Source organism: Scomber scombrus, chromosome 19 (genome assembly GCF_963691925.1).
Source record: "Scomber scombrus chromosome 19, fScoSco1.1, whole genome shotgun sequence".
NCBI lineage: Eukaryota > Metazoa > Chordata > Actinopteri > Scombriformes > Scombridae > Scomber > Scomber scombrus.
In genome coordinates, this window is record NC_084988.1 from 2,790,585 (window position 1) to 2,862,673 (window position 72,089).

The 72,089-nt window shown below is 38.9% G+C and overlaps 3 protein-coding genes across 3 annotated transcripts in view; all 3 read right to left on the reverse strand.

The window, feature by feature from the left end:
• Positions 1-6,546, reverse strand: part of LOC134001050 (sphingosine-1-phosphate phosphatase 1-like) — a 28,434-nt gene extending 21,888 nt beyond the window's left edge. Inside the window, exon 1 of the mRNA XM_062440584.1 lies at positions 5,368-6,546. Within this exon, the coding sequence (XP_062296568.1) occupies positions 5,368-6,291 (924 nt within the window). The 5' untranslated portion in view covers positions 6,292-6,546. The remainder of the gene's footprint in view (positions 1-5,367) is intronic.
• Positions 6,547-25,758: 19,212 nt separating this feature from the next.
• On the reverse strand, positions 25,759-34,095 carry LOC134000958 (synaptotagmin-16-like). Its single transcript, XM_062440487.1, has 4 exons — positions 33,968-34,095; positions 27,276-27,737; positions 26,906-27,095; positions 25,759-26,204 (listed from the first exon to the last, which is right to left on the reverse strand). Exons 1-4 carry the CDS (start codon positions 34,025-34,027, stop codon positions 25,891-25,893), a joined length of 1,026 nt encoding a protein of 341 aa, XP_062296471.1. The 5' UTR covers positions 34,028-34,095; the 3' UTR covers positions 25,759-25,890.
• On the reverse strand, positions 34,057-57,919 carry LOC134001245 (synaptotagmin-14-like). The gene is made up of 6 exons (XM_062440812.1): positions 57,830-57,919; positions 55,734-55,866; positions 47,754-47,996; positions 37,630-37,863; positions 34,171-34,299; positions 34,057-34,121 (listed from the first exon to the last, which is right to left on the reverse strand). The coding sequence occupies exons 1-6, from the start codon at positions 57,917-57,919 to the stop codon at positions 34,057-34,059; spliced, it is 894 nt and encodes a 297-aa protein (XP_062296796.1).
• Between the last annotated feature and the right edge of the window lie 14,170 nt (positions 57,920-72,089).

A 72,089-nucleotide genomic window follows, 5' to 3' on the forward strand; every position in this document is an offset into this window, starting at 1 on the left:
TACTTTGGGTCACTTTACAAAGTGAAACTAAACAAGACAAAGCTCCTGGGCTGGACCGTTAACAAAACTCTATATCTATTTCCCCTCCTGTTTAACACACTTTCACTCATTCAGGTGAAATTAAAGGTGTAGTAGAGGTGTAATAAAGACTTCACTAAAGGCTTCATTCATAAATACTGAGTGGCAGTGAGCGCAGGTGTCACAGCGGACTGGATTTAAAGCTGGGGCAAAAGTTAAAGGACGACATCTGAGAGAGAGAGAGAGAGAGAGAGAGAGAAAGAAAGAGAGAGAGAGAGAGAGAGAGACAGAGAGAAAGAGAGAGAGAGAAAGAGAGGCAGAGGTCGATGTCTTATCTGCCGTTCCACACTGACAGGAGAGTCAGTATTTTTTAAAAGACCTTCAAAAGAAGCAGTTTTTTGTGTTAAGTGATAAATCAGAGAGAGAGTAAAACAGTAAATTTGCCCTATCTCGCCGTCACACATTTGCAGGTCAGGTCTTATCTCCAGCTTTCTCTCTGTGTGTGTGTGTGTGTGTGTGTGTGTGTGTGTGTGTGTGTGTGTGTGTGTGTGTGTGTGTGTGGTGTGTGTGTGTGTGTGTGTGGCGGACAGATTTGGGGTGGGCGGTGCTGTGTTGTAAATCAATCCCACCTCTGCTCTCTCGAACAGTGCGATAACACAGTGATCCCACATGTTTTCCATCTCTAATCCGTGTCCTTTTTTCCCTTTTTTTTAAAAACCACCCACATGTTGGAACTTTTATTTTGGAGGGCTGGAAAATGATGAGATTACAGGATCACGGCTGCAGCAGCGTTTAAAGTCTCTGCTTAAGAAACAAAGTGGGTGATCAGTGCAGGAGAGACTTTTAACTACACATAAATGCTTTAGATTTACTGGATTTCTCACCAGTGTAAATGTACAAAAATACTCAATTTAATCTTTAGATGCTTTTTCATTATCAAATAATGCTGCTGAGGCTTTTCTTGGTTAATTAATCAGCTGATTGGTCTGTAAAATGTCAGTAAACTGTGAGAAATTAAATCACAACTGTTCCAAAGCCCAAAAGATATATTGAAATGACTGGATTGTCCCACCAGAAGTCTTAAAACCACAAAGAGCTACCATTACCATTGTTTTATTTTTGGCTGGTGACTGAAGCAAATCTAACAGACATTTGCATATTGCACCAGCATTTGGCTGGAGGCTGGAGGCTGCTGGTATTTTTGGGGCTATTTTTAATATATTTTACATATTACCGTCTCTGTACTCTCTGTACAACCAGGATTGGGTGTTCCTCTTGTGCAACTCGACTTGTTGTAAACTTCCTGAAGCTCGTAGATCACGTCTCTCACGTCTCTCACGTTGAGGAAGACAATGGAGGTGAAACCACACAGACTCTCTGGACACAATGTGTTGTTGTTCCTACTGAGTGAATGGCAGGAGACGAAGAAAAGGAGCCACAGAGACGGGCTTTTCAAAACAAAACGCCTGCGTGCATTGTTATTGTAGCGATTTAAGACGCTACGATCAGTTTCATGAACTTTAACAGAGTTTGGGTTTTACTCCTTAATATCGTTATCAGCATTGAGCCCTCTCTCATTTCACATCTCTCACAATTCTATCATTTCAGCTTCTTAAATGTGAACATCTTCTGGTTTCTTTAGTCCTCTTTGATAATAAACTGAGTATCTTTGGGTACATAACTGTTGGTCCAGACAAATAAATACATTTGAGGAGCTTTTTCACAATTTTCTGATATTTTAGAGCCCAAACGACTCATCAATTAAAGGACGTGTGTGTAAAATTTCGGGGTATCTATTGGCAGAAATGGAAAATGATATTGATAAGTATATTTTAATTAGTGTATTATCACCTGAAACTAATAATAATGTTGTTTTCATCACCTTAGAGTGAGCTCTTCATATCTATACAGGGAGTGGGTCCTCTTACACGGAGCCTGCCATGTTCCTACGGTAGCCCAGAATGGACAAACCAAACACTGGATCAAAAAAAGACTTTTATGTTTGTTTTTTTGCAAGTTTCATGTCCACTGTAAATGCTCCTCCATAAGATAAGATAAGATATTACTTTACTAGTCCCACGATGGGGACATTTACAGTATTGCAGCAGCAAAGTGGACAGTACAAATAGAAAGAGAGTCAATAAAAATAATACAGAACAATAAATAAATAAGTACACAAGCAATAAAAACAATAGTAGTTAAAAAATATAGTAAACATTATGTATAAGAGTAATATTGGTGTTGAGTGATAATACGTTGAGTTTGATATTGTTATTGCTTGTAATGGAAGGGGGGGGGGTTCACTTGGTTGCAACGTGCACTAAAATCTACAGACTGCTCCTTTAATCAAGAAAATAATTGTCACATTAATTGATAATGAAAACAGTCAGTTTACTTTTATAGAAGATGATGAAAACCAGACAATATTAACCTCTGAGAAGCTCCCAGAGGAAACATGGCTGAATTTTTTCCCCTTCTATCTAACCATTTTATTGTCTAGTGTCGTGAGCATCACAGCCTCATAGTGAAACCAGTTGTAGTTGCGGACTGTCAGTCTTGATTTCACTGTAGTACACAAGCAGTAAAGAGGTCAACTATGTGCTCGTACAGCTGCTCCGGCTGCTGTCACCCAATCCACCGAGCCAAGCGCTCATTCATTGTTAATGACGCTGCTTCAAACGACCGACTTCAGAGGGCAAAGTCCCAGTGATCCTGCGTTTGCATGTTGCTGTAGTAGTAGTGTGGTGTAGTGGAGGGGGAGGGGGGGGTTAAGACCTAAAAAAACAGCCATAATATCACACTGTCACAGAGGTCTTGAACAAGGCAGTGAGAGTAAACTGGGTGATGGAAACAATGTGGAGAAAAATGAACAGCATGTGTGTGAAAATGTGTCATTCAGTCAGATATTAAAGCTCGTCCAGGTTTGGTGTGAATGCAAAAAGAAACTGCAGCATATGAATGATTTCTAGGCTGCAGTTTAGTATCAAATGTTATACTTTTCTTTTATGTATTTAATCTTATTTAAATTAGTTATTAGATACAATCATTTAAGTTCCTGCGACATTTAATGTGCAAAATATACTTTACTGTTATATTTAGTGTTGCAAATATATTACCAATCACTATGTTCTGACCCCCCTCAACAAGTAGTCAATTAATTAATTAGTTGATCAACAAAAAATGAATGTTGGCAACTATTTTGATAATCAAAATCATCATTTAAGTCATTTCTTTTAAGCAAATATGCCAAAAGTTTGCTGGTTTCAGAAGCTCACGTGTGATTTAATGTCTTTCTTTGTCATCTATTATAATAGATTGATTATCTGTTATTGTCTTTTATCTAATTGGTTTTGGACTGTTGGTCGGACTAGATAAGACATTTAAAAACGTCACCTCTGACAGCTGGAAGTTAAAAAACAGACATTTTTTATCTATTAACTGACATTTAATAGAGAAAATGATAAAAATCGACTAAGTGACAAAATAATCAGCAGATTAAGACCAAGCCTGCTGTCTGATGCATTTAACCACAGGAAGCTGGAACAAGCTTTAATGTCTGGGACAAACACCATTTAATCGTATATAAAGTGAAAATCTTTAAGGTAATGATCAAAATAAATTGCTACCAAGTAGTATCCAAACATCTCCCATCAAACAATACCTGCAATCGATCCTTTTTTGCACCCAGAGCTAGAAAATATGACTATTTGTATGGACTTGCTCACAGCCAATCAACACAAGCGTTCTTCTCTTTAACACGATGTGATTGGCCCACTGCCACAGCAGCTACAACCCGTCTGTGGTGGTGAAGTTGTGGTGAATTTGAGTTAGCGCGCTTAGCACTAAAGGCTCTAAAGTGTGGCTACACACGCACTAAATGTGTAATGGGTATCGAATGAAGAACTCAGTTGGTATCAGTTTCACTTTAATGCTACTTCGACTGGTGCTGGTATCATCATTTTTAACGACACCCAGCCCTAGTATCGATTTATTTCAGTCGATATGGTAAAAGTATTGAGTACTAACTATGAGGGGACAAATAATTCATTTTTGATGGAAATCTGTCTGTAGATGGATGTCTTGCACCAGTGAACCTCAGTAATAATCAAATGTTACTCTCAGACATCTAAAGATCAGGTATTGTGTGTTTCATACAGTGTGAAGTCATTATAAAGACAGCAGGGGTATGTGTAGTTTCTCGACTTCCTATAAGAAGAAAAACATAAGTCTAATCCTTTAAAAGTCTTGATGGAGGATAATCATGTGACTTTCTAGCCTTTCTTGGGATGCAGAAAATTTCCTAAGTAAAGTTTCACAAAACTGTTTACTGCTCTCCAGTTAACCTTGAGGATCTGACTCACATCCAACAAGGAAACAGGCACATACAGGCAGACATTATGAAACATGACAAGGTGAAGTTTCTTTGTTTCTTTTCTGGAAATCAGGAAGAAGTCGAGTCATGTTTACTGTTCTCCAGTTAACCTTGTGGATTTTACGCTCATGCAAAAAGGAAACAGCCAAATATTATGAAATGAAACATGGGGAACTTTCTCTTCCTCATGTGGAAATAAGAGGAAGTAGATCCTGCTACTTCACCATATAACCCTTACATCATCCGTATAACACTTTGACAGCTTGTTGGTGAGTTAGGATGAATTGACAGATTTTATTTAATGCTTCTCAAGCTCAAATGTCTATGTTGAGAATTTGATTGTCGAGGATTAGTAGATTAAATGACTAGTCAATAACTTTGATAATCAGTCATTTTTTAAGTGAATATGCCCAAAAGTTGCCTTTTTCAGTGGCTCAAATGTGATTGAATGATTTTGTCATTCATTATAACATTATAATTAGTTGATTTTCTTTGGTTTCTGGACTGTTCGGAAAAAATAAGACATTTATAAACTTCATTTGACTGATATCTTTAAACGTAAACTAAAAAAACCAACTGATGAGACTAGTTTTATAACTTTGTGGTTTTATCATCATTATATACTTCATTTATTCCATCATCACTTATTTACTTTGCTCAATTGTAAAATCCTGTTATTGTTTCACTGTAATCTATTTAAATCTTTGTAGTATTGCATCATTTTATTGACTGTTATCTTTACTGCCCATCTTTTATTGTTCTTAGTCAATTAACTTTGATTGTTTAGGTGTGCATTGGTCTCTAAATCTACAAAAGTACTGTGTAAATCAAGTTTGGTTGTTTAATAGAAACGATTTATCGACTAATCGACTACATAATCAAGAAGAAGTAGCTGCATACTTCTCCTTCATGCAATCTAGTGGTGTTTTTTAGACATTTTGAGAGTTTGTTGGTGAGTAAAGGTGGACTGACTGTACCTCCCACCGGCCGTAGGTCATGATGAACAGGGAGAAGGGGATGGCAGTGCCGGACATGGCGTGTGTGGACGGCATGCTGTACTCCGAGTTGTAAAACATCTCCACTTTGACCACCGGAGGGGAAGCTGGCCTGGACCACCCGATCACATCCTTGGTGCACTGTCCCAAGTACATGACCCAAACCCAAACCATCACCAGCCGCCTGGCCACGAAGACATCCACATTCCACATGATGAAGGGGAAGAAGGTGATGTAGAAGAGCTCATTGCCTAGCTCGGTGCCAAAAGTAAACATGTAGTAAAGGAGCCTGCTCTTGATGATGAACTCCTGCCCAATTTCACCCGTGAGAGAGTTTTTACGGAGAGGTTTCACCGTGCTGCTCATCTTCTCCTCCGTTTCCCCCGCAACGGTTGCCCCGGCAGCCCCGATGAGGCTTCGAATCTTCTCCATTTCCCCGACATCGGTTGCCCCGGCATCGGTTGCCCCGGCAGCAACTATGAAGCTCCGACCGTTACCGCTATTCCCCACGCCGACCGTCTCTCCTCCGGCGGTCGCTGCCGACAGAAGCGCTCCATTCTGGTGTATGTTTTCACTCTCCTCCCGGTGATTGTTCACCGCGTTAACATCGACTATCCTCTTCCTGAGCGAAGCCGCCGTTGTGTGTACTTTCTCCCCTTCGCCTGCTCCTCTAATGGCCGAGTCTTCGCTCCTCTCATTGCCCCCGGCTAGGTGGTGATGGCAAGCCCCGTTATTGTGCGTGTGAGTCCGGTCTTCTTCCTTGCTGCTCCCGGTGGTGGTAGTAGTGGAGGTATGGATGGTTCTCTTAAATGTCCCACTTACTCCACAAAAGCGTTGAAAGCGTGCAACGAGGTGCGGGTCTTGCAGATAGTGGTACAGCTCCGTGAGGCGGTTAGTTTGCTCCATGTTTTTAACCGGGTGAAACACCGACCACGCAGCCGAGAGAGGGAGCCTTTGACTCGGCTACTTCTCCCCCAAAAACACACACACACAGCGGATGATGGTTGTAGCTCTCAGGCGGCTAACGTTACCTAACAAAGCCCGGGCATCCTTGCAGAGTAAACACACCGAACTGTTGTTTTAAACTATAACAAATGACGGTGATTGTATTTATCCAAAAAAGTGGAATTAGTGTATATAGGCGAGCAGGGGAGGGCTGCTGGTCGGCCGGGTCCGGGTGCGTTCAGGGTCCGGCTGTAACTGACAGATCTGAGAGGCAAGCAGCGGGAGCGCGCCTTCCCCCTGGTGCCTTCAAGGGCTGTCGGAAATTTGATAACTATAGGTCTAGTCCCAATTTTGGTCAGGTTCACATGAGGACAGTGTATTGAAATCATTCATTAAAAAAGTTTACTTGCGAAAAAGTACATAAGTATTATGAGCTTGATGTAGTTAAAGTACTACAGTAAAAGTATATAAAAAATGATGAGCTTGATGTAAAGTATTACAGTAAAAGTACTGCAGTATTATGAGTGATGTAGTATGCCTCTGACTGATATATTATTATATATGACATCATTAGATTATTAATAGTGAAGCATCAGTGTTAGAGCAGCATGTTACTGTTGTAGCTGCTGGAGGTGGAGCTAGTTTACACTACTTTATATACAGTTAGCTAGTTTAGTCCAGTGGTTCCCAACCTAAGGGTGGGGCCCCTCCAAAGGGTCAGCAGATAAATGTGAGGGGTGGTGAGATGATTAATGGGAGAGGAAAGAAGAAAAAACTAAGTTTTGTACACAAATGTGTTTTCAGTATTTGGACTTTTTCTCTAATCTTTGATTTTTGCTGAAATATTGGATCATTTGAACATTTGTGGAAATGAAACCATGTGAGAAGTTTAGAGGGAAAAATCACTATTTGGTGGAGCTGTTAACAACTCATAGACATCTGAAATGTGAGCCTGACTACACACTGCTTTACTGGTTTCATCTTTAACAATGTGTTGTATTTTAAAAGCTTGTTATATTATCCATTGTGTCATTGTCATGTTGTTCAGTGCTGGGATTTGATTTAGCTTTGATTGCGTTCAGGAATTGAGTATGTAAATTTAGAGTTTGGTAGTAGCACCTGAAGGTAACACGAGTTCCGGCGCGCACGCAAGATGTCACGTTGTGACGAGAGCGCGCTTGGTTTGTTGCCTATTATTTTGTGGCGAGAGAGAAAGAGAGAGAGAGTGAGAGAAAGAGAGAGAGTGATAAAGAGAGAGAGAGAGAGAGAGAGAAAGAAAGAGAGCTACAAAAAGATGCACAAACACACTTTCCCCTTACATATTTTATTTGATAATCAATCACCTGAAAAAAAGTTGAATTGCCCTTCGTCAAAATAGTTAAATATTGAATATGCATTTTCATCAAAATATAATTTTTTGTCATAAAATATCGAACTTCTCTGTTATAGTTGCCTTCAGTTTGTTGTTGTTGTTTTTTAGTGATTGTTATCAAGATGCACATTTTCAAACCCATAAAACTCCTGAACAGAGACTCAACATTCAAAACACAGAGAGACAAGCTTCCACTTTTTAAAAAAAGAAAAGAAAAAATGATGAATTAAATCACTACTCTCAAATTCGTGTTGTAAAGCACATATTTTTTGTGCCATGTTAAATAATAAAATATCTTCAGATAATTTAGTTTCCTGTGAAAACTTGGCAGCTGCTGTTTTAAAGAGGACTGATAGCAGGATGACCTTTAAAAGTTGAAGAAAATGGGGAAAAATTGCATTTTCTTTTTTTTTTTTAAAGAAAACGAAACATGTCTCCATCATACCAAAAAGGGGGAAACAACAAGTAATTAGTTTATCAAATAATTTATCTTTTCTTTGTCATTCACTTTCATTTCATTGCAAAATCTGAACACATCAGCCATCAAAAAGGGGCTTCAAAATGAACTCTTTCACCAGCAGAGGGCAGCAAATTTCTGCAAAATAATGGGAAAAAACCCCAAACTACAGCATATTGAATGAATACAGGACATCAAATGCAGAGAAGGACAGAAACAGTCTTCCCACAGGCAGTAAACGCATCTCTCAGGTACAGAGATAGTAATGATAATTCACACAGTCCAGGGAATGTTACACAGAATATTTCATAAATCACATCGTAGCATAAAAGATAACAGAAGCATATTCTCCACGCAAGCCAAGGTGCATCAAAAAGTAGCCTGCAGTCTGTAAATCCCTGAATACGCTCACGCTTCACATGAGCAACAATGACGATAAAAATCAATAACACGAAGATAACCCGCCCTGCTCGGAGTCGCTCACATTTTGCACGTATATAGTTAAAATGGCAGTGACGCTGTTTGCTCGCGACCTTTGACATCAGATATCAGTGTCAGAGACCCTACTGACCCTGAGGCAAGAAGAAGAAGAATCAGGGTCTCTCTCTCTTAGCGGCGACGTACAAAGCAGAGCCCACGACATGATACGTCCCTCGAAGGTTTTTTTTTTTGGTGGGAAACCCAAGGAGGGGGGGGGGGACAGCTGCAGCTTTCCTCCCTGGTGATTTTTTAAACCAACCACACGGCTGTATAGCGTGAACTGGTGTTGCAGTCCCCATCTTTTTTTAAAGGAGGTCAGGACAGCGAGGTCTGGAGAGTCAGCCGTTGTCGTCCAGGTTGTACAGAAGGACCTGGTGGTTGGGGGTGAGGCCGGGGCAGGTTCCCAGGCTGTACAGGCAGCCGGCAGATGGGTAACAGGGCACCAGACGGTAATGCTGAAGCTCCTCCAGGCCAAAAGCCGGAGAGCAGCAGTCCGTCACCAGCACCTTCACCCTCTTCCTGTCCGAGTACATGAGCCTCCGCTGCCCCCTCTCTCCCATGACCTCCTCCTCCTCCTCCTCTTCTTCTGTCTCCTCGTCTTCTACCTCGTCTTCTTCCTCCTCTTCCTCGGCCTCCAGCTCCTCCTCCTCATGGTGGATCTTCCTCAGCAGGTTGTTGATGAGGACGGAGCGCCGCAGGTAAGCCTCGGGGTCCTCCAGGAACCTCAGCTTCTCCAGGGACAGCTTCAGGATGCAGCTGCGGTCCTCCTGCAGTATCAGGTGCTGCAAGAATAGAAACACAAAGGCAGAGGATTAGATTGTGCTTTTTAAAATGTTCGTAGACATGCAGTAGACACTTTTAACGTGAGTAATATATAAAGACAATAACAGAATAAGCTTAAATGTGTGGTTTATAAGTGTAAGCATATAAAAGTGAGGAGTTTAAAAGTACAAGCTACAGCACAAGATGTAAAATATCATTGAGATTCACATAAATCTCAAATGAAGACATGAAAAATCAACAAAAATTGGACACAAATGAGCCATGTTATTAAAAAAACAGCTTTTTTAGGATATAAATAATGTGTTTTTCCACTAAGAAACTGTTTTTAAATGTGCTACACAATCTGTAGGCTCACATATACCCTTTAACAACCATCTGTGGTTGAAATGTTGTCAATCATATCTACATAACCATCTATTACATTATTTGACTTAAAGCCACAGGGGAAAGAGTAAAGAAATATCACATTTGCCTTTATCTCTAATAAAGAAGGTTTATTCTCAACTGACTGAACCTGTCACATTTTATTCAGCTATTCATTTATTCTCTATCTGCCTTTGACATTTTCTGTAAATGTCTTGTCACTCCACACCTTTCCCACTTGCACTGCATTAACCCCATCTCTTCCCATCCTCCCAGTCACCTGATGTGCTTATCTGATTATGTGACTCCCCATTATTCCCTTATAAGCTTCTCTGCCTTTATACCAATCCATTTCCATTTGCCCTTTGCCAGATTGTCTACCGCCATATCTTTCCACCATTTGTTGGCAACCTGCTGGTGTTTGGACTCCTCTGTTCTACCTTTTGAATAAAGATAACCTGCTTTAAAATTTACATGGTGTCTCTGAGTTGTGCATCTGAGTCCAGTGGTGACAGCACCTTTTTAAATATGAAAACATTTATAATCTTCAACATCACTGGTCCAGTTTTAAAGGTTCAGGATGTTAACAGTTTTATAAAATTGACACTTTTGACACAGTTGAGGACTCGTTGAAGTATTTTCCTGCTTCACTTAGCTCCTTTGTTAGCACAGAGGTAACAGCATGGCTGCACCATGCTTGCAACCTAACTGTCCATGTTAGCTAATTTATTAGTAACTGTTCATCACGCTTACAGTGAAAGCAGCTTGTGTTCGCTTAAGACAAGGCAATTAACCAAAACATTTTATGTGCTAACGTAGGTAAAAACAAGAAAATTATAATAGTATCAACACTTAGCTAGACCATCTATATTAGCCTGCTTGTAATAAGTTGATATATCTTGTTAAAACAGAAGAAACAAACAAGTTTAATTATATATTTCTCTCTCTATACATTATGAGCTAGAGCAGCAGTGGACTAAAGGTTTGAGGAGCAAGCTTGTTACAGATTCAGTTTGTGGACTTTTAGGATAAATGGCACCACTGATGTGTCCTTGTGCAAAGCCCCTTAACCCCAACTGCACAACCACCATCACTCGCAGTACCTTAAGTCCAATATTAACAACTAATAACAATTGATTAGCTAACTAAAAGGAGCCATACAATGTTTTTTGTACCTGATTTCACTTAATGAATAATATAACGAATTTGAAAGACTTCCATGTAGCCTATTTGGTAGCATATGGCTAGTTGGGGTAACATCTTGGACTAATAGGTTGGAATAAGTGGAGGTTTTTCCTTTCTTATGGTTCCACCATCATTTCGTGAATATGTTAAAGTGCCACAATAACAGAAAGGTAAATGTACTGGAAAGTAATTGTCAGTTGAATTAAATGACTTTTTCTGCCAGCTCCAAAACTAAACTCTTTATTTGCCTCTGAAACAGCGTTTAGACTACATGTCCATCTTCAACTGCATATTTTTTTTGTCAAAAGGTAGTTAGACCACTAGGCACTCAAACTCTCAAGTGGAAACAGATATTAATCACACTTTTTTGGGGGTTTAGCATCAAAGTTAAGCATCCTGATATCAATTGAGGTCGTAAGAGCATCTCTAAATCCAAAACCTTCAACTATCACTCCCAAAAATGTATCTACACTGACAAAAAGTAGGCCATTAGCTGTCTGTAAATATGTTTAAAATGCTCCAAACTCTCTGATTCTGACAGTCACCAACTTGAGTCACAGGAGACACAGTTGTTCCTTAACCATCACTGTAATTCATTTGTAAACTGGATTTGATTGAGAAGTAAATTCTGCCATAACAACAGAGGTATCATCTGCATAGAAGTGTAGAAAGAGTGGAGTCTATACTGTACGTTACACTCTCTACAGGACTGTTTGCAGAGTGGTAGAAGCTGAAGGACAATATGTAAAGATTGAAATGAAGCATAAAGGCCAGAGGATGAAAATGACGTAGGATGTAGAGAAATGAGGGAGAGCAGAGAAACGTGGAGAAACCTGTGAAAACCTGTGAAAACCTGTACGCTTAGCAACGCAGAGACTGATAAAAGCTTTAAGAAAGGATCAAGGTTTCTCACTAGAGACCAAATCATATCACAATAGGCCACACTCTCTTTGCTGAAGGTTGGCCCTGAACGTTTGAAAAGAAAAATGTAGACAATAAAAAAAAAGAAAATGAACAAGGACGTACTTTTTGAAAATATCCTTGTAGGCCTCCGTGCAAATCCTCCTCCTCCGCATATTTCCTCTTGAAGTAAGCAACTTTCGACGTTGTTGAATGGTTTGGTCTCTCTCACAGGGAAGGGGCCGCTAGGAGGGCAAAAAAACAAAGATTAGTTTCAGGCTTCAAGTGTTTGTCATTCCAACCATTATCTCTTAAGTACATAGAAGTGGGATGAAATTGCGTTCCTCGGGACCAGAGTGCAAATGAAATAGAATAAATAAAGAATCATAGCTAAAGAAAAACACATAAGAACAATTACAGAGACAATAATCAGTGCTATACTAACATAAAGTGCATTTAAGTGCCTGATAAAAACATAATAAATAACAATATGAAATAATTGCATGAAAAATCGAGCAGAAAGACGGTTTGAAATGAATTGAAATGTTAAAACTCTACACTCCCTGCAAGATTTTGTGGCTCTACAATACTTCAGACTTTCCTCTTGAGAGACAAAAGCCACAATTCACATTATCACTAGTTGCCCTTATTAGGAACACGTAAACCTAGCTCTTTATTTATATGGCACCAAATCACAACAAAAGTGTTCTCAGGGCACTTTTCACATACAGCAGGTCTGGACTGTACCCTTTAATTTAATCTAAAGAGTCACAACAAGGAAAAACTCCCCTTTAACAGGAAGAAACCCTTTTTCACTGTTCCTTCTTTCCTCCCTTCCTTCCCTCCATCCCCTTTTCTTCCTTCCTTCCTCCTTCCTTCCTTCCTTCTTTCCTCCCTTCCTTCCCTCCATCCCCTTTTCTTCCTTCCTTCCTCCTTCATTCCTTCCTTCCTTCCTTCCTTCCTCCCTTCCTTCCCTCCATCCCCTTTTCTTCCTTCCTTCCTTCCTTCCTTCCTTCCTTCCTTCCTTCCTTCCTTCCTTCCTTCCTTCCTTCCTTCCTTCCTTCCTTCATTCCTTCCTTCCATCCTTCCTTCTTTCCTCCCTCCTTCTCTCTTTCTTTCCTCCCCCCTATCTTCCCCCTTCCTTCTTTCCTCTGTCCTCCCTTCCCTTCCTCCCTTCCGTCTTTCCTTTTCTTTCCTCCCCCCTACCTTCCCCCTTCCTTCTTTCCTCTGTCCTTCCTTCCCTTCCTCCCTTCCTTATTTCCTTTCCTTTCCTCCCTCCCTTTCTTCCTCCCTCCTTTCCTTCCTTCCTTCCCTACTTCCTTCTTTCCTCCTTTCCTTCCTTCTTTCTTCCTTCCTCCCTCCTTTCCTTCCTTCTTCCTCCCTTCCTTCCTCCTTTCCTTCCTTCTTCCTCCCTTCCTTCCTTGACTCGAGGACAACAGGAGGGTTAAACCTTTTGTTGAATATATTTTAAAAGGCAGCCCCTGTGAAGTCAGTGTGGTGACAGACTGTAACAGCTGCTGTGATTACCTGCTGCTGACGGTTCACAGCCAGCGTTCTGCTCTCTGACCGGAGTTTGAATCAGTACGTCTGAGCTGATCCGAGCCTCCACATCGCCCTCAGACCCCTGCAGGGAAAACAGGCCAAGTGAGGAGGAGGAGAAGGAAAATGAGGAGGAGGAAAAGGAGGAGGAGGATGGAGAGGCAGGATCAAAGCATCTGAGCATAAAAAATTGAAACTATACAAATGCTGCAGAGACAGATTGTGCCTGTAATCTGTCGGTGTTGCCCACCTCCGGTTTGGTGTCTGAATTTGATATTTAAATTTGCTTCAGCGTGAATTTTTGGACCCAAAACACATCTCAGCTTGCAACCTGAGTGCATTTTTGACCATTGAATAATACTGACGTTCAGAAAACACTCAAATAAAGCAAAAATAAAAAAAACTGTGATGAGTTTCACTTGAATTTTAAAGAAAATGTGATGTATAAAATTAGATATACAGTTTTAAAGGTGAAAGATTTCAGTGTATGTAGTACCCTAAGATGTAAATATATTTGGCTTTGCTTACACATAATAATCTCATAATTACAATATACTAAAGTTTCTCATCATTATGGGAAACGTATATAATTGTGAAAGCATTTCTCAAAACTGGACTGGTAACTTAAAATTATCATTATCATTATTATTATTAATAGTATTATTATTACAATAATTATAATTATTATTAGCTTCATTATGGGAAACAAAATCTATATTGGTGGTTTGTTTTTTAAGTGGTGAAATGAGCTTAAAAAAAACAGGCTAAAAATCAGATTTTCACCTCAATGAGTGATTTTAGTGGTGCATTCAGGTGTCAGGTGATGGTGTAAATGCTGAATGCTGTTTGGCGTAAAAAGTGACCAGATTTAAATATACTGAGTATCACCAGCAAGTGTCAGCCAACACCTTCAAATCAGCACTCTGAGTCTCTGATGATGATGAGGATGATGATGATGAAAGATTATAACAGTAAAGTCAGGAAAAAGGCAGAGATAGTGTTGAATAATAAGTGAAAGAATCACCTCATATCTCTATCATTCTGGTGGTTTTTCATTCTTAATTAATATTTCATCACAGCATCCTCAAGACAGCAACATTATTATTTATTTAAAATGTGCTTTATAAATTAAATGGATATATCGCTGCATGTTATGTCCACATTATAGGCATTATAATGTATAATGATATTTTTTGCTCCTTTTTGCTGCAAATGTGTTTAAACATTTGTGTCTCCTTCTGTCTTTTGAAGCTCATTTGAATTTAAGACAGAGCCAGCGCAGGATAGATAAGAGGGTGGCAGTGATGTAAGTGTGTGAGTGTTATTGAATGTGTGTGTGTGTTTGTGAGAGAGAGAGAGAGAGCGCCAGAGAGAGGGGGTTGCTCTTTAAAATGCCATGAATCAATCATAATAAACACAGAGGGGGAAGCTTTATCGCTGCGAAACATTCACGCCGGCTCCCCCCAAAGCTTCTGCTGTGACTCACACCATTTTTTTTGTATAACATCCAAAGGCTGCTGCTGCTGCTGCTGCAGCCCCAAATATTTCATCTGTGGGAGAAAGGAGTGATGCACGATGATGGATGCATGAGGCTGCGTGGGAAGTGTGTGTGTGTGTGTGTGTCTGTGTGCAACACTTGCTTTTTATGTCCTTTTCTGTGCAGCAAAAGATGAAGTAGAAGAAGTATGTCTGCAGAGGAGGTTATTGTTTCTACCTTTAAAGATTCAGATGTGCTTTAAACTTTAAAAGGTATGAAAGCGTTTTTAAAGATGTATGGGTGAAAACAAAAATCTAGGTTACAGATATCTAACTCAATATACATATCTAATCCTCCATATATGAAGGGTTAGATATGGAGAGTAAGATATATGTATTGTATTTTTTTTTTTTTTTAGATTTTATTCCATTTTAATTATTTTTATTTTCATTTTAAATGCTGTTCTGATTCATTTATTTACCTTATGTTGAGCACTTTGAATTACATCAGTGTTTAAAAGGTGCATTATAAAAATAAACGTGTCAAATGCCCATTTAACAAACGAGTAGGAGCTTTTTTAAAAAAAAATGCAAAACCACTACAAATCAGTGAGTTAAACGCCCATTAAAGCTTCTTACCTTTAAATAATCGTGTCCAGCAGTTTTAGTAAATTCCACTTAATAAAGAGTTTCGGTGTGTCGGTGTCCTCCTGTCCGTGATACCTGTCCGCTCCTCGCACGACATCTACCGTCCTCCACACCGGTTCAGAGACGCTCCAGCTCGGCCTGAAGTGTGAGACAGACGGGCAGACAAGCTCCGGCTCCTCCGGGGGTGAGACGCTCGCTGCTCTCCGGCGCTCCTAAAATATCCCGTTCACACCGACAACAGACAACACACACACCGCTCTCCTCGCGCCCTCATTGGTCCACGCGGAGGCAGATGTTTCCTGTTGCTAGGAGACTGATGATGAAGCATCCAGCATCCATCCTTCCTCATCCTCCCCCCGCGCGTCCATCGCTGCTCTGGTTTCCTTTTTCCACAACACAGTAACAGGCTGACACAACTTCCTGACACCTAAAGTACAAAATTATATACTTTTTATTTATGTTTCATGTTGTTTTGAGAAAATTAAATTAATATAAGAAGACAAATAATCCACTACTACTTTTGATAACTTATTAATTAATTGTTTAGCAGGCAGGGAGCTCTGTTAATATTGTTTTTTCTACTAATTTATTATTATTTTAGCTTTATGAAGTTCTTTAATCTATTATAGCCCATAATATATATTCAGTATTCTACTTTAAGATATCTGGAAACTGTGATTTTATATTATTACGTAATTTTTTGGCTAGTTTTGTAATAATAATAATAATACTGACCTGGAGTAGGAGGTAGGGGGGGTAATATTTCGAGAAAAAAGCTGTTAATGTATGAGAAAAAAGTTCTCCGACAGTATACAGTAGCAAATTCGCGAGAAAAAGTCAAAATAAGGTTTTATTCTACAATTTACAAGAAAAAAGTTGGTTATTCTACGACATTATAAAGTCGCAAATTCACGAGAAAAAAGGCAAAATAAGGTTTTATTCTGCCGAGCAAGCACAAAGCATCACTTTCCAACACTGGAGAAATATCGCTTGTCGTGCATTATGCCTGCCGTGGAGGAACTATTTGTCGTAAATTTACGACTTTAATTTCAGAAATTCAAGTTTTTTTCTCAAAATATTACCCCGCCTCCTCCAGGTCAGTATTTATTAATTTTAACATATATGGCCCTAATATGCCATCACACAAACGTGTTTTTAGGTTTATGTGCAGTGATGATAAAACGTAAACAATATGAAAAATTCTGCAATAAAACTTACTCTTCCCCCTTAATTTATGATTAAAATATGTAAACATATACATTTTTACTTAAGGAGTTCTAGTGAATCTTAATAATATAGGATGTATGTCAGTTGATCTAACATATTTCACAATACCAAAAAGTTTTGTTTTTCGAGTGTTCAGTATTTACTATCAAAGCTGGATATTCAAAATAAATGAAGAATAAAGGTTGCTCAACATCCCTAAAAGAGGATAGACCAACAACAACAACAACACAACAACACAATAACACAATAACACTAAAACTAAAGCATCTGTTACCAAAGATTAAACTAAATTCTTCAATAAACACACTTAGACCACAGAAGATACTTTAATCTGTAATCCACTCTGTGAGCGTTTTGACCTGAAGATTTAAAACTGGAAACCTCGACCAGCAGTCACAGAGGGGTCAGCTGTGTTGATGTTGTTGTTAATTATGTTCACAAGAAGAATTAAGACATTTGATCAGAGTTCAGTAAAAGAAAGAGAGAGTGAGAGAAAGACCCAATAAGACAGATGGCGGACAGACGTTCCCACAGCGGGGATCTTCTGGGTTTTTATTGGCAACGACAAAACTTGGTACAAAAAGTGATTTCTGGATGCCGCAAAGGGCTCAGCATGCACGGTCCGGACCAGGGCTGCAGGACCTCAGTCTCTATCTTAACAGTCTCTAAATAACAGTCTTTACAGTCTTTACAGCGTCAGTGTTTCAGACTTCAGTCAAGTTATGTTTTGTTTCAGGCCGACAGGAAGCTTCCACTTTGAGTCAATATGAAGATATAAGAAAATTTAAAAAATGACTGTCTTCCACTTGAATTCTGTGATTTAAGAGAATTCATTTTTAGGTTTGCTGTTTTTGACAATGGAATAAAAAAAAGGCTTGATTTTTTTTAAAGTAGTGGGGCATGCAAATTAAAATAAAAACAACCATTTACTTAAAAATTTAAATACCTTTTTAAAAAAGATTAAAATTAAAATACCAAAAAATACACACACTGACTGTTTTATACATAAATTGAAGACAACATTAGCCCCCAATAACTACTTTTGTTGGACGATATATTGTCTCAGAAATAATCGCGATAAACGATATTATTGTCATTTGAAGATCATTTTATACCACTGATATAATGATAATATAATAGCATAATAATGTAAAGGGGGATTGGAAAGTGGGGGCTACACTTCTGTAAAAACACAGACTGACATTATGGGTCGGGACAGAGTTATTTACCTTTAATTCCATATACATACATTTACAATAAACTACCTCTGTATTAGTAAAAAGTTGGGCTGATTTGCCGAAGGCTAAGGTGACATTTCTGCTGAGTCCATATAGAGACATAGTGGGAAATTATCTTTTTAAAAATATATTCAAATAATGTACTTAATCACAAATAATTCATTTTGTGTATTAAATATAATCACTCATGTAACCTAGATTTGACAAAGTCACGGTAAAAAAAGGTTGGAAAAAAATAACTTTTCAGAAGTTTAGAGAAATATGTGTAGTTTTACATTTGGTGCCTGAATTTGCTGATTTGATTTTCATGTAGACCTGATGAAGACTTGACTGAATCTGGACTGACTTAGACCTCCAGACTGCAGCCTTGGTCCACGCAGGCGTCGACATTAGGAAGCCAGCTGTGGCTCAACAAACCTTCCACACATGCAAACCTACGGCAGCATTCACAGGGAACATCGAGAAGGCTTCATGCAAATTTGAATCATGTTTTTGTTAGTGGTGGATATGTTGTTGTTTTTTTTTAAACTCCCGTAAAGGAAGAACAAAAAGTTTTACAGGCACTTCATCAGAGTTTTTTTTTTTTTTTACAACAGTATTACATCTGCAGCACAATCTGAATGTCTCACATCCGTAATACAACCTGGCATCTGGAACTGGAGCATGCAGATGTGGAAACACCAATAAAAATCCTGTGAAATACTTAAAACATTGAACATTTAAAAAAAATATAGAATAGATATGATAGATTCTGTACAGCAACTCGACATGCATAAAATATATCAGTCTGTGCAGTTTGTATATATATATTTAAAGTTCAAAGGTCACTGTTCACACTCACACAGAAAAAGGAGCGATGATGTCATTTCCTTTGACACATTTGTCACATGACTCATCTGCCGAATTTTACCAACTGCAGGTCAAAATCAGGGTTAACAAAAAAATACCTATCGATACATTACTTCTGTTACTGTGGGTGAAAATGGGTTTTAGTGCAAGTTAGTCTAGTTCAAAGTCTGGGTTGATATTTCTACGGAGGCCTGGAGATGCCATGAAGAAAAAATCCAACAATGCTCTCAATTTAATAATTTGTGCGCTAGATTTTATTGTTCGTGTCTCCGAGTTAATAATTCTTGCTTTTGATTTATTTGTTTATGCTCCAGATTTAATAGTTTGTTTCTAGATTTAATAAAGCATCCTCTTGATTTGAATTATTCTTGCTTTTGATTTTAATTATTTGTGCTCTAGATTTAATAATTTGAGGTCCAGATTTAATAATTCATGCTCCCAATTTGATGATTCGTGCTCTAGATTTGCAGATGTCACCCAGTTCATAAAAGCTAATTTTCAGAGTTGTATACATATATATTCTCTTATTACATACATGGTTTCAGAGCACATGGATCCAGCTTTGGTCTAAATAATTCATGAGCACAAATAATCAATTTGAGATCACAACTTTGTTATTTTTTTCTCAGTGGCCGCTCCCAGGCTGCTTAATAATCAGGGTTTAAATAATCTCTTGATAAAAATACTTATCAATAAGTTTTATTATAACAGTGGCTGCTAACGTCTCCAATCCCTTACACTGTTTAATTTGTTGAATTAACTGTAAACCTCAACGACTGTGGCAAAAGAGACAGTTTTCTTTCTTAGCTTAGCTTTTTTAACCTGCAACCTTTAACCTGTTTTTTTTAGCATCATCGCACTGTGCTGAATTAGCATTACATCATATATTTAGCCATCAAATGCATATTTAATATGCTTTTGCTTTTAAACATTACTTAGCTCGCCACCTACAGGTGTTAGAAAGTCGCCGTCTAAAAGTCTTCTATCTGACCAAGTTTCAGTGGTACATCTGTCTTTGTTAATATTGTAAACTGCAGATGTTTGACTCTAAAGTAGAAATCTTGATAGACAAAGTGACAGTAATTTAAGAAGCATCAGCTAAACAAACAGTCAGCTGCTGTTTTTTAAAATCTTGGGTTAAATGTTAAAGACCGTGTAAAGGGAATTCAGACATTTTCTTCTAAACACATTAAATAGGTCATAAATGTATTTCTAAAAAAGGTGTAAAAAGCATTTCAACCATTTAGATTTGAATTGTGGAGCTAGGCTTCAAAAATTTGTTTCAACATTTCTGTGTCTGGATTTAGTGGACGGGTCTGAAAAAAGTCAGTGAAAAAAGTTTAGCATAAACCCGCCCCTGCTAGCCGCCGAGCTAACAGCCGAGTTAGCCGCCTGGCTAGCAGCTGATTTAGCAGCAGAAAGCTCTCAGACCTAGCGTCCATGTTTCTGGTAGAGGTGGTGACTTTGATTGACAGGTGACACTTGGTAGGGGGCGGGGCTTCAGCAAACTCGGCGGGCACTACCACAGCGTTTGGGAGTAGAGAAATAGGCTTGTTTTTACACAACTTTGAAGCCTAATTTCATAAATTTTTTTAATCATTCAAATTTGGCAGGGTGGTTAACAACACACTTTTCTGTGGTATGTCAAACTCAGAACACATATTTATTCTTACTTTACACGGACTTTAAGATGTCAGATCTCCTCAATGTTACTGAACATAGAAACTCTATTCTCGTGGATAATGTAACGATTTAACCGATTTATATTATGATTGCATGATTGAACTGATTCACTCTGTAGGTTATAAAATCTGTAAGCTCTCAACATCGTAATCTTTAGCTTCTACCCGACGTACGGTTGACTTTTTATTAAAGAATCAGATGTTTTCTAATGCAGTTGTTTCATCTTTTCTAATGATGATTTAAACAGGAGATTTTCATGCCAATCAGAGATGTAGAAAAGCTCAAACTGTGGATCACGTAACGTTGTCTATGGGCAAAATGAATGAGATTTTTTACTTCTGGAAGATCAGGCAGATCAGAAGAAGCCGAACTCTGTCGCTAACATGTAGTCTTTGACCCATAGATTTAACTCATTACATCATTTTATGCTTTGGAGAATCTTAATATACAAAATCATTAATATAAACAATGAAGTAGAATATAGATGATCCAGGAAACCCCCGGAGATGCCAGCAGATTTAAACAAAACAAGAAGCTAGATGCAGCACTCTACTAACTCTTCATCGGTGCTTATAAGTTGTACCTGAAGTCGTCGTGGTTTCATACCTGCAGGTTAAACATGATGCACACTTACAGCATGTCAAGTTCTCTGCTTCTTTAAAACATACAGAAAGAGTCCATTCGACTGTGTCCTTCAACATATCCTTAGTCTCTGTATCGACAAAAACCTCGTCATCAAGTCTCCAGTGCTTGAAGCTTCCACCTGAATCAGTTACGACACAATAAATCATTTCAGTTCAGTCGGGTCTCTGTGGAGCAGACAGGAAGTCCATCATTTAGAAATTCTTCAAAAAACACTCCAACATGTCGTTCATCTGTGACCAAAGAAAAATGACTCCAAACTATTAAAAAATGAAGATTTGGTGGAAACTTTTCAACAGAAAACAGTTAAACATGAAATTAAACTTCTTGGACAATCAGTGGAATAATATCTTATTTATATTAAATGTGCTTGAAGTGTTAATTTTCATAATATATATATTCTTGAAAAGTGTGTAAAATAGTTATGTTAACTTTTTGTGCTCGTTGTAACTCATCGATACAACTTTTATAAACTTATGTTATTTGGTTAATTTTTGTAAAAACTTACAGAATTTAGGCTGAAATTTTTTGGGGTGAAAAAAAGTGTATAAAAACTAGAATATGTCCTTTTTGATGGAAAGATGCTGTCACAAAAACATTCGTCTTGCTTCATGTGTGTAAACATTTCATTGGACATCACAGCAGTCTTAAAGCTTCACTGACACGCTGAAACAAGAGTAAACTGTTCTCTCTTGATCAGATTGTCTCATTTGGTCCGTGCTTTAGAAACATTACAGCCTCCGTCATTTATTCACACACCTGAAACTACACCTGTGTGCTGTGTGATGTCTCAACTGAGTAACTTAATATGCTGCGGCTGAAAGCTCCGGAAACACAAGCAGGGTCAGGGTTAGTAATCGGACCTCGTGATGGGATTTTCTTTGTCGAATGATGATAAAGTTTCCTGATAACCTCGTGCGGTCATGCCAATAATGGACTTTTGGATCATGTCTCCCACTAATAGTCAGGATTGGTTCATTTTGATAATGACTGCAGTGTTTTATCGTCTAAAAGCTGAATTAAACTGAATTAGATGTAAAGTTAGAGGAAGGGTTGAGACGTCTGATTAACGCAAATACTCTAGCTGTTGGACGATGGTCGACTATTTTACTATTTAAATAGTTAAAGATGTTTTACGCCCTTTTAATGTGTGTTTATAGAGGCAAAGGTCCAAATTTGACCTGTATTTATTACAAGAAAATCTGAACTCTCCATACAAACATGTTACTGTATTCTTTATATTGTATAAAATGTTCTCCTGGACCATAACATAGTGATTGTGAATGTCTTTTTTTTCCATAAATAAACAGAATACACTCTTTCTTAAGGATTAATCAACAACTAATTAATGACTGATGGTGGATTTATGAATGTGAATTGTTGCAGAGACAGAATATGAACAGCATGTGAGGGTTAAAGTGACTCTTTAAAGAATTTGAATATAGGTATAAGTGCTCTACTCATTTCTTATATTTGGCTTTCTTAAAGTAATATCAGCCTGTATCTCATTATCCTAATAAAACTAAACACTGCTGAGTCATTTTCTTGCAGGTAAAAACTCAAACTCTTCAAACTCCAGAAAGAAAATCATGAACTCCTGCACATTCATCAATCACTTGTACTCACATAGTTAACAAAATTTCAGCCCTCAGACCTTCATCATCATCATTATAACTCTTTCCTGATGAAGATCTGAGGAATGAAACATCATAAAGTGAGTTATTTCCATTATAATTTGAATTATTTGTGGATTATTTTCTGAATTACTTGATTAGTTAATAGGTCTGGAAAATGTAGAAGAATGTAGATGAATGGTGACGGTGAAATATTTGGCAATTAATTGATTAATTGACTAATTGTTGCAGCTTTAAAGTGATGGACAGTGTGAGTTATTCTCTGTTTCTGTCAGTCTCTAAACGAGCCGTGTGTGTTTTTGTCACCTGATGAAAACAAACCGAAATAAACACATCTCTTCTCTCGGTGTGTGAACCCTCCCGAGGGGGGTTTGAAGCTACAGTATCTCTCTCTCTCTCTCTCTCTCTCTGTCTTTCTCTACACACAAAAACAAATATAATCCCCCCCTGCGGACCTGAACTGCTGCCTGATGACTCAATGACTCAATGATGCTCAGACGGGAAGAGGATGAGAGCATTACCAGCAGCAGAGCGGCATTACCGTCATCATCGCTCTGCACGAGTCTACAGCTGTAACTACAGTACTAATTACCACAGAGATGTAAAGAGAGAGAGGGAGAGAGAGAGAGAGAGAGAGAGGGAGAGAGAGAGAGAGAGAGAGAGAGAGAGAGAGAGAGAGAGAGAGAGAGAGACAGACAAACACGTACTTCCAGGGTAATTCGTTGCATGTTATTAACAGCTGCAGTGAGATATTTAAAGCCTCTTTTCAGCTCAGCGTTGATGGGTGTTGAAATGAGCTTTTTGCCCTGTGAAGGAGAGGCGAGACGAGGCCAAATAACAGCATTCAGTGTGGATGATGAGGCAAAGAGAGAGAGAGGAGGGGAGAGGTGAGGAGAGGAGAGCAGAGGGATGGGGGTGCTCTCATCCCAAAGGGGGTGAAGAGTCTCCAGCTGCTTGTCTTCCTGCCTGTAGTAGCACGTGTGTGTGTGTGTGTGTGTGTGTGCCAGTAGAATATGAATGAGGGTTGAATATGAATGAGACGAGCCTTCCTTCTCCACTTGAATCGTAAAATATCTTCACTTCTACTCTCTCTCATGTGTGTGTGTGTTTCTTCTTTCTCTTCTTCTTTCCCTGACATCATTTCTCTTTCACATGATCCTTCGTTAACAGGAACACTGACCTCACCGTTACTCCCTCAATTAGCGAGATGACACAGAATTAAGTGATGGAAACTTCACGCGGACTTTTCTCATCATTTGCACGTTCTGAAATGTAAAGATTGACCTGATTTTAATGAGTATAGACAATTACATTTCCAACATTAGACTTGCTGAAAGCCTTTTTTTCACTCTATCTGCATTGATTTGCAGTAATGGAAAGTAGCTAAGTCTATTGACTCATTTTACAATTCACAATTTTTACTGTTTTGGATGCACTTTCTCACATTTTGCTTTTACTAATACAACGTAAAGACTTTTTTTTGCCGATATTTCAAGATTTTTTTGTAGAATTTTCTGCATTTCTGCTCCGATTTCTCCATGCACAAATTAAATATAACTTTTTCTATTAATACGGTTTCACTGTGACATCACAAGCTTTTTGCACGATCTATATAGGAAAGAACAGCACCCTCTTCCTGTTTAAAATTTACAGCAACTCAGCAGCGTTTCCTCCTTTAAATTCAGCCTCGTGGCACAAAGAATACATTTTAAATAACCTTTATTTTACCTCGAAAGACCATTGATGAGGAATCTTCATTTACTTTACCTTATACTTCCACCTCACTACTATATTACATTACATTACACTGTGTTGTTAAAGATTTAAACCAGCTAACAAACTTTTTTGGCCTGTAAAAGTGAAGAAGGATCAAATGATGTGTCACTTGTTACCATTAGGAGGCCCATTGCTCTTCTTCTGCCTCTGCTTATATCCAAATAAGGTAGAAGCTCTTGGGTGTGTGCGGATCATAGTAAGGTATCAAAAAATCATTTAAGACTTGAGGCCCTGACTTTGGGGATGCATGCAATCAGTGTGTATTTGTGTCTCTTTGTCATGTTTCAGGTGTCTCTGAGTTGTTTGCATGGTTTCAAATACATTTCAAAACTATTTGAGACCCAAAAACAACAAAGAGTAGATTAGAAAATTATATCTAACTCACTTAATTTATGTAGCAGAACTTTGCTTTTTTTTCTTCTTTCCAGCCCAATCTATCCAAACCCCTCTTATTTATTTTATGACCCTCACCAAGCAGCTCAATCTGGCTCCACCTCGAGCAGCCACAACACTTTACGTCCTGCTGATGCGCTGACTCATCATCAGTATTAATGATGTACTTTGTTAAATGTATTTAATATATCAGTCACAGCCTGATTTTGCACAACTGAGCTGATAATGTACTTTTACTTTTAATGCAGGACTTTTACTTGTAATTAAGTATTTTCAGATTGTGGTAATGATACTTTTAGTGAAGTAAAGGATCTTAGTGCTTCTTCCACCACTGATTTGCATTTTCCAGCAAAAGAACATCAAGACTTTGAAATTAAAAAGTTCCTCATGTCACACACACACACACACACACACACACACACACACACACACATGTACTTTGTGAGTATTTTCTAACAGCATTTCACTAGATAAAAAAAAAAATTGCAGCTTTTCTCGTCCTACAACCGAGCTGCTTTAACAAAAAGTGGAGGATGTCAGATGAAGGACAAATTCTACGTTTCTCCTGAAGGCCGACGTATATTCTGTAAAGCTTTTTTTTTTTTTTTTTACTAAGCAGGATGAGAGCATTTCTGCAGGAAACCTTCACGTGAAATAGAAAAAAGGATTATTTTTCATCTGCTTCTTCCGTCGGCCTCCAGGAGCAGATCGTTTTGTTCCTCGTGGTTTGATGTTTATTCAGGTTGGACAGATGTGACGATAGTGGAGCGTGTGCTTGGAGAAGTCCTTGAAACCTCGTGCATCATCTTCTTTTTCCTCAGTACTTTCCAACCTTCCGACTCAAGAATAAACTCTCCTTTCGCTTCAAAAAGAAAAGAAAAAACAACACCACTAAATCCTGGCCGGCAGGTAGCGTTACGCCTCCAGCAGGATGTGCCAGCGGCAGACCTGCTGTCCTCGACTCTCCTTCATGTCCTGCCAGTGGAGCTGCTCCTCCTCGCCGCTGCTGTTCTGCCCCAGAGCGAACCAGCCGATCATCTCTTTGCGCTTCATGCTGCGCCGGTTGTAGATGGAGACCAGCAGCGTGACGTCCGACAGCTGGAAGAGCGCCACCTGGAAGACGAAGGTCTCCTTGTAGACGGGGTTGGGTTGGCCGCGACGCACCGACGTCTTGCACCGCGAGATCTCCTGACCGACCGAGTTCAGCAGCGTCAGACGCCCGTAGGTGTCTGGAGAGGAAACGGAGGGAAGAAAAAATACACAAATGTCAACGCTGTGACTTGTAGAGTGTTTTACTTCTTTTCCTGTTGTGTTGCCAATCAATAAACTATAAACTAAAGCATAAACCATTTCTACCAGCTAGATTTCCACCCGAAATTTTAGTAGAAAATCAGCAAAAGAAATGTTATATTAATGCATATTTCCATCTGCTTCTGTTTGTTTTGCAAATGTTTAGAGTTGGATCATGACTATTTTTTCAGTCTGTGCCGTTACACTGCTGCAGAAGAAAAGGACACGATCAAACATTTCTACCTCAAGTTTTGTAGCTTTGATCGTGTTTAACTGACATTATAATGTCATATAAATGACAGAAAATCACAAAAAGCACAATATGTCCCCTTTAACATGAACTTAATCTGTCTTATTCTATTTTAGTATCATTTTATTTCCAATTTTATTTAAATGACAGTTTTTGCTTTTATATTCTGTCCTGATGCATTTGATGTTTTATGTAAAGCACTTTGAATTGCCTTGTTGTTGAAATGTGCTGTACAAATACATTTGCCTTTCCTTTAAAAAAAATAAACCTCACCTGATATACATATACATGATTAATCAGATTCAATATCAAAATCAGACTCTGCCTCACATATATGATATCAGTCTGTTATATCTGAGTGTGTGTATAAGCACTGTGTTCGCTGCAGACCTGGTGGCCGGTTGATGGCCAGGTTTCTGAAGTGGCTTCCCTTGATGAGCTCCACAGACATGCGTCCCGTGGTGGCGTTGTAGGAGAGTCCAACCAGCAGCTCGGGGACGCCGCCGTGGGTCAGAGACTGAGTGGAGGAGGCGCTGTCGCTCTGAGACACGGCAGACAGGCTCAGCTGGGAGCCCAAACTCTGCAAAGACACAGAAACACATGACGAACAGCAGCTTCATGGAGTTCAATGGACACAAAACAAATGAGACAGATTTAATGTTGATGAGGTAATCTAAATAAAGTTTTTTTAATTTGATTGAATTCACTGATTTTAATGACGTTCCTGCTACACATCCTGCATTTAATCATCCAAACCGACCTTAAGGTTACTACGAGGCTCCAGAACCAGCGTCGTCTCCATCGTCCCTCCGTTCGGGTCGAGCTCTCCTAAACGCAGTATCTTCTCTCCCATCATGCGCTCGCGGGACATCCTTCCCCCGAGAGCGTACAGCCGGAACCTGATGGCCGACATCTGCAGGTCGGACGGCTCCACGCGCGAGTAGCGAAAGTTCTCGTTGAAGTGCGGCTGCGAGCCTTTCTGCACCGACGTCTTGTGGCGTTGCTTCTTGGAGGGAAGCAGGACCATGTGCACCTGCCAGGAGTCCATCCCGCTACGCGCCTTGTCGGGAATGTCCCGCGCCGCGACCACGCAGACCAGTAGCTTCTCCGTGTTGGGACGGTACTCCAGAGAGAGAACCAGGTCGCCACATTTGGAGATGGGGGGTCGAGGGGAAGAACCTTTCGGCTGGGACGTGACCTCATCGACGGGAGGTTGCTCTTGCTGAGAAGAAAGAGAAACATAAAAGCTGTTATATTTTTAATAAATAAAATGATATGTAATGGTCAAAGCTCCAGGAACCCTTCAATTTTGGGGTCATCATAAAATACATTACAAACAGCATTTTAAAAAGCAGGAAAAAATTCAAAAAGGTAAAAAAAAGACCAAAAAAAAACACCAGTTATGTGCATTCAGACATGTATCAGCCAAATAAAATGATAAAACATTAATAAACTAAAAGAAGAAATTAGATATTATACCGATTAAGGCTGGAGGAAAGATTGACACCTGAATATAGTAACAGAAACTACAGAAAACTTAACAAAGCATCTTTCTATATACAGACTAAAACGTTTAATTATGCCAAACATTAATACCTGTATTAATACATTTAAGACAACCCTGTTTCCTCAGATGCTGCACTTACTGACACAGAAAAAAGCTACTATAATTATACTGAAATACGACAAGAGTAGTAATAAAAAATAATACGTTTTACTGATATATACTTAAATGTAGTGAGGAAAACAGTAGCTGTGCTTTTGTGGTGAACAGACTCGAACAATAAAGCTCTCTTTGGGTCTTTGAGTGTTTTTTTTCCTACTAATGGGAGCACAACAATTTAAAAAAAGAGGAAAAACCTGCAGATGATACAAGATAGATAAATTCCAATTGAATTAAAGCAGAAATAATGAGAAGAAACACATGCCTGTATAACATTTAGTGACAGTCTGAATGGTGCAAGAAAGCATCTCATTTTGAAATGATAAAGACGCACATAAAGTGATTGAGCTGATCAGATAAAAGATATCCCAGGAATCATCCTCAGGCCATAACAAATGACAACAAATACCAAAAAATGCAGCTGCTAAAAAGCTTTTTTAAGTGATGTCAGTTCAGAAAGAAGCTGAATGAAAAAGTAAATCACTGATTAAAATGCCTTAAAGACGTTTTTCTTCTTTTTGAACAACATCTGAAGGATTCAAACTGATCAAAGTACATTTTTTAGCCGGTTTTTAATCTGCCTTTCAGCTCTCGCCGCTGCCGTCTATTTATAACTTTAACACGCCGCCGACTGAGATATGAATAGAGAGGAGACAGAACGAAGGCAAACAGAGAATCATCTGGACGCTGATTCCTTCCAGACCACATGTTCACGGCTGGAGTGACGATCATTAAACGTCTGAATGTACAGAGTGAGTCACTTCTTCACAAAGTCGGCATTGAATGGGAAACTGAACTAAACCCCCCAAATCTAACTTATCTACTCTGACACTTCTCCTGTGTGGACTTATTAGTAGATTAGTAGTTCAGTAATAGTTCAGACGCTTCAGCTTGGATAGCTTTTTGAAGAAATGTCCATTTATAATTAAAAACACTCTTACAGGACCATCCATCACTCCATTATCCACCTATCCAGGATGTAGTAATCTTTTCCAGTTCTGAAAAGCACAGATAATTTAGACGGGAAGATTCAAGATGCAATTAAATTTAAAAAGTGTCCAAGGAAACAATTTGGATGGACTCTTGATGCATCATTTCTATCATCTTAGCATCGTTAAAATCCAATTTATTCATACATGATTACTAGTAAAGGCCCGGTGTAACTTTATCCTTTAGAAATGTGACTAATATTTTGATATTTAGATTGATTCCTCCTCTCTAAACTGTCCCCGTCTCGAGTGTCATGCCTGGATCGTCCCCTGGTGGCTGGCTACAGTATAGTTCATAAGTCCCGCCCCCTCCATGTTAACCGATGGGACATGAGCCAAACTAAAAATACTGAAAAGTACACATCAAATACATTTTTCCCAAAGACAGTTTGTGTGATTTTAGATTGTTCTCATCACTTCGATGTTTCAATTTAATTAGTTATTTGATAATGTAAAAAAGGGGGTGTAACGTCATGATTGACAGCTGTGACAGCTGTGACAGCCGCTCTCAAACTCTACTGCACAGACTCTGGCTCCAAATGACTTCACGCAAGCAAGATGGTCTCTCTCGGATACGAGATATTTTGGCTTCACTTTTGCATCGTGACAGGAAGTGGAGACGCGTCTTTCATCTTTATATACAGTCAGTGTCTACAGCTAACACCTTGATTCCACCGGTGCACGGATGCACTGCGTTCTGGCTCCGACGCGGAGGTGTTCGCTGCCACTCTTATCAATGGTTGTGATCCCACCTGGCACACTACGGCTTCAGAAGCATCGCAAAAGCAGCTCTAGACTCCGCTATAGATACATGCTGAGTCTATTTTCAATGGAAGACGCTTCAAAGCTACGTCAAGCTCAACAGAGCAAATCGAGCTGGACAGGAAGTCAGACACAGAAACAGCATAGCAAATTTTCAAAATAAAACAATTTCTGCACTGAAATTTTTAATCTCTTGTTTTACGTGTTTTATTCTATTTTTACATAATTCTTTCAAATCCTACTTAAAGCTTGTTTCTCTATATATTGTTGTGTTTCTATGTAAAGCCCTTTGAATTGCCTTAATTTAAAAAGGTACAATAAACTACTAAACAATAAACGCCTTACCACTGTAGATATATATTTCTGACTCTTTTCCTACACATTACAACCTAAAATAGGCTCTTTAAAGGGTTTATCTTGTGAAAAATAAGCTATGTTAATCATGATGCATGCATGCATGAAGAGTCAAGAGACAGAAACTGAGCAGAAATCCTGTCATAAAAGAGAAATAAACCCCCCTCCTCCTCCTTCTCCCGCCGCTCTCTGCAGCCAATCTCAGCCTCACACACAATCAACAAAGACAACATCGATTGTGTCGAGTGTTGACAGAGCGGGCCTGAGTGTCGGCGTCGACATGGCAACCGCAAAGGAGATAAGATAATCACCGAGCTCCCGTTGAGTCTATTGAACGTGCAGGTCAGGAGGTCCACACAAGAAGAAGAAAACACAAAGAATCACCGAATACACACCGGGGACACTGCAGATGTTTACTACACTCAAATAATTTCTAGTAAAACAGGTTGTAGAGGCAGCAGTGGTAGTAGTTGTAGTAGAAGTGCTTGTATAAGTGGTAAGAGTGTATGAAGGTAAAATCATGTCATAAAGACAAAGAAGAGCAGACTATGATTTACACTTGTGAAACTGTAAATCACAACTTGTGAAAGCGCATCTTAAGCCCCGTTTCCAATGCAGGAACTTCAGGGTAATGGTATGGGGCCAGGCCGTCAGTGTGCGTCTCCATAGCAGGAAGCTCCCCCAAAGAACAATCTCCCGGAACTTTTACGGGGGATAAACGAGTCCCTGCCTCGGGGTAGGTACTCAGATCGGCCCCAAAAAACTCCTGGGTGGGGCTTGAGGTTGACTGCGTGCTGATTGGGTATACTCAAAGCAGGATGTGGTGTCAACAGAAAGCGCCAAAACAGGCAGCATTTTTAAAACCCAGCACAAGAAGAACAGTAGTAGAAAACGTCTACACTGCCGGTACTGCCATGTACTTCCCATGTCATCGCAACCACCTCAGCTCCTTCCATGTTTACCTCCTTGTGTCGTTTTCTTTGTTATGCTTTCGGCTCGTCGCCTCGATGACGTCACGGTCCTACTCTGCTATGGAGACACAACGGTCTAGAGGGCTGAGTGAGAGGACGTTCCTGTAAAGGTCACGCCTCCTTAATTTTACCAGGAAGTTCCTTAGTGGAAACGGGGCTTTAGAGTTTGTAATTGTAACTTCCGATCTGCAGAAGAAGCAATGCATTTTGGGACGGTTGGTGACGTCGAGGGTTGCGTCATATGGAAGTAAGCATGGTTTAATCTAAACTGGGTTGGAAAAACAATAGACACACTGCCACCTGCTGGATGCATGTGTTAGAACAGGTACTCCTTACGGTTTCTTGAACGCAAGTTGTGATTTGCACTTCTGTCATGTTTTGGCACACTCCATCGAAAGTCACAATTACAAACTCTGAGATGTGTTTTCACAAGTTGTGAGGTACAGTTTCACAAGTGCAAATCAAAGTCTGCTCTTCTACCTTCATAGAAGTGTCAGTGGTAATGATAGCAGTGTTATTAGTGATATCATTATTAAGTGTTGTAATGACAGTAATATTGATAGCAGGAGTAGTTCACATTTAGAGACAAGAGATAAAACGGCCTGTTTTTAGACAGAGGCTGAACTGAGGGGCTGCATAAAGGACCAGTATAAGATTAATAAGGAGTTTTTAATTGGAAATCATACAAAAATATTCCAGTAGAGCCACAGAATATAAATACATAGCTGGGAATGTGCAGAATACGTCCTGTTTAAAGAAGACACAAAGTTTTTTAGCTTGAGGAAACTTTAACTTGAAAATTTGTTGCCAAAATCAACAAACTGTAAGAAGAATAGAGCTGAAGATTACTGGCACATTACCTTACTGGTTATTATCCATTTATTTTTCTTGTCTCATTTATTGTGAGCATCTATGTTGTGTCAGTTTGTGTAGTATTAGCTGTAGTGTGGCAGTGTTAGAGCTGTTATATAACTGTATAAATAAACTGCTACAACATGGTTCTCTCTCTCCGCTGATCCACTGATCCAACCTCATTTGTTATTTATGAAGCGTTTTCTAGATGTCTGTGTGTTCATATGTGTGTGTGTGTGTGTGTGTGTGGGAGGTGTTTACAGCACAAATTGCTCCCAATTTCAAAGTGTGATTTGGTGACTGATAAGTTGTTATATTCTACATTTGCAGTCTCCTACGAGCACAAATGCAACAAAATACACACACACATAGAGACACACACACACACACACACAAACACACATTGATTATTATTCATGAGCTTCTGCTTGTAAGCTAACAGAGCGTGGAGAGCTGAAGGAAATATCAACTATTTATGCGAAACCTCAAGGCCCCGGAGAGACGTGTTTGGTTTGTTTCCTCCAAAATGAACCTGAGAGGATAACACAGCAACGTGATAATCCTCTCACAGCTGAGTGATGATACCTCAGCCAAGCATGATGGATAACAGCAGGGCTGCGGTCAGCTCACTGACCCCGTTAAGTAATCATCAGTTCCTGCCTTGATTTTTAGTTTTGGGTGATTATTGTGATCAGGAAAGTGTGAAATGTTGCTGATTATTGTTCAAGTCTCATCACCCTGCAGGCCAACTGCCTTTCAGCTGGTTTTCAACACAGGGCACTTATCTGTGTATAAATGGATAGAGGAGAATATCAGTGTTACCTGAGTATAAAATTACGAATATATACGAATTGATTTTGTCACTCTATTGATTATTTGTTGAAAATGGTGATTATCATTCTCTCAAATTTTTCTCATAATGCTTTTGCAATGTATACAAGAAGTATAACAATATGGATTCAGTCAGTTAACTGCATGGTTATATTAAGAGAGCTGATACAGTGCTGCTGCTCAGTTTTACTGCCAATCATTCCTTGTGACCAGTCGCAGACCTCCATTATAAAAGAGACATCTGTAACCTTGCAAACAAGGTTATTTAATAACTTTGTATTATGAATCTATAAACCATGAAGGTTTTATATTTGTAAAACTGTCCTTGAAACCAGAGAAGCAATTTTAAAGTCCCAATGTGAAGTTAATGGGATGTAATGGGAGGTAACCACATATATTCAGTGGACCACACAACACGGAGGCAAACCAGAAGCTTTAAACCTTTTTTGGTTTATGTGCCAGGCAAGCAACTTTCATTCAACTGAAGAAATGTCATCTTTGAGTTCAATATCTAGTTCTTATTATTTTAACTGTTAGTTGTGGGCCACAACTTTTATATGCTGACAAACTGGCACCATGAAACAGTGTGCTGAATTAGCTATTAGAAGTTCCTGTTTGCAATGTAGCCGAGGACGTGACGACTCTTAGGGGATCTCTGGAGCTATAAGTTTGGTGTTACTTTTTTGAGACTTCAGAATTTTTCTACCGGTCACCAAAGCTTTAAATGTGTTGTTGGTGGGCGTCTCTCACAGTATGATTAAGCAACACAGTTTCACGATTGTGAACTTTGGTTTCATACAGCCCGAAATCATTCAGTGTAAAAGGGCCTTAAGCCACAGGGTGACCCTGCATTTCTGTTTTGATGAACAGGTAAGAAAATGATTGGTCCTTTTCAGGTCAGCTACAAGTTTTAAGAAAACCTAGAAGACCTCAAGTCTGTGCACAAAATTAAGATCCCTGCAGAAACACTGAAGTATCTGCTACAGTAAATAACACAAAATAAAATATGTGAAATGTCAGTCTGCAGTACCTCAGGGCTCCAGGTGGAGGAGCTGTCTGTTGCGTCATTTTTGTCCACGGCCGTCTCCATGTCTTCGCTGCCGTCTGCGGGGTGCCGGTTCAGACTGAGTGTGGGACTGTCCCTGGCGCCTGATAGAGACGCCCTGGTGCCTGATAGAGACGCCCTGGCGCCTGATAGAGACGCCCTGGTGCCTGATAGAGACGCCTCGGCACCTGATAGAGACGCCTTGGCTCCTGCAGGTTTGTTCGGACAGTTTGCAGACGACTCCGCGCTCTCCGCTTCTGCTGCTGCTGCAGACAGCGGGTCCTGGAAATGCTGCTGCTGCTTCTGAGCCTCCATGTCTGCAGAGGGGAGGCAACAGAGTAGGAAGGTCAGCATTTCACCCTCTGAAAGCTGACTTTAAACCTGTGGGTTTGAGAACAGAGTGTAACTGTGTGAGAGCGCGGTTTTGTTTACAGCTTCGCGAGCTTGCTGTGTGACATATCCAAACCTCTTAACTGTGTACTGAAGATCTTTATAACATTTACTGACATTGCATCATTGATTAATGATTATTTTCTTGATAATCGAGTTGTTTGGAAAATGTCGATCACAGATTCCCAAAACAAAAAGGTGATCCACTCAAATGTCCCAAAATGAGCAATTACATTTCTGTCAATCTACTAATTGGTTCAAATGTAAAGGTGATTTTTTTGCACATGCTCAGTAGTTTCTGCCTTACACAGAACTACTCTCCAGAGACTGAAAACATGATCACCGTTTGTCTTTGGAGCCGTTTCTAAACAAACTAACGTGACCAAACATACTGAAGGAACGTGTGACCCAGTGCAGCGGTGTGACTCAATGGACAGCAGAGGAATAAGATATATCAGACTTTGATACACACACAATACTTGTTAGTAGATCAGGTCAATGTTGGTTTGACTGAACAGGAGATTTGACTCATTCACTCACTCTAATTTTACTGTGCTGACGGTGGAAAAATAAAAGTACTTATAAGCTGACCCGGCTGTATATGATGTGACAAGTCATTCTGGGTCTCTGTGTCTCTATGGCAGAGCATCTAACTTAGTCTCAGAGGTCTAAAAGAGGCTCCGTTAACCTCGTTTAAGGACTGATGCGTGTTAACTGAGGCGATATTATGTAATCTGTTAAAGCTTGGCCTTTCCCTGAGACAGAAACACTCGGAGAACAGGCCGTACCTCAGACCAATCAATAGCAATTATCTCCTAGTCACCGTCATTAATGTCAGTCTGACTGTTATATCAATGGCTGCATTGAGTGCTCGCCATGGCAACAGGCTGAGGTGAGTCATCAGCCTGTGCGTGTCAGTGAGTGTCAGTGTGTGTGTGTGTTACCTTTTTAATTTGTGGGTTATGTCACCGCACCGCTCAGATGTTGGTTAAAGACGGAAAATAAATACCAGGCAGGTCACGGAGACAGAACGACCGTCCGACCAAACAATGTCACCACCCACCAACCAGCTGCTCGCCTTGAGAGCCAGAAGTGAGGTGCGTTCAAGTCCATCCGAAACATTTGTGTTTTGCTCAATGTGAGTGGTGTATTGTCGTATTTCCACACCTGAATGCCACACAGCTATTCATGAGAAGTCTTAAATATTAAATCATAAATCTTCTCCAGTACACTAAAGCTTTATTCAGCTGTCTTCAACACAGCCGCTTCTGTTTCCCTTATCTACATTTCACAGATTCATCACACGACTCACAATCGATCCCTTCTTTAGGACGATCAAACAAAAAATTGACAGTAATCCTAAGAGAAATGTCACCTGCCATTTAAAGGTGCAGTATGCATAATTTAGTGTCATCTAGTAACTAATAGACTTGGCAGAAATTATTATGAAGTATGGCTTAATTACTGTATAATCAGCTGAAAATGAGAATTGTTGTATGTTCGTTACCTTAGAATGAGCCTCTTATATATACAGAGGGAGCGGGTCCTCTTCCAAGGAGCCCGCCATGTTTTTAGAGGGGACCTTTCGCCTTTTTTTGTGTATTTCATGACCACCGTAGATTCTCTTAAATTCTTGTAAGCAAATTGGTTTTCCTAGGATGGCAAAATAATGTAGCGCCCTTTCTATGCCTGTGATTGGCTAGTACTCATTACCTTTGGTTTTAAGTATGAGGAGTGAGATTGGGGGTAAAATATTAGGGTAGATTAGTGCAGGTCATGATTTTGCCATCCTAGGGAAAAAATATTGGAATATGGTGGGGTATTATTCAGTTGGCTGCAATCTGCACCCTCATTGTTAGACGTCACTAAATCCTACACACTGCACCTTTAAACATTTAATCTTATTCACAATATCATCCAGACAATTAATTTTTTGAGGCGTCAATCAGTACAAAAAGTTAAATATTCATCTTCAAACTCAGGCAATCAAATTCTTTATTTAAACTAGTCTTTCACTTCCTAGCTAAACTGGCTTCTGTAACTCAGCGTCATCTGTTATTAAGGATTTCATTAGTCTTTCTGGAGAAGTGGAGCTGTGTTTTGTTCTAAGTATTTCTTAGATAAGTGAGATTGTATAACAGCACTTGACATTCAAAGCTCAAACTTGAAGTATCAGAGTGGTCTTTTTAAGTTCTTCTCTCTTGTTAAGCTTCCTCTGCAGTGATGAATGAGTGTGATTTGAGTTTCTGTGTGACTTATTTATTTATCTAGGAGAGTTTGTTTGACTTGTTGGGCAGGAAAATGTCCCTTCAGGCTTAAATGATAATCCTATTTATCAGATCGGGTTCTGTTTGTTCATGTTAAGAATAAATCTTCCAGGCAAACAAACGTTAGATATGGAGTTCCTCAGGGTTCAGTGCTTGGACCAATATTCACCTCATTTATCCTTTAAGGTAATATTTCTGCTTGAGGTTTCTTCCCATTAAAGGAGAGTTCTTCCTTGCAGTTATAAATTAAAGATAACAGTCTAGACCTGCTCAATGTGAGCAAAGTGCCTTGAGATAACTTTTGTTATGAGTTGGCGTTCATGAGGTCTTTCTTCAAACACCAGAAAACAACTGTGTACGAACAAGTGTCCTAAATTAATCAAATGTCCTAATTACAGCTGCTGTCTGTTCACACTCATCCAGCCACAGCAGCCCGATCACACTGAGCCTCGCTGAGCTCTTTACAGCCTCTAATCTGCAGTAAAAACGTTATTTGGGGCCTTTTGGCTCACTGACACCACGACGGATTAGTGGAGGATCTTTCAGAGTTTTCGAGGCCTCCAGTTTGACAACGGTAAACTGGTGCACCTCTCCTTAAAATGAGATCACAGACAGTTACTCACTACTCACAAGCTCAGTCAAGCCAGAAACATAAAAACTAGAGACAAGCTGGGAGACATAGTGGAGCATTTAGCAGCTAGAAAGCCAGATATTTCCCTCAGGAGTTGGTAGAGAGTAAAAAAACAGAGCTAAAAGAGAGTAAATATTGGTCTTACATTCAGCAGGTGGACAGAAACACTACTCCAAATGAATGATAATTTTGATCAGTGACTGCTGGGCGTGGAAATATACAACTGTGTACTTGGCAAGAACTTCCTTGCATCGATATAAAATGCAATGGGATGGTTTTATCTATAGTCACATCGCCCAATCCTACTCCAACGTGTTCTTAGGAAAACAGTGTAAAAAGTAAAAAGTTTGACACCACACCTTCACAGTCTGATGGCTCGGTGCTGCCCTCCTCCTGGTCCGACAGTCGGGTGAATTTGTGGCGTCGGCCCAACGACGACAGCTGAGTTGGCTGAGATTGCTTTTCACTGCCGTTAGCCGCCGCCCCCGCTTTAAGGAAACTTTGCGAACGCGACACAGAGATCTCAAACTTCTTCAGGACCTCGCCTTCGCTGTCAGACGAGCTGGTGGCACCATCATCGCCGTAACTGTTCACTGGATGGAGACAAGCACAGGGAAACACAGGGATTGACGAAGAGGAGAAGCTGGGAGAGTTCAGGAGAGGAGAAAAGAGGAGAGGAGAGGAGATCCGGATGGAAGGAAAAACATAAAAACACTTGAATTGTCACTGTCACACCAGCTGCATCACTTCGGTCTTTAAATACTGAACATTTCTTTACAAGTTGTACCTGAACAAACTGTTGGAGAATATTCAGTGGGCCTTACACAGAACTACTCTCCAGAGACTGAAAACATGATCGCTTATTAACAAACTAACATATGTAGAAATGCTCCCTGCAAGTCAAAAGTCAGGGCTGACGAGCTGACGTCTGCACGTTGCACAAGCCAATAAATGGCCATTCGTTCTCGGGTTGAGTTAGCCTCGGTTGCTACGGTTGTTGCTAAGGTTTTTCCATGTGTACTTCGCATTGTCCGACTCTCGGATTTTGTTTCGGATTTTGGCTCGAGTATGTACGGATGAATTCGAGAAGTTGACATTTGGAGTAAAGAACAAGAAAAAGAAGTAAAATCTGGACGTAGCCTCCACAGTGGCTGCAAATCGGCCGAGATGCAAGAAACGTAAAGAGACAGGAGCTAAAACGGCCTGTTTCAGACAGAGGCTGAACTGAGGGGCTGCATAAAGGACCAGTAGAAGATAAATAAGGAGTTTTTAACTGGAAATCATGCAAAGATATTCTAGTAGAGCCCCAGAATATAAATGTATGTAGAGCTGGAAATATACAGAATATATTAGCTTAGTTTTGTCATTTTTTGGTATTAACTGACTAATTATTGCAGCTGGATTTACAAAACTTTAACGTTTGTGTGATGTCCACTTAACAAACATCATAACTTTTCTAAGTTTGAATTTATGAACGACTGGTGCAACTTTTCTGCAGTTCTGTTTGGAGGCTTAACGTTTGAGCAGATACAGGATTAAAATATTACAGATGTTACAGTTTAAGCAAAACATCACAGTGACTTAATGAACCAGCTGCTGTTATTTTAGCACCAAAAACACACAAACACACTGTTGGTGTTGGTGCTGTGAGTTGATGTTTTGGGTGCATAAAGGACCATTATAAGGTAAAAAAAAAAAAAGGGCGTTTTTAATTAGAAATCACTTTAAAATAAATAAGTACAGCCCCAGATTAAAAACATGAACATGGAAATGTGCAGAATATGTTCCCTTGAATACTTTTTCAACAACAATGGAGGCCTGCGGCACATAGGAAAAAGATAAATCAGGCTTTGATACACACACACAATACTAATTAGGATTAAAAAGGATTAATTCATTGTTGGTTTGGCCAGCTTTATCCTTTAAATCATGTGCAGAAAACTTCACTTATTAGATGCTTTTTAGAGTCTTTTTTAATGTCCTGGAACATAATCAGCAGCTGACAGGATTCAAGCCTCACTGGTGGAGATCAACAACACCATCCACCTCCTCACAGGTACAGTGTATTAAAGTCATTTTGTGCTGCGGGGGAGTAAAATTATCCCTCGTTTATGGGATGTAAATGCTCATAAAATAAGCAAGAACACATTTGAAGCCGTGCACTCTTCTACTCTCACACACAGCCTGTCGCTGCCAGGAGAGAACGAACACAGCGTCAGCCGGCTGGAGGGTCACTCCACTCCACATCATAATTTCACCATAATTGGCTAGCAACAGCTGAATGAGTGACGCCGGCGGTGGAGCGATCAGCCCCTCCTCCCTAAAGTGCAGGTCACTGGCTCTACCTGAGCGATCGCCATGGTTACCTGCCGGGCACGAAGCCGGCTCTGAGTGGGCGAGCGTCGGCTGATTGGTCTGTTAACGTTTGTCTTCTGCTGCTATTCACAGGCGGAAGCTTCCACAGCGGAGAAATGTGACTCAATGAATAAATGGACTGAATTTTATACACGGCTCTTATTCAAACTGCTTTACAATGTGCCTCTAAATCACCCACTCACTTGGCTGGATTAACCTCACATAGAGCTCCAGGGAAAAAAAGTTTGTTAAAGAGGACACATATTCGGCACATTTCCAGCTCTATATTTATATTCTGGGGCTCTACTGGAATATCTTTGCATGATTTCCAGTTTAAAAACTCCTTATTTATCTTCTACTGGTCCTTTATGCATCTCCTCAGTGCAGCCTCTGTCTGAAACAGGCTGTTTTAGCTCCTGTCTCTTTAAGGGACACTCTGTTAACACATTAACCTCCGAGTTTAACGTCCAAAATCATAACAGCACAAGAGCTTTTACTTACATTTGATTACAATATTCTCCACTTTTCTGTCACAAATTGGGATTTCTCTTACGCTGCTTAATTTTTTCGGTTTTGCACCACTTCCCAACCATTTATCTGTAAATAGCCAATGGGGACACAGCCGTGTAACAACAAACAAACACAATAACTAAAAAATTCAGCTGCCAAACAAACAAAACAAAAAGTGGAGAATATTTTTGCCTTTGACTTAATTTTTTTGTTTCCAAATCATTATTATTCACCTACATCTTATTTTTTTTGTTTGATTCTTGGGAGAATTCAAACAAATCTAATCCCATATTCAACTGAACTTCATTTATAATCCTGCACATTAACCGCAAAGAACAGCATATTGTCTCATTAGTGAAAGTAGCAGGACAAGAGCGGGGAAAATATGTTTAAAGCCCCATTGTGATGTTTTCGTTACGTACGTACACAAGTTAAATAGGTGATTACATAATCCTTACACATGAAATATCCTGTTAAAACTGTTCAGATAATGCCGATAATAGCGTCACATAACAGCGTAAATGTATGTTTTGTCCTTATTTGTTGTATTTAGTGTACAGAAAGTCAAATTCATTAAAAAAGTGACACAGCAAATAGTTACGGTCTAAAACTACATTGACCGATACTAAAGGTTAAAAAACAGCGCCTACCTCACTCTGTGAAGCTCCAAAAGGATTTTGAGTTGTGAAAGTTATGGAGAGAGAGAAAAACTCCAAACAGGATGTGTTGTTTGTTCAGGAAACCAACTGGAAATACCTGCAGCGGAGCCACAGCTGCTCCACCTGCTGCAGGTGAGAAACCGGCTCAGTGTTTACTCATTGTTTGTCTAGTGGGGCGCAGGAAGAATCCGGTCTCCACCTGGGTCCAACAAAACCTGCAGCAGGTGGGACTGTGACTTTTCTTTTTCTTTCCTCAACTTAAAACACTAAAATATACTGAAGAAAGCCTGTTTCAGCTGATTCAGTGTGTAATCTGAGTTTGAGTCCAGTTTCAAAGCTACAAAACTTGTTTAATTAAAAAAGGATTCAACATTAAAGTGACACTACGCTCAAGTTTTTTATCTTTTCAATTAATTCTTCGACACCCCAGCTCCACTTTTATTACATGAAATAAGAAGCGACTCCTTTTATGTCTTTGTTTTAATTAGTTGCATGTTTTCATATAAAAGAAGCTTCACACTCAACCTTATCAGAGCTGAATATTTGATGACTGTAGCGTCTTGATTTTAAGTGTTTACACTGGTTATTAGCACGCAAGAGGTTGTATATGTAGTTCTTTAAATAAACAATAGTCAACATTAATCAAATAAAAAGTAATTTCCCCAACAACTAAATAGTGGCTAATAATAATATACATATATAAATATATATATTATTATAGCTTTGTGTCAGAACTGAAGAATTCAGCTGTAAAACTATATAAAAAATATATATAGAGAAAGTGTGAATACTGGAATCAAATGTCATACTCCTATATTGTTTTAATGACGATTTTACCATGATCATTTTTTATCAAATCATTTTTATTCAGCTTCAATTAAGTTTTTTGTTTGTTTGATTCTCGGCTCAACGTACCAATCAAATGTGATTTAGTTGTGGCCATCATATAAATATATATGACACTAGTAGAGCAAGATTTTTGGTAGAAGTCAGTGTGTGTGTGTGTGTGTGTTTGGATTTCAGCTTGCTAAAACTTTACATTTGTTTATATTTGCCTTCAGTGACCTTTGCTCTGGGTGTTCGTGATGTTTGACAAGTGGGAGAGGAGAAACACGACTGAAAAAAGAGAGAAAGAAAAAATTTAAATAAAAAGGACAAACTGAGCGTCTCGAGGTCTAGTTTCCTTCCTCTGAACGTCCGCTTTTCTTCCTCACTGATTAACTTTTTCTCCAAGGTTTTTTTATACTGTTAATATTTTTATTGTGAGCTGCGGCGGAGCTTTGTAGCGTTATGTGGCTGACTCACACTCACACACACACACACACACACACACACACAAACTCGCCCACTGAAACCGCTGTACAAATACAAACTCGCCCACACGCTCTCTCTCTCTCTCTCTCTTTCTGTTCCTGATGAGTTTAATTGGAGTCTGCAGCAAAGCAGTCACGTATTCTCTCTGAGATGTTTTCAGGTTATATAATCAATGAACCTTGACGTTAAAGAAAGCTGCAGCGCTCACACTTTTTCTTTCCAGGGTTAGGGTTAGTGTTAAGACTCTTGGATGTAGTTCAAGATTCTTTTGGTAAATAGTCTGATTATATTTCTCTGGGTGAGAGTGAGATGTTCAGCTCATGTCTGTGAGTTTAGCTATAGCTTTGTGTAAAGACTGGAAACAGGTGAGCAGCCTAAAATTAACACGTTGTTCTTTTGGTTTAATCTGCAAACAAACAAGAAATCTAAAAGGAACAATTTGTGGTTTAAGAAGGAGCTGTGGTGTAACTAAAGCAAATTCCCCTAGAGGCAATAAAGGTTTCATTGCTCCCAAAGGCTGCATCATCAGTGTGTGGGTGTTTGTGTGAATGGGGTGATCATAGAAACTCTGCGGGGTGCTAGGATTTTGGTGTCCCTGAATAACATTTTGTTTGTGGGCCCAAAATACTTCTAGCACAACCACAAAAACCACACAATACAAGGACACACACACACACACACACACACACACACACACACACACACACACAAATCAATAAATCTTTATTTATATAGCGCCAAATCATAACAAAAGTCATCTAAAGGCACTTTTCACATCTTTAATTTGACTTAAAGAGATCCAACATTCTCAAATGGACAAATGAATTAACAACTAATCTCTAAACTTTACTTGAAAACTAAATTTATTAAAATTTGTCAAATGGATCTAGCGGTTTGTGCTGTGACTGGTTATTATGGGATAGCAGACGGACCATCAGTGGTGGATTTTGAAGGCTGTGGCTCATCAGTTTTGGCCACTGGAGCTGCAGTCACAGCAGAGGAGGGAGCGGCTGGTGTTGTTCCCTCAGCAGCGTTCACATCAGATGATGAGGTAGATGGTCCTACATGCATATATAGATACATTAGATTATTATTATTTTACAAAATATAGGCTGGAAAACATTACAAAAGGTACATTATATGTATCTTCCAGGCATATTAAGCATGCAACAAATGCAGCTGCTGTCGGAAATATTCAACCCCTTCACCTCAAAAGATGTTATAGTGATGAGAATCGAGGTCGCAATATATGACAAAACAAATCCCTCATTAAACCCCCAGCTTCAGTATTTTGTTGAGCATATTTAAATAAATGTTTTCGGTAAGTGCTGACGAGCTTCTTACACCTCTCTATTGGAGTCTTTGCCCTTTCTTCACGTGCAAAAGCCTCTAGCTCATTGATGGTCTTCTGTGCTGCAGCTGCCTTCTTGAAATCCCAACAAAGATTTTCAAGGATCACTCCAGGATCGATTTCTCACCCAAGCTTTTGTTGACTTGGAGCTGTGATTGGGATCATTGTCTTGCTGGAAAGTCCAATGATCACAAAGGTTGAGCTTTTTCAACAGAGGGCATCATGTTCCTCTTTAAATTGGCCTGGTACTTCTGGGAATCCATGATGCCAGATACACAGTCAAGACTGCCAGTTCCAGCAGAAAAACAGCTCCACATAATCAATGACCCACCTCCATGCCTAATCATGGGGATGGTATTCTTCTGGTCATAAGCCTAGACTTTCTCATGCCAGATATACTGCTGGTCCACATGTCATTATAACGATGTGAATTGAGGTTAATGACAATATATGACCAAAAAAACCATAATTCAACAACTAAAAATATTTATTGATACCAGGCGGGGAGTTCTGGTCCTCTGAAATGAAGCCAACGCGGAAGTAACTTAAAACTGCATTCTATCAAAAGGCCACCAGGGGGCGACCGTTTTGGTGTCAAAAGGACTTCCGTCTCTATACAAGTCAATGGAGAATTCACCAACTTCTCACTTGATTTCTAACCTCAGTAAACGTTTTCAAAATGTGTTTATGGTCTCAATCGCTAGTTTAAAGCCTTTTTCAATGCAGTATGATGTTCATTTGTGAAATTTTGGGCTCCCTGATTTTATATGTGACGATAAAGCAGGGTATGCATTAGGGCGTGGCTACGTCGTGTTTGACAGGTTGATTGGTTCACAGGTTCAGGAGGGCGCCTCTTGTTCCTCCTGATGCCCATATAAGTAGAATCCGTGTTTTTATTTTTCCCGGCATGCACCTTAAATGTTCAAGATGGTGCTGCCCAGATCCGATACTATTGGCTTCCAAGCAGCAGTCCACAAACCAATGGGTGATGTCACAGATGTTACGTCCATTTCTTATATACAGTCTATGATTGATACATATTAGAGTTATAAATTGACTTCAGTTGTCAGTGGATCATCCTTTAGCCTTTATAACTTAATAAACATTTTTGTTAAGTGCTGACGAGCTTCTTATACCTCTCTATTGGAGTCTTTGCCCATTTTTCATGTGCAAAAGCCTCTAGTTTGTTGATGTTTGACGGCTTCTGTGCTGTACCTGCCTTCTTTAAATCCCATCAAAGATTTTCAAGAAGGTCACTCCAGGATCTATTTCTCACCCATGCTTTGGTAGACTTGAAGGTGTGCTTGTGATCATTGTCAATGATCACAAAGGTTCAATTTCTCATCAGAAGGCATCACATCCTGGTACTTCTGGGAATCCATGATGCCAGCTACACGGTCAAGATTGCCTGTTCCTGCAGCAGGAAAACAGCTCCACATCATCAATGACCCACCTCCATGCCTCACTGTGGGGATGGTATTCTTCTGGGCTTGACTTTCTCATGCCAGACATACCGCTCATCCACATGTCCAAACAGTTCCACTTCAATTTCATCAGCCCATAAAACTGTCTCCCAAAACTCTGCGGTCCTATCCAAATTCCTCCTGGCATATTCTAGTCCACCTTTGATGTTCCTCGTGGTCAAGAGTGGAGCGTGTCTTTGAGTCTGGCCATGAATTCCTTGTTTATTCAGTGCACGTCTTATAGTTGCCACTGAAGCACTTATACCAGCCTTCATCAGATCATCGGCCATCCTTTAGGTGTTCTGCAGTCACACAGGGGTTTTCTTAGTTGTCTTGATGCCTTTGATGAAATTGGGCTTTCTCTACAGCTGTTCCAGAGGTTTTAAACTTCCTTATAATACTCCCAGTTGTGTCTCTTGGAACGTAACATTTTTGGGAAATCTTCTTATATCCAGTGCCCTTCAGGTGCAATGAAATAATTTAATCTCTTGGCTTTTGTGGAAGCTCCTTCATCTTACCCATGATTGCAACTAACCTCGAATACCTTTAGTGAGTTTATACATGCTTCACAGCTTGAAGCAAATTAAGGATCATTATAGAGTCCCCAAAGGCTTAATTATGTTTTAACTCCACTTCAAGCCATAAAACTGGCAGAAGGTTTTTAAAAAAAGGAATATTATATAGGGGGTGAATATACTGTTACGCACAAATACTACATCACTACATCGTACCTTTCCTCTGTTGATTTTGTGCGTCACTCAACTTGTAAAGAAGGCATCCAAAGCAAAATCTAGCTCCTTGAAAAAACTTCCATTGATAAATCCTTTCAGTCTTTGGGGGGGTTGAATATTTCTAACATATGTCCAAATATGATCTACCGAAATACTATTTAACATAACTAGAAAGTTAATGATTAGTCTGAAACAACTTGGGGCAATGTGGACACACGATAGGTTATGAATGAAAATAATAAATCAAAACACCAAACCATAAAACATCGGGGTGCTACTTAACAAGGGAAGCAAGCCGTTATGAATTATAAATGAGGTTAAAATCCTGCTCATGCAAGCTGGCAAGCAAATCAGCTCATTCAATCAGATCCAATAAACAATAACATACCTTTATACTGTGTTATTGTTTCCATCTCCAATTTTCTCTTCTTTCTTTCTTGACTGCCACTCCTACATTTTCAGAGCTGTTTATGTAAGTTAACGTTATTCGGCTCGTCACAATAAGCTGCGAGTGGATTTACTCATGGATGCATGAAGAGAACAGGACTGACAGGAATTACTTCTGCGTTAACCTGCAGCTGACCCAATGATGGCGCTCTTCTGTATCTAAGTTACCATGGTTACACACTGTGTTGCGGCTGTAAAACAGTGGATAAATTGTTTGAGAGTCATATAACCCTCTGCGAAAGGACTCGTCCCTATAAGAAGAATCATTCCAATCAACATTTGGACGCACAATTAAATTATTTCTTCCTTGTTCAAGTTAGCGAAGAACTAACCAGATGTTACCTTCTCAACCGGCAGAGGTACTGACCTGCATTCATCCAGCCAGTACGGGAAAGAGGAAAGTCACCACAGACTTAAGATAATGTGAACTACAGACATTTATATGGCAGTGATGCTTTATCAGCATTGTGTAAACTCTGTTAGCAAGGGTTTAAATGTAATTAACTATAATTTATATGTAAAAGTCCCACACTGCAGTGTGAAGAGCTGGCAAAACAGAAAGTCACACTGATGGTGTGCCGCTGCCCCTTGTAGTTGTGGCCCTAAACAACCCCACAGTGTTTATGCCAGGGGCCGGGCCTAGTGGGGCGCTTTGGACAGGCTGTGCTGTATCGCTCCTGATGAGCAGTTTGTGTGAATATGTGAATGTTGGCATGTATTGTAAAGTGTTTTGAGTGGTCAATAAGACTAGAAAGGTGCTATATAAATTCACAATCTATTTACTATTTAACCCTCCTGTTGTCCTTGGGTCAATTTTGACCCGGTAGGACACCAGACGTTAACTCAAAAATGAGGTATCATTTCATTTAAATGAGGCCTATTGACCATAACTTCCTAAAAGTATGTGTCAAACCTGTGGTAAGTATAAGAAGGTCTAACACAGAATTGGGTGATAATTTATATCTTATACTCCTGGGCCAATTTTGACCTGGGAGGACAAAAGTTGTCATGGACCACAGGAAGACAACAGAAGGGATAAATGTTAATAAACACATTTTTCTGTATTAAACTGAGACCGTGATCCTTCCCTTAACCTTAACCAAGTGCTGCCAGTGTCTAAACACAACCATAGTAAGTTTAACCCTCCTGTTGTCTTCACTACGACAACTTTTGTTGTCCCAGGTCAAATTTGACCCAGTCTGGTTTAACTGTTTATAGAGCATAAAGTATAAATTATCACCCAATTCTGTGTTAGACCTTTTAAGCCAACTTCCAACCTATTACCACAGCTTTTACACATATTTTTGGAAATGATGGTTAATAGGCCTCATTTAAATGAAAGTATACCTAATTTGAAAGTATACCTGTTGTCCTTTTGGGTCAAAATTGGCCCGAGGAAAACAGGAGGGGTAACTGAAACCACAATCTTTTAACTAACCTTAACCAAAGTGACTTCAGTGCGATATATAAATGTAACGTTTCAGTCATTTAAATATATATGTTACCTATGAAATTCACATTGTAACACAACAGGGAAAAGGATTTATAAGGATACAACAGTTTCCAGCAGACAGGGTTGCTGTTTGAGGTACTATCAGGTCAAGACACTGTTGTTTTTCTACTGAGTACAATCTCCCCCCATCCCCCACTCACCGAGCCCCTGGCGGATCCCCTGTCGTCCTTTCTTGCGGCGGCTGTTCGGCTCCAGACAGGGCAGCCCGCCGACACGAGAGAAACACAGCTTCTTGTTGATGAAGAGGAAGAGGACCGCCAGCGCCACGATGAAGACGCCCACCGCCGACAGGAAGCCGATGGCCTCTGGGGTGACTGGCAGGAGGAGGGAGAGGGAGAGAGGACACACAATGACACACTGATCAGACCACACAAACAGACAGCCTGGGTACACACACACATGCACACACACACACACAGTACGCATGGCACATGTGATACACACAGACAGAACGAGTGATACTTTAGTATTTGTGTGACCCTCAGTGCCTTGCTCAAGAGCAGCTACTGTGCAGCTGCTGCAAAACAAACAGTTTTCCCAGTAAGTTAACTGGGCTGAAACCAGCAAGTTGGTGCCTTTCTGAGTTTGATTGGATTTGAGAGAGAGCGAGTGGAGCAGAGAGTAACTGTTCTGAAGTCAGCAGTGAAATCTGTGTTCAGTTTAGTGAATAAAAAAGACAGAAAGACCACAGGAAGGTTAAATAAGGATGAAAAACCATCTAATATTTGTTGTTTATTGAATATTTATGTTTTTAGCGGCCTTTAACAAACTTCATTTCCCATAAGTCTTAGAGGTTTGGAGGCTAAATGTCACGGCTTAGCAGAGGAGACGAGTCCATGAGTGAATTTAGACCCGTCTGTAATAACAGCAGAACAGATAGAAGTCTTTACACAGCTCAGATTACAGCTACAAACAACAACAGTGACTTTAAAGTGTTGGCGAGTTTTATGGATATAGAAAAAATATATATGCAAATAGAGTTCAGGTAACACAAGTAGGATAAATAAGAAAAAGTAACGGCTCCATTTTCAGTTCTTTTAATCACCAACGTTTCGATAAAGTCTTCATCAGGTTGTTAAAAGGGTGTGCAGGACTTCTTTAATTCTGCTATTAGTGCCAGGAACTCACAAATTAGAGCTGCGCTTTATAACAAAGGGGTTAAATTTCTGGTAGCAGCTGCTGTGATGGAGCTAAGTGGTCTAATACGGATAATAAGTTAACTTCAGGAAGGCTTCAGTTTTTAAAGACAGATTCTGAATGAGAGATTGCATTGAGTTACAGAAGTTTTACCAGACAGGAAGTCATGACTTTGGCTTTTTATTTGGGCCAATAGTAAATAATAAATTATATCTATCATCATTTGTGCATTATGGATAGAGATATATTATGTTTGCAGTAGATATATATATTTTAATTTACTTCATTCAGTGTTGATTTGAAGTCTCGCTGGTGCTGATACTGTATAGCTGTGTAGAATCACCACAATTTGTCTGAATATGCAATAAAAATGACCTTAAGTAAGCCATTCATTAGTTTTGCTCATCTGTCTTGCACACAAAGTCCTAAAAAAAGCCTTTCTGTATTTTGCTGGAAAAAAATACAATAATCTTGAATTATCCCCTTGTTTGAAATATTAAATTATTTAACGATATTGCCAAAAACTTCAGACAAATATATAAAAGGAAGGGTGGAAAAGAGAAACAAAAGCAGAGGAGAAATCTCTGCTCTAAATCTGAATGAAAGCAGAAACCAAAATAAAGGAACTGGAGCAGGAATGAAAAGAGAGAGATGAGGTGATACGAGGCGGCTGAGACTCCTTCAAAAAGCAAACGAACACAGAGATGCATGACTGGAAAAGAGTGTGTGTGTGTGTGTGTGTGTAGGGAGGGGAGGGGGTCGCCGATTCCCGTTTCCACGGTAACGTTCAGAGTGGAGAACCAAATCAATGGCAGCAAACAGAGATGAGTATCCATCCTGCTGAGAGCCGACGCCATAGAAAGGACTCGAGATGTGTGTGTGTGTGTGTGTGTGTGTGTGTAATACTATTATTTATTTTATAAGCCACCTTTTTGTTTTTCACGCTGTCGCTCCAACTGTCTTTTTTTTCTTCTTAGTTATTTAGCTCCTACGCTTTCCAGATGTATCGTATTAATCTTTTACACCCAAAGCATCCGCTCACATCGCCAACAAACAGTGTGTTTGTGTGTTTTTAGTGGTAGAATAACAGCAGCTGGTTCATTAAGTGACGGTGTAACATCTGTAATATTTTAATCCTGTATCTGTCAGAAGAGATGCTCAAACGTTAAGTCTCCAAACAGAACTGCTGAAAAGTTGCACCAATTGTTCTATAAGTTCAAACTTAGAAAAGTTATGATGTTTAAATGGAGATCACACAAACTTTACATTTTTGTAAATCCAGCTGCAACAATGAGTCAATTAATATTATCATGGTGTTTTAAATGGTTATTTTTCTATTTTTGTCCGACTTGAATTGAACCAACATTCTTAAGTTCAATCAATAGCAATTAAAAGCAAAAATGTCAAAACTAAGGGAAATATATTCTGCACATTTTCAGGTCTACATATATTAGGGCTGGGTATCAGTACTATACTTTAAAAAGGTATTGACCGAAATAAATCGATACCAAGTAGTATTGAAACGCCTCTCATCAAACGATACCTGCGATTGATCCTTTTTGCACCCAGAGCTAGAAAATATGACTATTTATATGGACTTGCTCACAGCCAATCAAATGCAAGGGTTCTTGGATTTAACACGACATGTGATTGGTCCACTGCCACAGCAGCTACAACCTGTCTGTGGTGGTGAAGTCGTGGTGAATTTGAGTTAGCGAGCTTAGCATTTCAGCAGCCAAGATGCCACCTAAACGCTCCAAAGTGTGTCTACACTACACGCCTGTTACACCAGATACAAGACAGAGACCTAAATGTGTTAATGGGTATCTAATGACGTACTCAGTTGGTATCAGTATCACTTTAAGGATACTTGGATTGGTACTGGTTCCCAAATGTTTTAAACGATACCCAGCCCTAACATACATCGGCCCTTTATGGCGACTTCCAACCGCTCGTCAACAAACCATGAAACTAACTACAGTAGCAGGATTTAACTACTTTTATCCTTCTTTACTCCAAATGTAAACTTCTCAAATCTCAAATCGTACACGCTGGAGCTGATAATCACATCTGAAATATGAGAGTGAGCAACACAAAAACTTTTGCACCTTAGCAACAACCATAGCAACCAAGGCTAAGATATGTGTGACGAGATAGAAAAAAAAATCCCTGTTGTAAAAGAAGCATTCAAAGCAGGTTGAGACCCTGACTTTTGACTTGCAGGGAATATTTTTACATATGTTCAACCTCAAGTTGTAGAATTTTAACCCACAGAAAAGCACAAAAAGCCTTTTCAATGCTTTCCTCCGTTACACATGATAGAAAACTGGATATTTTATGTTTCAAACTGACAAAACAAGACACCTACACACATCACGTTTACTTTACAAATCTTATAAAGTGTTTCATAACCTCATATGGATACAGTGTTTTAAATTTCTTGATTTTTAGGAAGCCAACTCACATCTGGCCAGGGGCAATGGATGAAAACTACCTAATTCTGGCATATTAACAGTAATGTTAATTAATATGCACTGTCCCTGACGAATAAACTTATGAAATTAAAGATAAAAGTAAATAAATATTCTGAATATATGGATTTATTCAGCATATAAGACTAGTCGTCCAATATTATTATCAGCATCAGCCCCAGAAGTCCAGTATTAGTCGTTTTCTAATCGTTATATAAGCAAATATCTCTCAATGCATCACTTATTATTTAATTATTATAGAAGGTTACATTAGTTTGTGATGCGTTTTTAGTGTTTACAAAAATTTCATGATTGTTTTTGACTAAAACGGTAGCTTTGATAGCTTTTCAGAGCTACTCAACCATTAGAAATTCCATCAACATATATTTAACTGGAGAGTTTTAATGTGCCGTGATGGTCTGAATGCTGTTTCAGATGCTCTTCTAGTCTGAATAGTGGAAACCTAAAAAGATATTAATACTCAACTCAAAATGTGATGTACAACAACCTCAAGCCACCCTTTTCTTTTTCTTTTTAAAAGCGCACAACAAGCAGAGTTGTCATTTTACTCCCACAGAGACGCTGCAGTGCTAAAACATGACAGATGCACAGCAGGAACACTTCTGCACCGATCATAACACCGTCCAAGTTTTCACCTCCTCTTCTTCCTCCTCCTCCTCCTCCTCCTTCCTCATCTACATGCTCATGATGACAGAGTGACAGAAAAGACGCGGCTGCCTCGTCTGGAGGTGTAAATCATCTGTGTTTTGTTGATGTTCTTTTTATCAGTTTTTTAAGCAGCAGCGTGACTCCAGAGAGACGGAGATGACGGCTGTTTGTTTTTATTGAATGTGGAAAGCTCAGTTTTCTCCCTTCTTTTTCTCTTGATTTCCATTTCAAGACGGAGATGTAACTAGGGAAGAAACTACGCAAATGCAGTGTCCGTATTAAGGCCATCATTAAAATGTCATCTATACTTTTAAAACTTACTTTTATCAAAGAGCCTTTCCTGATTTTCAATGAGTCTTAATTTTCCTTGAATCGCCTTTTTTCGCCAAATCAGTTTTTACTCATCAAATTATTGTTTTCATTTGTTCTCTTTTATTAATGCAATCATTTCATGACTTGTGTATTTTGCTGCCTTGTAAAGCACTATGTAACTTGGATTTTGAAAAGTATATTACTATTATATTATTATTATTATTATATAAGGCAGTCTCATGTGATTATACGGTGATACAGTAGAGACAAAGGAGAATCTCTTTTATAATGCAATTATTTAATGATTTGTGCATTTTGCTGCCTTAGATTTAGTTCATTATATATATCATCATTATTATTATTATGATAAAAGATATTCTGATGTGCTTGTATATTGTGTAATATACGGTAATACACTGGTGACAAAGGAGGTTACGTGATTCGGGTATCTATGTTGCCATGACTTGCCCCGGGAAGTTTTTCATGTTGCTGCTGTTTTACATTATATTCACTATTTTTCTATGGAAGAGTCCAATACACTACTACCAATGTTAAGGATAAACTTTCACATTTAGAAAAATACTAGTTTGGATTGAAAACCACAAGTGTTTTAATGGTACCTTTACCATATTTCTGCTGTATTTTACTTTATTTTAACAGTAATTGTATGAGTTTATTTCAAAATTATAGCACACAGCGAAATAAAAACAAAAAAAACTTGAAGATAACATATTAGAAGTTGGTTATAACAAGGTAATGGCACCTTAAGTTTGACTAAATTAAGGATATAAGAAGAAAATTAAATGCTATAATGTATTTCAGGACTAGGAGCTGGTTGGAGTAAAGCCTGTGAATGAGACTTCAATTAATTAACGGAGAAGAAAGAGAAAGAAAAACCGCCCCGCTGAAACGAGCACAGCGCGTCAGTAAATGTTTGGACGGTGTGTTCGGGTGTTGCGGGTAAAGTGGAGTTTCCCCTCTCAGCTGCTCTGACAGTCAGACACAGAGCTCAGTGTTGGAGACTCAGAGACTCCCACTGTCTGCACCCAGATGGACAGGAAGAAACCCCGGGTCAAAGTCTGGCTTCACACCTGCTGCACGCACACACACACACACACACACACACAGGACTCATGGTTGCAACACAGACACACACACACCCACCATTATACACAAACTACTTAAATCTAAAGTAGGGCATCATTTGTTTATTCTCACACTCATTCTTTGTTTAGTCTAAAAAAAATACGTTTAAAAAGCGACAACTGCACCTCGGAGCACAATGTGACATCATCAAATTGCTTGTTATGTTGACGTTGTGTATTTTAACTTTAATTAACATTGTTATATTTGCATTTTTACATCGTCTTTGTGTGTGTGCATGACCTGTATAGGTGTATTTTATTTGCAAACTCGCTTGAATTAAATGACAGAGTTCACTGCTCTACGTGAAAGGTGCCTTGAGATGACTTTTGTCGTGATTTGGTGCTATATATATATAAATAAAGACTGATTGATTGACTTGCCTCAAATTAGGGCTAACGGGGCTAACATATAGAGACAGACAACCATTCACGTTCACATTCACACCTACAGGGGATTTAGAGTCTCCAATTAACCTATAAACCTAAGTCAATATATTCAATATATATTTAATCACAAGCTGATGTCATCTAGAGGTGAAAGTGGAAAAAAAAACAGTTGGAAACTAAGCGTTCGGAGCAGTTTAAAGTCAGTGTTTTTCCTCACAGTGATTATTTCTACATACATTTACTTCATTATTTGACACTTTGGCCACATTTAATATTAACATCTGACATTTTAACATTATATATATGACTGAAAAAAAGGAAAAGCATCATAGGTCCCCTTTAACAATAAGAAAAATATAGAAAATCACCAACTTTATCCTTAGACAAAACAAGTTATTTGAATATGTTAGACCGACAAAGGAAAACATGCAAATATTCACATTTGAGAAGCTTGTACTGGTGAATTTTTGGTATTTTTTGCATTAAAAAATGACTTAAATGATTAATGAATGATTAGAGAGGCTACCAATTAATTTCCTATCAATCGACTAATCGATTAACCTCACAGTGCTACTAAATAGAAGCCTAATATGATGTTAATATGTCCGTGCTTTTCCTTCCACAGTACACGTGAGCAGCAATTTCTTATATTTCTATGGTAAAAAAAACCCGCCTGACTCAGTGACGTGGTGTTACTCACATACTACAGAGGAATAATCCTCCCCGAATCCAGCAGGTTTCAGAGATAATTCATCTTAAAACTGAGGATGAAGCATTCAGATGTGTGTTATAATAATAATCTGTAGGACACACATACCCTGAAACTAATTACCCACATTAATGAATGACCTTACAACGAACTGAAAGAGACAGCGGGAGCTTTTTTCCTTTTTAATTCATCATTGAAAAAGAAGAAAGAAAAATCTACAAAGCGCCGTGTTCCTCCTCTTCAGGATCTCTCGTATCTCTCGTTAATGAGCGCCTTCGCCGCCATCGCCATCGCCGACGCCGCCTGCACTGTCTCTCTCTGTCTTTCTTTTTTTATCCTAATCTAACGCTCACATCAAAGTACTCTCTTCCCTCCTCGGGAGCCACGCACTTCAAAGCCGGGGTGGAAAAGTCAGCAGCTGCATAGTAATCAGGGGATAAGGATTTAGTATTCACACACACACTCTCGCACACACACAAACAAGCTTTCACAACCGTGTCTGTCACAGATTAGCGGTTGTGAATATTTTATCACGGCCGGTTCGATCCCCTCCATCTCATTAGCCGGATCCGATGCCTCTTGTTGACTTCCGAGTCACATCGCCGCCCTAATCCTTGTTGGTACATTAATTCATTATGTGATGTGCTCGGTACATTCTGCACGTTTTCCACAAACTGTTTCATCAATACTCGACTCCCGTGCTGTTTTTAGCTCTTCGCCGATTCTCTGCTGATGCTGTAATGAGACTCGCCGTTCACAGAGGTTACTTCAAATGTATCTAATTGGGTGTAATCTGATGGGAATATTGTTATCTATGAGAGAGTGAGAGAGAAAGTGATGAAACTTATATTTAGGTTTCTGCGATTCTTGCTATTCTTATTCTTATTCTTATTCAAGCGGCAGTTTCCACATCTTGAGGCTTAAATCCTTTGAGCACCAAACGGCCACTAGATGCTTCAACTGGCTCCCATTCAAAAAAACATCAACTTCTCTTTAGGAATACTAAGTTAATCAAGTCATTATGGTCTCAATCACTAAATTCAGGCCCTCTAATAAGTAGGGGTGTAAAGATACATCAACTCAATGATGAACAAGCCAATGGCATCGATGCAAAATGAAAACATCGATCAGCATCTTCAAGACACGCCTTGATTTTTAAATTCGGTCTCTGCCCGAGCGTGCACACCTGTAAGCATGGCCGTAGCTACCATTGAGGACACCGAGGTCATGTCCTAAAATAGCCGACGAGACAATTATCCTTGCATCAACGGACCGTCACGTGACACGTACTTGCAGACTTGCAGATATCCGCTGCCATGTCAAAACGAAAGTAATTGGCTATAGTCGTGGATAGCGGTGGAGTGAGGCTTTGAAATCCACCGGGAATCTTTTCACCGGCCCCGGCACCGGTGTTATGTGCCAACTGGTTTCCAATTTAACTGGTTTAACTTACCGAACAAGTTATACAAATATACACAGCATATTACTGGAGATTATTAAGCATAGACTGTATATAAAATGGACGTAACATCCGTGACATCACCCATTGGTTTGTGGACTGCTGCTTGGAGGCCAATAGTATCGGATCTGAGCAGCACCATCTTGAACATTTCAGGTGCATGCTGGGAAAAATAAAAACAGGGATTCTACTTATATGGGCATCAGGGGGAGCATGAGGCGCCCTCCTGAACCTGTGAACCAATCAACCTGTCAATCACGACGTAGCCACGCCCTAATGCATACCCTGCTTTATCGTCAAATATAAAATCAGGGAGGTCAAAATTTCCCAAATGAACATCATACTGCATTGAAGAAGGCTTTAAACTAGCGATTGAGACCATAAACACATTTTGAAAACGTTTACTGAGGTTAGAAATCAAGTGAGAAGTTGGTGAATTCTCCATTGACTTGTATAGAGACGGAAGTCCTTTTGACACCGAAACGGTCGCCCCCTGGTGGCCTTTTGATAGAATGCAGTTTTAAGTTACTTCCGCGTTCGCATCATTTATGAGGACTGGAACTCCCCGCCTGTTATTAAGTAGCAGTTATATAGTGCTCACTTCCAGAATTTTTTTTCGCTGCAGTAGATGTTGGACTGCGACTTGACAATCACCAGAAATATGTTGTCTACTTTTGTGAATTGGACTTGAACCGATTTTGCAAACTGTTCATTCATTGGATGAGCCCTTTTCTCCCTTTCCCAGCAGGCCATGCTTTATTCCACATTTTAAGAACAAAGAAAATAATATATTGCAGTTATAATGTTTAAATATACAACCATGGAAGTTGTAGAATACTGAAATATGAGTTGATTTAAGTTGCAAAATTGGAAGTAATAAAAAATAACTGGACCACAAGAATGACCATGACTGAGAATTGTGCAGCAAGAAAGCGTTATAAATACATCATGGATTACAACCAACTGATATATAAATTGTGGTCTTGTTTTTGACCTTGGTATTTGAAAAATCCTGGCTACGGCCTTGCCTGTAAGCGCTGCCACAGCCAGAAAATGAGCAGCTTTTTATCCACAAAAACTATAAAAACCACGACTCTAAAAGAGCGATGAGTATCTCTGCTGTTATTTCATATTTCAGCAGCAACACGTCTGCAGCTGCATGAGAGGAAGTCGATCATTAGATGCTTCAGACAGACTATAAAACTGTCTGAAATGTGCTGCTGCTGCTGCTGATCGTCTCTTTGGGGTAAAGTGAGGCGGGTTGTCTCGTTATTTTCCTCTGCAGTTTAGAAAGTGAAGCAAAAATCCTGCTTTAATGTATAAAAATAGAAACTTAATGTTCTTTTCAGTTTCAAATTTTTATAAGGTGAACATTTTAAAGCTCAATATATCAAAATATGGCACTTCATAGTGAACAAGAGGTTTATTTTCATTTAAATGTCTGGTTGAGCTCAGAAATAAAAACGACAAATGATATTTTCATTGCTTTTTGTGGTTTGATATGAATGGAAGTGATCGTGTTACATCAGCTGTGATATCGTCTCATATCGATCGTTGGCCCCTGAATCCAATCCCATTGAAATCGTATCGTGGCAGACATTGTGATATCAGCAAACATCTGATTGTCCACTGAATCGATTATAATATCGTATCGTGAATAAACTTGTGATTTACACCCCTGCTAATAAGTGTGCTGGTGGTCATTTGGGAAATTATTGCTCCCAATATAAGATTTTAAGACTTCTAGTAGCTTTGTTGTTTGCTGTGTGGATTATTAGCACAGCCTCAATAGCACAATTTAGCTAAAGTAGCTAACGTTAGCTCACGTGTGCAGCGTTCGGTGTTCGCAGTAAGCTAATGTTAGCTTGCGTCTGAGTTAGCAGGGTGTATTTCCAGAGGATGAAAGACAACAATTCGAACATTTTACTCGGAAGGTTTTGGTTCCAAATGCAACTCTTGGCTTCAAACCAGCTTCAATGTTAAACCAACGAGTGAAGTCACACCTCGCTACGTCCATCGTTATATACAGATCTGGTCTTTGCTGGTCAGTCAGAATAAGAAAAACACGAGGATTTGATGGAGACGTCAAACAGATTTCAGTTGAGGCTTTTAACTTTTACTCAGTTTGTTGTTGGAGCACAATAAAGATGTTTGTAACAACTGGATAAAATTATGTTTAAAAGTTGCTTATCTTATAACCTTTATTTTAATACCGTATAATGACTATATTCACAACATACACCTGCATTTACAGGATCTCCGATACAGATTTATCGCCGAAAAAGCGCCAAAATAGTGAGTTAATTTTACATTATTTACAGTTATAATGTATATATTCCTTTATAAGTGAGGTGTCAGCGATAGCCTGGATTGATCTTCTATTGTGTCAATACCTAAACTCAGTTCAATTTAAATGTAAAAAGCATGAAATATATCATTATGTAAATCATGTATGACCCCAAAAATGCACGCAATGAAATGCTGAATTTACATTAATTCTCGTATTTTAAAAAACAGCTGATTTCCATTCTCGAATTATTGGTTTGCTTTTATATTACGTAGTTGTTTTTTCTCCTTTGCTCTCAGTTGGCAGTTTTGTTTTCGTTATAACAGACTAAATTAATTGCATTCATCACTAAAGTCTCTACCACCAACAAACAGAAAACAGGCTTACATATGAAATCTCTCTCAACGTGACGACGAAACCCCATCTCAGTGGTATTTGTAACGCCGGAACCTGCAGAACCGTGATCTTTTCCCATTACGACGTCTTTATCCTTCATAACAGCCGGAGCAGCATTGTCAAAGGTTGTCAAGTGTTGTTGAGTGTTGCACAAAACAGCTGTAAGTAAACAAACCGACCTCATAACTTCAACATAGCTTCGAGCTTGTTTCTTGTTAACAAACTTTAAAATGAGAGCCTGCAGGAAACAAACAGAAACTCTCTCCGGACAGATACGACCTGCAGCGAGAGGATCACATACATGACCGACGCCTGAAAAAACTACATTTAAACATCCTTTAATGTGAGTTATTTGTAAGTTTCTGTATCAAAGTTCTACAAACTGGATTTCCCTCCAAATTCTTTAATATGAGCCAAAAACTTCCACCAACTCTCATCAGAAAGCCTATGCAGAGAAATATCATCTTTAACCCTTAAATACTGTTTATATTCTACATCCTCAAAGTTTGTTCCCCTCGTAAAAAGTGTCAATACCAAATATTGAACCACAGATCTGTTTAGAAAGCATCAATAGCCGATCAGACTAATCAATAAATGTGGGATTAAACCTTGATTCATGTTTCAGAGAGCATATATTGCAGATTTATATAATTGCAGATTATTTTACACAGAGATAGATTAATGTAAATAGTATTTATTTAATTTATTTTTTTTATCACTTTCACTATTATGCGGCCACCGTTGTGTCATATTTTGAATTTCACCATTATGGGCGATCAATAAAAGGTACCTAAAATCATATTTTATGCTCTTTTTTATTTTGTCTAGTTTTGTTTTCTTGCTCTCTTTTTCTTTTTGTTTACTGTTTTCTTTTTATTATAATTTTACTGTTTAATATTTTGTTTTAAGAAAAGCACGTTGAGTTGCTACTGTGTCTGAAATGCACTATATAAATAAAACTGCCTTGCTTTTCCTTTATTTAGCTTTTACACCACTAATTTTTGGAGAATAAACATCTCCTATCACACAATATCATGTCCTATTTTACATAAGACATGAAAATATAACATAGCAATAATTATTTAACCCTCCTCCCGGGTCCTCCCTTCCATTCCTTCCTTCCTCCCTTTTTCTTTAATTTTTCCTTCGTTCTTCTCTCCTTCCCTCTTTTTTTTGCTCCCTCCTCCTTCTATATTTCTTTCCTCACTTCCTTCCTTCTCTCCTTACTTCTTTCCACTTTTCCTTCCTCCCTCCCTCCTTACTCTTTTCCTTCCATCCTTCCTTCTTTCATTCCTTCCTCCCTTTCTCCTTTCTTCCCTCCCTCCCTCCTTACTCCTTTCCTTCCTCCTGTCCTTCCTTGACCTGAGGACAACAGGAGGGTTAAATGTTATTTTATATAGAAAGTGAAAATGAGCAGAACTTTATGGAGCTGTGGGGTTTATTGTATAACCATTAGAGCCATCAGTCTTCACTGCTACATCATAAAAACAAATCCTCATAACTACTATCTTATTAAAACTATTAACTATTCATGGCAATAGATACGGAGATAATTTGACCTGGAGCAGCCTCAATGGACAAACATTTGTAGCACCTATATTAAAGTAAAACATTTTAAAATATTTTCATTTTGACTTAAACAAAATTGGTGTGATTGAAGTATATTCACAAAATAACCCAGGAATAGTCTTTTACATGTTATATTTATATTTAGTGATGTGTGTTGTGAAGCCAGTTAAAGTAAATAAACCTTTAACATGTTGATCTACCGGTTCTGGCTTTTGTTTTTTTTAGCTAAATTTGAATTTTTATGGCCACATGTGCTCCTATTGAAGGCTCGGGGTCCAGGTCCACCGCTGTAAACACTGATCAGACCCGCTTCCCCACTGATCCCCATTAAAATAAATACATAAATAAATAAATAAAAAACCCTCCTGCACTCTGGAGCTGACGTGTGACGTTCACTGACCTCGCTGCACTCAACACACTGCTGTTGTTGTTGTTGTTGTCGGGACGGGAGGTCGAATCCACCCAGAAACATCAGCACACTGTGTTTTCAGTTTGACTCAAGGTTAGGTCACACACACACACACACACACACACACATGTACACACACACACACACTTACACGTAGACACACAAACACCTGAAAAAAAAAATCATAGTTTCCCTGGAAACAGCCCAGTGGCTCTATTAAGGTATAATGAGCGTGCCATTTCCCACCCACATAAGAAGGTCTCATGTTACCATGGCGCTGTCTGTCTGTTCGTCCTGATTGGATGAGCGGACGAGAGCATCTCAGGGTTTAGATAAAGAGATGATGAATCAGAAGAAAAAGGAAAAAAAGAAACAACTCAGAAGGTGGAGAGAAGATTAAAATATAAAGCGAGGTATAAATGCTGCCAAGGTTCAAACTCCTACTCACTGTTTAAAGCACGTATAGAATATTCATTTAAAGTTTTATATATAGTTTTTTAATGTATACCTGCACAGTAAGTCAAGTGTAATATCATTCTGGTGTATTTAATCCTCTTTCAGGTGTTTTTATGTGTAGTTTAGTTTGGTTGAATGGGACTCTAGTTGGTTTAGGCAGATCCGAACACAGCAATTGTGCCAAAACTGGTGCTAATATCACTATTTATGGTGGTGTCACTATGTTTTTACTACTATTGTTTTTATTTGTTTGTGTACTTACTCATTATTTATTGTTCTTTTTTCTTTTTTATTGATGCTCTGTCTTTTTTTGCTACCCACTTTGCTGCTGCAATGCTGTATTTCCCCATTCTGGGACTAATAAAGGAATATCTTATCTTATCTTAACAACCACACAGAGACCCTTTAGAGGAAGTGATCTCTGTCTGCTCACAAATAAATTCAGGAGCGGTTCGTTTGTGGTGGAAACACGATCCGACAACACCATCTGACCGACTGCAGGGCTGCAAGTTTGAGCTATAATCTGCTCCTGTAGCCGCTGGACAAACCTTTAAAGCATGTTTCAATCATACAATTTAAGTGTAAAGTCATTTTAAAGAGTGATAAAAGGACATAGTCTCAGCTTCTTAAGTGTGTATTAAAACAAAAGTCACTCACTCACAATCCTTGATAAACTAACTTAGTTTTCAGTGTGTAAATTAGTGTATCAAATGATATATTAACACAACATGTAGCTTTAAAAGGGTTATATAATGTGGTAGGATGTATTAAATGTGGTAAAACTCACCAACTAAACCAACTTGACACTGTTTCTGTTTTTTTTTTGTGTGTGGTTTGTGGCGAATGGCCCCACCGTCTCTATTAAAGGACAAGTTCACAGTTTTTCAAGTGTGTCTTAAAGCAGCAGTGAGGTGTCCATATGAGCAGTGAAACGGTGCTGTACACTGAAACGTGTTGCTTTTGTGTTGTTTTGTTTGTGTTTGAGTGAGTGGGATTATTTGATTTTCTTTTCCAAATGAACATTAAAGCCGTTTTCCTCTCTGTAATCATTCCTCCTGTTCATACTGACTGTTAAAAGATCTCCTTCAAATGTGCTTTTAATGTAAAGTGATGGAAGCCAAAATCCACAATGTGTCCACACAGTCATTTAAAAGTAGATGTTAAAGCTTATATGAGGCTTCAGCAGTCTGAGTTAGTCATATCAAGTGATATCTGACACATTTACAGTCTTTTTAACATTAAAAAGCATTAAAAGTGCAGCCCTAAAGTTCCATTAAAAGTCATTGCAAACAGATATGTCTTCACTTAAGCTTTAAAAGTACTCAGCATTGTGTTGAGTGTGAGATCTTCAGGAAGTTTGTCTGTTTGTTTGCTTCATTAATGTGAATATGATGGGTAAATATGTATTATACTGACTTTATGTATTTTTAAATGTATCTTATTTTGCCCAGAAGAACATTTTAGACTCTTTACTGTCAATTTAGTTAGACAACAGCATCAAACTGTGTCAACTTTCAGGGTTTGATTCTTACAAAAGAGACTCAGACTCATTAAAAGGAAGAGACACTATTATAGTAATCACACATATGAAGACCACAACCTATCAATCAATCCATTGAATTATTGATCAGTGAGATTCTGGCAGCAGTAGTTGTAAAGCTTCATAACACTGATGTTAAAGCCCCACCTGCTGGACACAGGCTGCATTACAACTCTACAACATAAACTCAACTGCTCCAGCTGCCCAAACACCTGCTGTGACATCACTGACAGAGGAGGAGAGGGGTGAGAGAAGCATGAACGCAGACAGGAAGCAAGTACAGCAGTAGATTGATACTCTGAGTGATTCGTTTTGCAGGAAACACAAGATTTACTCTCAAAAGGTCCTAAAAATGGATCATAAGCTGAACAAGTAATACACTGATAGAAATATAAATATAAAGATGACAGTTTCAGGATGTGAGGAGCTGAAATAAAACTGCAGGACTGTATACTGCCAGATAGTAAAATCCTCCCTGGATAATAACAGGTGAAAATAGTATGTATGCATTAAATGGTAAAAAATAGTAAATGGATGCACTTATAAAGCTGCTTTTGGGTCCTCTGACCAATCAAAGTGCTTTTACACTACAACCAACATTCACCCATTCACACACACATTCATACAGAAATGTTTGTGCTGGTGCAGCCTTCATGAGAAATTTGGGTTTAGGTATCTTGCTCAAGGTTACTTCATATGTACAGGAAGAGCCGGGAGTTGACGACCTACTGAGTCAGCAACTCCTCCCAGCATTATATTCATGTTGGGAGGAGGAGCTGCCATCCTCTGATTGGCGTCAAAACAGAAAGTCTTTATATGAATGGTGCTGTACACTGAAATGTGTTACTTTTTGTTAACTTGTTGATGTCAAAACTCAATAAATAAATGAATAATGTGTTATTAAAGTGAGCTAAAGAGATGTACTTTAGAAGTGGGATTCTTTGGGTTTCTTTTCAGGTGTGTCTTAAAACAACAGTCAGGAGCCCAGATGAACATTAAAACCTGTTTTTCTTCCTGTAATTATTCCTCCTGTTCATACTGACCATTAGTAGATCCTTTCATAATGCACTTACAATGTTAGTGATGGAGGACTAAATTCACAGTCCTACTTCGGTGTAAAATGTTTTTGAAGTTGATCTGAAGCTAATACAAAGCTTCAGTCGTCCAAATGAATCAAATCTTCATCTTCTATGTTTCAACGTTAGTGTTTTTAGTACCAAAGTCTTTTTGTTACTATACTTCCACCACAGCTCAACAGGGAAACACTAAGAGGGAATTTGATGCTAAAAACACTGTAAATGTGTCAGATATCCACTTGATATGACTAACTCACACTGATGAAGCTCAATAGAAGCTGATCATCTACTTTATAAATGACTGTGTGGAAACACTGTGGATTTTGGCCTCCATCACTTTACATTGAAAGCACATTAGAAGGTTTTAATAGTCAGTATGAACAGGAGGAATGATCACAGAGAGTAAAACCTCTTTCACTGCTCATATGGACACCTGATTCTTGTGGTGTGCATGAACTTTTTTCAAATTAAGACCTTTTTAACACCATATAAAAAGCTATTTAATGTCAGTTTAATTTGTAGAATCAAACACATTTTTAAGTTCTTCCCAGCAGTATATAACTGTTATTTCTAAGTATATTATTAGTTAAATTAACACAGCTTAGACCTGAATAACGGCAGAGAATGAATAGACGGATTAACCAGCAAAGATTTAGCTAAAAATCAACACTTACCCATTATGAGTGGGTGGGTTTCCCTGCTACTGTAGCTTCAGTAGTGACAGTGTTTGCTGCAGATCTGATGGCGCTGACTGAAACTTCTGCAGCAGAATCCACTGACCAAACAATCCCACGTTAAGTTTAAAGATGAACGTCGCCAGACAACTCGCAATCAGACGGGAAAACATTTTATAACTAACATGACTGTCTACGGCAAGCAAGAGGCTTTTTAATATCTTCTAAGGCCTTTTATATTTAGGAAACTGAATTAAAAACCTTTCTACTCTCGTCTTTCGGTCCTCTTCTCCCTAAAAGTTCCCCCTTCTTCAGAGCACAAACTTCACCACTTCCCCTTAACTTTCTCCTTCATCCCTCCGTCTCCTTTCAAAGGAATCTGATTCCTCTAAGCTGCTCTGCGTCCTGCTCGAACCGTCAATCATCACGGCTTTCCTGCCTCTCACTGGGCGAGGCGGACGTCCTTTCCTGAACACCAACAAGAGACACAACAACACGGAGGAAGGCGGAGGAATGTAGCCGAGGTGATGATAAAGTGATCGGCCTGTGTAGGTTCGCCCCAGTGTGACGGCCACAACACCACTTTAGGCCACGTTTCCAGAGCATGCTTCTCCTTTTGCAGCAACACATACATGGGTACACATGCAGTAACAGCTGGATGGCTATGGTTGTTGTTTTCTATAAAGAGAGGACAACAAATATACAACTGAATGAAGGATAACACATATAAACATTTGACCAATATGCTGAAATATGCATAATAGCATACATTTGTACTTCTGACTCTGTCTCCACCTTTAAATCTCTCCTGTAAACACACCTATCCCAATAAATGGCGTATTCTGTCTCACACTGACTGTGTAATCACATTCATGTTTATCTATTGTACTATCTTCCATTTCAATGTTTGCTGATGTTATCATGTTTGATGCACTGTTATTTGTTTTAATGTGTGCCTTGTAGGAAAGGCACCAACAAATAAAATGCATTATTATTATTATTATTATTATTATTATTATTATTATTATTATTATTATTATTATATTACCCAATCTAATATACAAAGAACAATAACACAATCACATTAAGTAATAAAATAAACTACATTTACATTCATCTCTCTCCTTTACATGATCAAATAAGCCCCAAAACACTCACTAAACAGGTTTCTCCAGATATGTTATCACTGTGTAAAGTTGCTGCTAATGTTGGAATAACACTACCCGCTCATTTCCGGTTCACGTTAAAAATCCTCCCACTTCTAAATCGGCATGATGCTTTTATTGTGAAACCCTACAGGAAGCGACATCCTGCTGCCACCGAGTTAGCGTAGCTTTGACATCAGATAACAAAACACCTGAAACCGACCATTATGTGTCTTAACTCGATTATAAAACACTCTTAGAAGTACAAACTGCAGGTAATAGATGTACGAACTTATTATTAAACTTTACGAAAATATAATCTTTTGCAAAATCGCCTTGAAATGGATTTTTAGCTCTGGATATGACACCGGTGTTATGTCGAAATTCGTTACCCCTTCCAATAACGTTCCCCTGTCCTGTTAAAATTGAATTTGTCATGGCAACACATCTGCAGTTTTTAGTTAGGTTATAGTTAAGGTTAACTTTTTGGGGTTAAGGTAAGCTTAGGTTAAGGTTAAGCACCTTAGAAGACAATTATTTGGGGGTTAAGGTGAAGGGAGGAACACATATCGACAGGTGAACCAACTTCGACATAACACCTGGCTATCATTACAATACTACTGATTACACACCTGAGCTCTGACTTCTCTAAAGCTGCAAATTCAAACCCAAATAATGCAACATAAATTAATATATAAATAAATACTCACTCTTTAATCCACGCACATATGGCTGGTGATAAAAGTTACTGAACTGCACAACCTCACCCCATCATATCATTTGACTAAACCACGCACACTTTTTATAATGCATGACGTGATTATAATTTAACTATCACGGGGTTTTGGCTCAACCTATCAAAATTATCTGCAGTTAGTTATCAGACACCCTACAGCACAACAGAGAGTAAACAGAGCAGTAGGGTCGATTAAGGTAATGTTTTACATATGAATCTAAAACATTATATAAACACCTTATGCTTATACCATTATGAAATTCCTTTGTTAAACCAGAAGACAATTTTTGGATATTGGACTCAAAAATTTCTGAATTTGTGGATTTTGTAATCTAGGACACTGGCGTAGAAATACGTTTATTTATACAAAGCAGCCTTATCTGCCAAAACATTGTGAAATGTGCATATTTGGTCATTTATTTTAGTAGGTTTACAATTTTTTGGTTAAAAAAACTAGCAGTCTGTTTGTTCACATGTGTAATTTTAAACAATATAACTTACACAGTAGGCATATAATAGTTAGCTTTAAAATAACTGAATAGAAAAAGAGATAAATGCATTGGAGCTTATTTGTCCCACATTACCTTAATCCAGCCTAATTAGACGGTGAAAAACAAGTGAAATGTTGGATTAATAAAAAGAGTGAGGTCGGTAAGTGTGTTTTTGATGATTTGCAGCTCATTAGAAGTTAAAACTGGACTAAAATTGAGCTTAACAGTCCAACTCTGATCTTAATAACAGCTGTTAACAAACTCATAATGTAAAATCAACCACAGTATCACACAGTGTCCACAGAGCTTTAGATGTTCAGATGATGATGATGAAGACAGTGTGATGTGGTTTAAAACTCACTACCAGAACAAGCGAGTAAGGTAAGGTGACTTTTAGTTAAGGTTGGAACTATCAGGAATACTATCTTCATGCAAATTATGTTAATTCAGACTTTTTTTTCTCCTTTACAGTCTCCAACTTTATCAGCTGACTGAGGGCGTTCACAGTTTTTCACTTCAACCAATCAGATTTTGCCTCATCCAACCAGATGTCCAATCACAGGCTGCATAAAGAGCCAGTATGAGGTTTTTTTAAACTATGAATCATGCAAGAATATAAATATAGAGCTGGAGATGTGAGTAAATCATCCTCTTTAAGATGACTACTTAATTCATTAAGGTTTTATATTTAAAAGCTTTTTCAGAGGCAGGAAAAGCAATTTTTTAAGTGTTGTTTCGAGAACACATGAGAAACACTAATGTAAAGACTTTTTGGCGTATTTACCAATTTTCAGTAGAGTGAATGGGTGCACTGTTGAAGCCCATTGTGCAGTTCCTGTAATACATTAATGGGAGGCACAAGTCAGCTACAGTGAATTTACAGCTTAACTTCACAGCCACAGCAGGTATGATGTAAACCCGACGTAACACTAAAGTATAAATGAAGCTTAAAGCTCAACTTTTAAAGAACCAGTGTGCAGACATGAGATATAATATTCAATTTGTATTCTTTATTTTGATCTATAACGACTTTTCTGGAGGTACAGTCAAAACGTCATGAATAAAATTAAAGGGAACTTTGATCATGCATGTCAGGATTTATTCATTAAGTCTGTTTCCATGTTTTTATTTATACTGAGACTTTTCCCCCTCAGCCTCAGTCTAAAATCTTTTATTGTGATAATTCAGGATTCTGCAGGTATGACGTAACCACTTAAAGCTCAACTTTTAAAGGACCAGTGCGTAAAATTTAGGGAGATCTATTGGCACGAAATTGAAAATAATATCCATAAGTATGTTTTAATTAGTGCATAATCACCTAAACATAAGATCTGTTGTGTTTTTTTAGTTTAGAATGAGCATTTGTGTCTGGGCTACTGTTTCTACAGTAGCCCAGAATGGACAAATTAAACACTGACTCCTAGAGAGGGAGACTTTCACATTTTTCGTAACCCACACAGGTTTTCCTTCACGCTGGGAAGAGGATGACGAGGAGGGGAAACATTATAATGGCTCCTACAGCGTTTCTTGGTAAGACCGCCCTCTTCCTCTGCCTCTGATTGGCTAGTACTCGTTGCCTTCATTGCTTGAGTTGTTTCGGTTTAGGCGTGAGGAACTGGATTTGTTAAGGTTTGGGTAAAAATATCAGGGTAAGCCAATCAGAGGCAGAGGAGGGCGGGTCTTTCCAGGAAAAGCAGCGGGATCCATAATAATAACGTTAATCTTACACACTGCTCCTTTAAGACAACATGGATGAGAAGTTAAAAAACCCACCTGCTGTGATTTGTACTCAACCAGTGGGGAACATTTAAGACTTCTAGAGAAATCAATCAGTGTGTAGAGCAAAGTGAAAGTGACTGAGCGGAGACAGAGTTCCTGTAAAGCTGGATGGAAGCCCCCCCCCCCCGCCAAACGCTCAAATAAACAGGAAAAAACACGGATGTGGAGCCGGTTTCAATTTCCTGATACTGCTAATGACACACACACACACACACACACACACACACACACACACACACACACACACACACACACACACACACTGACACACACACACACACACACAAAAGAGCATAGAAAGAGAACGAGAGAGAGAGAGAGAGATAGAGCACTCTTCTCCTCTCTCTCTCTTAGCTGGCAGTCTGAAATCACACAGCGAGGGGAAAAAGGAAAGAGCCATGAATTAGACATCGAAGCAGCCTGTAACTAGGCCACAATACCCAGAAACAGCATCTCACACACACACACACACACACACACACACACACACACACACACACACACACACACACACACTGGGCTGACTACCTCCCACTGTTTAATGGAACACAACCAGGAGTTATATGAGGCTGTTTAATTTCGCTCTCACAGTCGAAAACACTCGTCACACGCAGAGATTGGAGCAGGTTGAAAGGTTAAATCCACATGTGGTGAAACTAGATATACTGCACAACAATCAGAGTTTCACACACAGAGGTTTGAGAGACTGTAGTGGTTGAACCTCAGTCAGACCCTCTACGGGGGGGGGGGGGGGGGGCTGGGTGCACATTTTGAAGTCAAATGCATCATTGTGGTGCACTCGGAGAGCTAAATTAAGAGGATTTCTATAAAATCTTTCGTGCTCTAAACATTGATGTGCTTTAGTCATTTAACTACTGGTTATATAAGATATATATATATATATACTGATGACACTGCTTTGTATATGTCAGGATTTATTCATTAACCCCTTACATACTGTTCATATTCTGACTCGTAATTACTTTCTACAACAATTCACATTTGATTAATCCTTCTGTGTGATTAAAAATAAATTTATAATCATTATTTTATAGTCCAGGAGAACATTTTATAGAATATAATGAATACAGCAACATGTTTGAATGCTGATTTTTTAACTTTTGTATTCATAAACTCAGGTCAAATTTGCACATTTGCATATAAAAATGTGTGTCGGCTGCACAAAAATGACAAAATAATGCAGTTTATTTCCATTTTTGTATATTGTGGGGCACATTAGGGAAAAGTGCAGCTAAAAGAAATGTGTATAAATATAAAAATGTCAAATGTAAGAAAAGTATGTAAGGGTTAAGTCTGACTTTTTCGCCTTCAGCCACGTCTAAAAACTTCTATTGTGATAATTGAGGATGTTTTTTTTAAATTTAACGCATTTTTACTCCACACACATATGTTTTAATCTATAAACTCAGCATGTCAATAAAAACTTGAGGGTGGCGTTACTTGTTACTTGAGCTGTCTACTTCTTCCATTTTGGAGATGTGGTCATATATAAAATAAAAGACAAATGTAAGAGTCCGAAATCACTCTCTTATTCACTCATTCATTACTCCCTGTGTAATAATAAACACTAAATAGTTCACTCAAGATTTCAGACACTAACTATTCATCATTATTGTGATTAATGTACTCGAATATCTTGCAAACTTGGACTGTGAACAGTAAATTAAATAAAAAAGAAACATACTAGTTCCTCCTCACTGCTGCATTGGAAAGTGGTCATTATGACCTTTTTACCTGTTTGCCTTTTAACCTTTAGACCTGTTTGTCTTCTGACTGATTTAACCTGTCTGATGAGTTTGAGCTCAACAAACAAACAAACAAACAAACATCAGTAGCACAACTTGCACTAAATACATTATATGTGACGTCACTCACACTGTCGCTGGGATGTTAACCTTTGTGTCGTCCTCCCGGGTCAAATTGACCCTGTCTGTTTTGACTGTTCCTTCTTTCGTCCCTTCCTTCCTTCCTTCCTTCCTTCCTTCTGTCCTTTCTCCCTCCCTCCCTCCTCCCTCTCTCTTTCCTCCCTTCCTTTATTCCTTCCTCTATCCCCCTTCTTTCCTTCCTTCCTCCCTCCCTCCTTCTCTTTCTCTCTCTCCTCCCTTCCTTCTTTCCTTTCTCCATCCCCCTTTCTTCCTTCCTTCTGTCCTTCCTTCCTCCCTCCCTCCTTCTTTCCTTCCCTCCTTCCTTCCTTTCCTTCCTCCCTCCCTGCTTCTCTCTTTCTTTCCTCCCCCTACCTACCGCCCTTCCTTTTTTCCTCTGTCCTTCCTTCCTTCCATCCTTCCTCCCTTCCTCTTTTCCTTTCTCCCTTTCTCCCTCCTTCCTTCTTTTCTTCCTTCTTTCCTCCCTCCCTCCCTCCTTTCCTTCCTTCTCCCTCCCTCCTTTCCTCCCTCCCCCCTTCCTCCCTTCCTTCCTTCCTCGACTCGAGGACAACAGGAGGGTTAAAGCTGAACTTGCTCTCTCCCCCCTGCAGCATGTATGTGACCTTATATAACGTCCTGTATGTAGATGCATAACGTGTCTCTTTTATATCACTGCTCTTCATCTCTTTTGTGTTTTTGTTGTTGTTTTTTTGCACAAATGATAAATCTATAATAAATAAAAGAAACAATTACAGGCTACAGCTCAACTACAGGTTTATCATCAAGATTTTTTTTAACTTATACTTTAAATATCAAACCTTAAAATACTCCACTTAAGAGTTTTATATGTTATATTCTTCGACTCTTAATTACAAATGCATTAATACATAAGCAGCATTTTCGAGGTGCGGCCAATTTAATTATTTTGTACTCTACATGTTGTTAAACGAGGCATTCAGGGACCAGAAAGGGTAACTCTTTTATAAACTGGTTGTATATGTAGGTTGGTTAACTGTAAATGTGCTCACAGTGGATCTCATGGTTGCTGCAAAATGACTTATAAATTACATCTGTCTACAATGATTAGTCTACCGACAGGAAATCAACAATTTTGATAATTCAATCATCGTTTTAGTACTTTTTCCGAGCAAAAATGCTAAATATTCACCCACTTTAAAATGTGCTATAGAACTGTGGTATTATTAAAAATATTAGTATAAATGTTATATTTTGGGGGATTTGGATTGTTAATCAGAAAAACAATAGTACATAAAGGATGTCGGTGGATGTTCGGATGGGCGTCTCACTGTTTTCTGATGTTTCATTGACAATGATTAATCTATGGATTTGTTATGATAAATATTAGATTAATCTTTATTATTGTTAGTTGCAGCTTTAGATACATGTAGTAGTATAAATTGCAATATTCCCCTCTGAAATGTGGTGGAGTGTTAGAAAAAAATGCAGCATAAAGTGGAAATACTCAAAGTACAGTAAGTTACTTGAGTATACTATCAATTACTTTCCAGGAATGGCAAAATAATGTTTATTTCGTGGTATTTAGCCTGAAAACAGTGTCTGATATCACAGCAAAACTGTAAGCACCTTTAACAGCATGACAGGAATATTACATCTTAATAATGGCATTAAAATAATAATAATAAACGATGTAAAATAGCATAAACTCACTCACTACCACAGGTTCTCTTCAGGCCTGTATTACAGAGGCACATGAGACATTTTCTA

Coding starts and splice junctions, on each gene's coding strand:
- LOC134000958 (XM_062440487.1), bottom strand. CDS start 34,027: ATGGAGACGGCCGTGGACAAAAATGACGCAACAGACAGCTCCTCCACC. Junction 27,738..33,967: donor CCTCCACCTGGAGCCCTGAG/GTACTGCAGACT, acceptor CTTTCTTCTCAG/CAAGAGCAACCTCCCGTCGA. Junction 27,096..27,275: donor AGCCTCGTAGTAACCTTAAG/GTCGGTTTGGAT, acceptor GTGTCTTTGCAG/AGTTTGGGCTCCCAGCTGAG.
- LOC134001245 (XM_062440812.1), bottom strand. CDS start 57,919: ATGGACGTAGCGAGGTGTGACTTCACTCGTTGGTTTAACATTGAAGCT. Junction 47,997..55,733: donor GGATATCTGCAAGTCTGCAA/GTACGTGTCACG, acceptor GTGTGTACCCAG/GCTGTCTGTTTGTGTGGTCT. Junction 34,122..34,170: donor AGCCAAGGCGTCTCTATCAG/GTGCCGAGGCGT, acceptor ATCAGGCGCCAG/GGCGTCTCTATCAGGCACCA.